The sequence below is a fragment of the Diplotaxodon limnothrissa genome, linkage group LG22 (assembly GCF_057381915.1).
Source record: "Diplotaxodon limnothrissa isolate DT_005_m linkage group LG22, D_limnothrissa_male_GT1.1, whole genome shotgun sequence".
NCBI classification, from domain to species: Eukaryota; Metazoa; Chordata; class Actinopteri; order Cichliformes; family Cichlidae; genus Diplotaxodon; species Diplotaxodon limnothrissa.
In genome coordinates this window covers 18,354,003-18,426,091 of record NC_140616.1, presented here as the reverse complement: position 1 = coordinate 18,426,091, position 72,089 = coordinate 18,354,003, and the positions used below count along the sequence as shown (strand labels likewise).

Below are 72,089 nucleotides of genomic sequence, written 5' to 3'. Positions count from 1 at the left end.
GATAAGGGAATAATTAGTGCAAAGAGGAAATTCGGAGAATCCCTCAAGTTGCATGTGCCATTCCCATTAGTAAATAAACCCCAGTTCAAGCCTGAGCACACAAAAATGGCAGACCAAGCTGCTGGAAAGTCAGTTGAACAACTCAAAGGAGTGAGGGCAACAGCCAAGAGATCATTCTCTCGTCTGGTTAATAGCATTACGAGGACGCATGAGGATATGACTGAAGAAGAACTCAAAGACAGTTTCAATAGACTGACGATGGAAACAGAGAAAGTCATGGAGGCCAATGATGATCTAGAGGCCGGTTTCATTACAGAGCTAGAGGCAAAGCCTGACACAAGTGAAGCAGCTATGCTGACAGAACAGCAGAGAGCCGACTTAGCAAAGACTGCAAGTGAATGTGAGTTAAAACTGAAGGAAATAAAAACCCTAGTCAGAGAGGCTCTCTGGGCCAACTTTGGAAGTGCAGAATTGTCCACAGCACTACAGGCAGCAGAGGCTGAGTGTGAACATGTTGCTGCCATTACGCCTGACGGTAATTATGAAGTGTATGATTTCGTTCTTGGCCACCTGAAAGAACTGGTGGGAGTGGCAAAGGAGAGGTATAGCAAGTGGAAGCATTGGATCCCATCAGGTATTCGGAGAGATCTTCAAAGCAATATACAGAAGCTGGAACTCTGCGTCCCCAGGCTGGTTTCCAGAAAAGCTGACTTTCTGGAGATGAGAATAAAGGAGGATGCTGATCACCTGTCATCATTGCCAGTTACCTCCAGCTGCCCCATGCCAATCATCAAGCTGAAACCAACAGCACTTCCTAAGTTTCTTGGAAATAAACGAGACTTCCACAGATGGAAGAAGGAATGGGAGGTTCTTCAGGGGCAGGCGGAGCCATCTGGTTCGAAAGAGATCAAAAAGTTTCAGCTACTTGATAGTGTGGATGAGAAAATAACGAGAGAACTTCGACTCACCACTTACAACACTGCAGACGACATCTTTCGTGTTTTGGAGAATCGGTTCGGCAATCAAACATCAATTGCTATTGAAATAGTGGAGGAGTTACAGAGAATGCCAGCTGTCAAGAGCCACCAGCCAAGAAAAATAGTGGAATTAATTCAAGCTGTGGAGAAGGCACTTCAAGACCTGGTTGACCTTGGTGACACGGGGGCCATAAAAAACCCACTGGTGACAAAGTCAATCGAAAGTAAACTTCCGGAAACACTCAAAAAGGAGTGGCTTATTTATGTTGCTGACAGTAGAAACACGGTCACCCCAGAAAAACGATTTGATAGTCTTCTGGAATTCCTCAAAGAGCAAGAAACCATATATGAACAGCTTGATCATCTGAGAGAGGAAGAGCCAAGTAAGCGAGAAAGAGTGGAGCTGAAACATTCCAGAACCAAATTCACCAAATCAGGTAGTGATGAAGGGTGTGTGGTCTGCGGTGATGGAAAGCATAAAAAGAAACTCTACTTCTGCAGGCAATTTAAGACATTAAAGCTTGCAGAAAAGAAGGCCGCAATTAAGAAACTAGGCGCATGCTGGAGTTGTCTCGACGTTCATGACAAAGGGTCATACTGCAAACCCACTTATCTGTGCAAAAACCCAGGCTGCAAAGAAGCACACGCTGCGGAGCACCATTACTACCTATGCCCTAATGCTGAGGTGAGGAAGGGAAGTGCAGCAGGGAAGCAAAATAGATCTGATCCAGAGGGAGGAAAGGTCAGCAGGAAATGTACAGAGGATCAGGAGGAGTTCCTCAGAAAACTGTCACCTGAACTGGCAAGAGAATGCAGGGATGTGTTTTCAAACACTGCATCTAGGACATGCAGCACCACCAAGGAGCAGCCAAGCCTCCTATTTGAAGGTGGGCTTCGAGAGCTGCCAGTAATCATGATGCTCCTTGAGGTCACAGCTAATGCTGGGCAAAAGATTGGGACATTAATTGACCTGGCTTCTGACATCAACTATATAACCCACAGGGCTGCAAGCAGTCTTAACCTAAGAAGTGAAGAAATCACTCTGGTTGTTCATGGAGTAGGGGCAATGAAAACGCACGTGAGAACAAGGCGGTATCTTTTAAAGATCCGAGTCAGAACGCCTAGAGGCACCCTTAGGTCACACCAACTGGTCTGCTATGGACTCGACAGCATAGCAGAAGTTCACAAACATGTCACACCGAGTCAGCTACAAAGGTTCTTTCCGGATATACCACTCAACGATCTTGTAAGACCGAAAGACATTCATCTGCTTATAAGTCATAAAGAAGGTCGGCTAGCGCCTCAGAGGAGCAGAGTCATCGGTGACCTTGTGTTATGGGATGGGCCACTTGGAAAGACAGTTGGGGGAACTCACCCTGAGCTCTTCGAGGAGCTTACTGTCTCTGCCCACATGTCCAAGACACACTTTGCCAGATCAATGAGAGCAGCAGCTGTCAAGTATGAGGAGCTCATTGGCGAGGCCTCGGACCAGTCTTCAACAAGGAAGCATGTTCCTGCTAAGCTTCAGAGGTCAAGTACCTCAACCACCAGTCGAGGATTCTTAGAGTGGTGGAAGTGGGATAGTATTGGTGCTGCATGTGAGCCAAAGTGTGGGGGTTGTCGTTGCGGAAATTGCCAGCCAGGTGGGAAAGAAATGACACTGGCCGAGGAGAGAGAGCTTGAAATAATAAGAGAAGGACTCACCTATGTCACGGGTGATGGCCACAGCGACGAGCCACACTGGCATACCAGATACCCTTGGGCTGAAGATCCAGTATCCTTACCAGATAACAAAAAAGGAGTTGAGAGCACATTCCTCCGGACAGAGAAACAATTGGCCAAGGAGCCTGAATGGAAAGCTGCTTATGCCGCTCAGGTGCATGACATGGTGGAGCGTAGAGCCGCAGTCAAGTTGTCCAAGGACATGATCAGTAACTGGGATGGGCCAGTGTGGTACGTGAGCCACCTCATTGCTCCGAATCCCCACTCTGTTACAACTCCAGTGAGGCTTGTGTGGAATAGCAGCCAGAGGTTTAGAGGTGTGAGCTTGAACGACCTGCTAATAAAGGGTCCAGATGTCCTCAACCAGATTCGAGCAGTTCTCCTCAGATTCAGGGGCGGAGTGTACGGAGCCCTTGGTGACATAAAAAAGATGTACAATTCAGTTTGGTTAGAAGACAAAGAGATGCATCTGCATAGGTTCCTCTGGCGGGACTCTGAGGATGACGAGCTAGAGGAATATGCCATCACAAGGGTGAACATTGGAGATAAACCGGCAGGATGCATTGCACAGCTGGCAATGCGTGAAACTGCCAGCCTTTCTACCTTTTCCCACCTCAAGGAGGAACGTCGTGTACTCCAGCAAGACAGCTATGTCGACGACATCCTTACCTCTCACAATGACATGAACCAACTAAAAGTCATTACGGAGAACATTGAGCAGATCCTAAAGGCTGGAGGATTTGAGCTGAAACCTTGGGTCTTGTCTGGTCAAAGTGGGAGGAGGAAGCGCAATGACGAGGGTGAGAAAACAAGAATGAAAACCATTGTCCTACCAAACCAAATGCGTGACGAAGAAAGCAAAGCTCTTGGTCTGGGTTACATAGTGGAAGAAGACAAGCTTCATGTCATGGTAGCAATCAACTTCTCCAAGAGGAAGAAAAAGATGCGAGTTGGCCAAGACCTTGCCCAGGAGCAGATTAAGACCCACACGCCAAACCCACTGACGCGAAGAGAGCTTCTCAGCCAAGTGTCAGGGTTGTATGACCCAGTCGGTTTGGTCACTCCTGCAAAGCAAAAAGGAGCAATCTTAGTTCGCAGGGCATTCCAAGAGACAAAAGTAGAAAGCTGCTTGGTCAAGGACACTTGGGATATGGCGCTCTCAGATGCCCTGAGGGAGGACGCCATTAGGCTTTTTGAGGAGTATGCCCAGCTCAGCAAAGTCACATTTGCAAGGGCGCTAACTCCCCCGTGCTTCACCGAAGAACCCTGGGCAATTACTTTCTCCGATGGAAGTGAGCAAGCCTATGGGGCAGTGTTGTACTTAAGGTGGAATTCAGATCAGGGCCCAATCATCAGGTTGGTGGAGTCCAAAGCTAAGTTAACACCATTGGACCACAAAGGGGATGTTGTCAAAGCAGAGCTGTGTGGGGCAGTGTTTGGCTCACGCCTAAAGAAATACTTTGAGGCGCAAAGCCGGATTCAGGTTGAGAGGTGGTATCACTTTGTCGATAGCCAAACCGTCATTGGGGCAATACAGCGGGAGAGCTATGGGTACCAGACCTTTTTTGCAAATAGGATTGGAGAAATACAGAGCAGCACAAGGATTCAAGATTGGTGGTGGGTTCCTGGCCCTCAGAACATTGCGGATGTAGTCACAAGAGGAGCTAGTCCCAGGGATCTAGATGAAGACTCAGAATGGCAAAATGGTCCAAAGTTCTTGAGTTTGCCGGTGTGCGAGTGGCCAGTCAGGTCAGCTAAAGAGTTAGCCGCCACTGCCAAAGAAAACGTCAATAAGCTGCAAAGAAAGGCGTTTGTCGCTGCCTTGACAAGGGCCGAGATAAAAGGGCAAGAAGAAAAGCGAAGTCGGGCTGCTGAGGCCCAGGGAGAGCAGCGAAGGCCACCTGCGGGGTCAGTCATCAAGAACCTTGTAGATGTCAAGCGGTTCAGTGACCTAACTCGATTAGTTAGATCAGTTGCTTGGACTTGGAGAGCAGCTAGAAAGTTCTTGGGGGACATCCAGCTGCTAATGACCCAAAGTGGGAGGCAGTCCCGTTGGTAGGAGTAATTTCGGTGAAGGAACGTGAAGATGCCCTAAGAGACATCTTCCTTGCAGCACAAGACAGCGCTGTCTTCCCAAGCACTACTACAGATAGACTGGTTGTATACAAAGACCCAAGCTCTGGGCTCTTTGTTTGTGGCGGCCGAGTGCAAGCTTTTAAGAAAGACCAGGTTAGTGTTCCCATCTTGGCTTATGATGCTTGGATCTCTACACTGTTGGCTCGGGAGGCCCACAATGAGAGTCATGAGGGAGTTGCTGGGACCCTGCTCAGAATGAGGAAGAAAGCGTGGGTCATAAGAGGGAGAAGGATTGCTCAAAAAGTTGTGGATGGTTGTGTGGTTTGCCGGAAAGCAAAAGCACAGAGTTGCCGGCAAATAATGGGCGACTTACCTCCGGAAAGAACTCAACCTGCTTTACCTTTTGAGTTCACAACAGTGGATCTCTTTGGACCCTACCAAGTGAAGGATGACATCAAGAAAAGAGTCATGATAAAGGTTTGGGGGGTTGTATTCTGTTGTATGGCCAGCAGAGCGATTCACACGGAGTTAGTAAATTCCTTGTCGACTGAAGGCTTCTTAATGGCTTACCAGAGATTTACAGCAATTAGAGGACATCCAAGAAAGATCTGGTCAGACCCAGGTACTAATTTCGTAGGAGCAAAGTCTGTCTTGAAGGAACTTTACGGATTCTTGGAAAGTCAGAATAAGTTTGTCTTGGAGGAGACTGCAGCAAAGAATGGAACAGAGTGGATGTGGAAAGTAAATCCGGCTGATTCCCCACATAGAAATGGAGCTGCTGAGGCTGCTGTGCGCATTGTGAAGAGAGCACTCCAGAGTCTTGGAAGGGAGTCTGGGCTAAGTTACAGTGAGTTCCAGACAGCTCTTCATGTGGCAGCTAACCTTGCAAATGAGCGCCCGATTGATGCCAGAGTACAGAGTCGGGAAGGTTGCATTCATTACGTCACACCCAACAGTCTTTTGCTTGGTCGAGCATCTCAAAGTGGGGACTTCAAGATGTTTGACTTTTCCGTTTACCCCTATAAGAGACTTCAAGCAATCCAGGCAGAAGTGAGCAAGTTTTGGAGGTCCTGGAGCCAACTTGCTGGCCCTAATTTGTTTGTAAGGAGCAAGTGGCACACTGCACACAGAAATGTCACTGTTGGAGATGTCGTCTGGTTAAGTGATCAGAATGCGCTGAGAGGGCACTTCAAAATGGGCATAGTTGTCAGCACTAATCCAGACAAAAAGGGTATTGTGAGGGACGTCAATGTCCGGGTATGCCCAAGTTACAGTGGTTCTGTGGCTAAGTCCTTGAGGGCGGAGGACTTAAGCTCTAGTTCAAGAGGAGCGACTCCAGTGGCTCAAGCTACCATCCTTCATAGAGACGTCAGACGTCTAGTTGTTCTGTTACCTGTGGAGGAGCAAAATGGGACCAAGTCGTCAGTGTCATGCTTAAATGGGATGAGTTAAACTGCGGTTTGCTTGTGAACTTGGCGATCTCCTGTGTTCCAAGGGAAGATCGAGTGGGAGGTGTCAAGTCAAACCGAGTAGGAGGTGGAGAGCCCTGAGGAAAAAAGTAAACGTGACAGACTGGAGGGCGGAACTAATCTTGTGTCTGGGTTTCTGTCGGGAAGGAAAAAGAAGGCGAACTGGGGAGCAACAGGAAGTTGCCACTTTTGGGAAAAGCCCAGCATAATTCTTTCAATAAGTTGTTGCCAACATGAATATTGTGTGGAACTGAAGTATCTACAAAGCCAGGGAGGCAGCCGGTAAGGGAATGGTTGCTGACTATGGTAAAAGACTTTGAAGCGAGTTGCTAAAGAATCGCGGCTGCCGCTAGCTTACGTAGCATTAGCACTGTGCCGTGAGTTGGTCGCCTGTTTACGAGCAGCACCATTGTTTATTGTTGGTCTGCATATGGAAGACTGTTAATGCTTGCATATGGTTAAGAGAAGCTGGTTATAAATACTATTGTTATTGCTCAAGTTCTAATGCAGATTGATTATTTAATTTAGCACTTTAATAGAAAGCAGTATTTCTCAAGGTGTATGTACAATTGCTAGTGAATTACATAATTTGAGCATTTAAAAATACTCAAGTAAATATTGTACTACAAAGCTTGCGCACTGCATTGATGTGTTTAAAAAAGAAAATGTGTTTGGGATTGTTTACAATATTTGCAGATGTGTGATAACAAACATAATTTGTATTTTGGTTTTTTGGTTTGTATTTAAAGGTTTTTCACCTATGGCTGACTGTGGCCGAAAAGAAGATTAAAGAAAAGGAAAACAAAAGATCTGCCTGGTCATTGAGTGAAACCCAGTTAAACACCTGTGGTAGATGCATCAATCCCTTTCAAGCGGGGAAGCTGCACAAACTTAGAGAGCTTGACAGAAACCCTGCCAAGAAATTGGCATTGGACCTAATGCATAAGCACCCTGCTTAATCCAAATATTTTATGAGGATTTCAAAGGCCTAATCAAATCTGCAGCAACTTCCATTCATAGAATTTTCTTCAGAGCATGGATATTATTTTAAATATGATGCAAATCTAAACAGAGGTATGAAATGTGATCAAATATTTGTCATTTGAGGAAGGCATATATTTCACATTGGCAGTTAAACGCATGCTCAGGTGTTCATAGTGAACACGACTGCACACCCTCGTAGAACAAGCAGATGAAAACCGTGCTGACTGTTGCACAAAACAATTATCTGACTTGACACATGTAGAAAATATAAAGACTGTGCACAGAAGATTTAAGTTTCAGTCTAGACAGAGAAACAGGTGTGTGTGTGTGTGTGTGTGTGTGTGTGTGTGTGTGTGTGTGTGTGTGTGTGTGTATAAATACACACATATACATATACACATACATATACAGTATATTCTAAAAAGGTTTTGGCACTCCTGTATTTCAAAATAAATCCCTGGGTTATGTCATGACAACAAGCAGATAATTTACAATAGATAGACTTGAGCTTCTTTGATTGTTTTAGCTTCATGATTGGTATTTAAAAGTACTATTTGAGGTTCACTTTTAATCTGACAATTACAGTAAAACTACAACATCTGATTCCTTCCTTCCTACTTTGCTAAATTGACTTCCAAACTTAAGTTCACTTGGAAATTCTTTGGTTCTGGTATATTTTGTCTAAGAATGAGCCAGAAGATCTCATGAAGCACAGCTGCTTTCTTGCTCCTGAATAATTGGTCCATTGAGTCCTCTCCTTATCTGAAATATTTCGGAGACTGACTTTTCTCTCTATGAGTGTGTGAAACAAAGAGCAGGCAATAATTATGGTTCATGTTCCTTGTGGAGTTACTCTCAGGTGATTCGCCCACTTTGTAAGCAGCACTTTGTCTCCTCTTTGCAGCCATCAGGTGCTTCAGCGCTGTCCAGCAAAAACACTACAGAGCCTACGCTTATACTGAAATCCTTTCAAGTAGCAACTACAGAAGTAACTGCGGGAATATTCTGCATTAAAGAAAATTATTGGGTAGTGTAGCTGATACTCATTTCTAAAGAAAAAGATGTCAGGGGGAAAAAAAGGATAGACTCACTCACCAGATGCATGCTGAAGAAGCAAAGTGCTTAACAAATTATCCAAAAGGAAAATGATGGATCTGGAAATACTTGGAATAATATAGGCCAAGCCAGAGGGAAATAGCTACAGAAGCGTAGTGATTAACTACATTTTGAAGTGTGGAAAGCAATAACTAGGTCTACACTATTTAGAGAGTCTGATAAACAGCATATCACCAAAATAACCATACAATGAGGAAGAGGACAAAGGTCATGTGTCAGACAGAAATATCTCTGCAGTGATCTCACAGGAACATGGATCCTTTAAAATGATTTATGATTGAAATGATTTGTTTTGTGCGCAATGGTGTGAATACTTTGCGTGGATGTTGAGTTCCTTCAGAAAACTGAATGACATTTATCCAACATTAAATAAATAAAAAATAAATAAAAACATCTGTTTGCCTCTTTCAAATCATTTGCGACTAGACAAAGTGTGGAACATACCGTACTCAGATAATGATTTCATGCTTTTTCCAAGAGGAAACGTGCCGATATCTTACAGTTTCAGTGTCTCTAAACCCCCCCAAAATGCATGTATTGTTGTGATTTCATGCCGGGTATTGTTACTGGACATATTTTTTCATGAAGTCTAGCATTACAGCCCCCTGGCAGCCAGGGAAGATCTCTTGGCATGGCTCTTCAGCACTCTCCGACTCCCCTCTCTTGTTTACTGCACAAACACATCTGCCTTTCACGCATAAGTGGCTCCTCAGAGCTGTGCAGCGGTAAATGATATCCCCCTGCTCCCAGATAGAGGTGTGTATCTCAGAATAATGTCCCCAAAGCTGAGAAGACTTGGGAAAAAAAAAACAATAAAACGAAATAAAAAACCCAGGTTGTTTTAATGAGCTGCTTATTATTGTTTGGGTGCCTTGTGTGTGCGTGTTTGTGCCTAGTTAATACAGGCACATGCATGTACAGTATATAGCTCTTTTTTTAAGTATATTTGAGGAATTAGTACTTTTCATTAATTGGTTGTTTTTGGTGTTTTTGTTGTGTTGGTGAGTGTCCGCAGTGAATAGAAAAGGATAAATGGATTGAGTTTATTCCAAACAAGCCCTGTACTTTCTTTTTGTGTAGATTTTAGATTGGGAAAAATGGTGTCACCTTCTGTTGTATGGAATGTAAATAAAAAAAAATATCTCCAAACTAACAAATCAAAACAACACAAAGCAAGCAAAACAAACAAGAACTAAAATAATGTCAAGATGAATATTATCGAGAATGGTTAATAGGACTGTAAGCAACCAGGTTTATCTTCTCTTTGACAAACTAGGAGAGCTTCACATTTTCACTTTAGTAATTGTGCTAATGTGTTTTATTTTCTGTGAATGAGATTTCATGAGCGCTTTTTGATGTTTGATGTGGGCTGATGTTGTAGGGTTTATGTTTTTGTTTTACTGCTTAAATGCTATTATTTCTTGCCTAAGTGTAGATGTCTCTGCATCTTTGGTTTTCCATTATTGTCTATAAATGCCATCAACCTGCGAGGGACCACGGATGAAAAGTGCTCATGTTGATTAATGTGCTTTGGCCCTTTTAAAGGAAATAAACATTCAGTTTGGTCTCCATCTAGCTTTTGCTGTACACATCAGCCGGACTCTGTAAAACTGTCACTGGATAAGGTTGCCTTTACAAAATCATTATTAAATCAAAATATGGAAATATGCCAATTCTTATGTCTTCACACTCAAAGCCTTATTTTTAAAATACGTTTTTGCAAAATACAGTAAATGGAGCAGTATGTACTTAGCCAAAATGGCCATTAAAATAGAGTCAGAGACAAGAACTTGAATTAAATTATGTAATTTCTTCTTCTTCTTTTTTTTTTTTTTTTTTAAATCTTATGGAAAATAATTGATCCGTCTGGCAGCTATCCATTTCCTTTGACTGAGTATCTCATTTAGCTCTCCTTTCATATTTGTAATCACCATATATGCCCATGGTAAAGTCTTAGTGCCAAGCTTTTGCACACTTTGCACTTCCTATTTGACAGACTTGCTTCCACTCAGATGAGTCTCCTTGATTGTTGACTTACTTGCTTACAGTATGCATTAACATATCTTCCATGTCTAAATGTCAAATACAGTTTCATACCTACTTCTTTAGCTCATTGTTTCTTTAACAATGTCTTACACTCATCAACAAACAATAACAACTGCTTAAGGACTAATCACAAGAGTAAACTTGTGTATACTGAATAAACTATTCAAACAAATGCTGCAAACATGTTGTGCAGCAACCTTATAAGTCTGAAAAGAACAAAAACAACTAGAAATGAGCCTCGCTCTGAGATTATCAGTCACTTCAGTATGTCAGAGAACTGGCATGCTGGGAAAAGCTGTCACTGCGGTGAACTAGTGGGTTTGAGGTTACGATGGCCTGATCAGACCGCACTCTTATTCCTGGTGGAGACAGCCAGAAACAAGCAGAGAGTTGTGGCGTGCCAAAATGTAAGTCAACAACCTTACTAACCAGATAGTCAGTTAAGTAACCGACCTCAGCCAGTCAGCCAGCCAGTGCAGCCGAGCGTTTCCTTCATGCTGCCAGCTGTCTGTTTTTTTCCCAGTAGCTACAATGTGGGATTGTTTACAGCTCTTTTTATAGTCCAGTGAATAAGCCCTTATTTTCTCCCAATCTACCCCTGCTGGGAGAGCCAGCCCAGACAGTGGGAAGTAGCCCTGGGAAGTCATAATTATATTTGGCAATGTGTGCAGAACCACACGCGCTCACACGCGCTCACAAATACACACACACTAAGAAGACAGAAAAGTGTTTAAACGTCATCGCTCACGCTTATATAAAAATCCCTGTAAAAAAAACAAAAAAAAACAAGGCGGTGTGTGCTTGTCTACGGATACACATCAACACATATGGGACACAGCAAACGCAGCGCCATTCCTGCCCTCACAGAAAAGCCAGCATGCGCATCCATAAAAGTCCTGAGACACCTCCGCAGAGTTAGAGCGGCGCTTGAACTCACCTCCCTCTCTGCCTGAAACATATGTTTAACAAGTACTCTGGCTCATTTGGCTGACTCTCTCAGACATGAGGGGACAGTGAACGATCATTTAGTGTATGATGACTGCATATGTATTGCCTGATTTGGCTTGTTTCCTTTGTATAAACCAATATGCTTCACATAGCACAAGAAAAGCAATTACAGAGAGTTAGTTTGTCAATGTTAAATTTAAGTGAAATACATATTTGATTACATTTGTTGTATGTGAAACAGTGATTATGAATTACATACCAAAGTACAATGAATTTGGCTTTCATTCAGTTAAAGTCATCTTACCCGCAGAACAACCCTAAGTTTTTTGTCCCAGCTGCTATTGAAACCCACACTCACCAGCCACTTTTAGTCATTTGCTGAAGTTCAACCTGAGCATCAGAATGGATGAAGATTGGTGATTTAAGTGATTCTGAACATGCAGTATAGGTTTCTGAGTATTTCAGAAAATGCTGACCCAATCATCCCTGGAGTTGACAGAGAATGGTCCAAAAACGGAGAAAATATCCAGCGAGAGACAGTTTGCTGGGTGAAAATGCCTTGCTGATGCCAAGGGTCAAAGGTGGCCCTACCACAAGCTGATAGGATGGCAACAGAAACCATTTATTGCAATCAAGGTATGCAGAAGGGCTTTTCTGTGCATGCAACATATCAATCTTTAAAGCAAATGGACTACAGCAGCAGAAGACCACACGCACTGTCACTTCTATCAGCTACGAATAAGAAACTGTGGCTACAGTTCTCATTAGTCTTAATTTCTGCTGAGACATTTGGATGTCAGGGTCAGAATTTGGTGCAAACAACATGAAAGAATGGACCCATCCTGCCTTGTATCAATGGTTCAAGCTCCTGGTGGTCTAATGATGTGAGGGATATTTTCTTCAGACACTTTGGGTCACTTAGTACCAGCAAGGCATTGTTTTAACATCAGTCTGTCAGAATATTGTTGCTCACCACGTCCATCCCTTTTTGACCACAGTGTAACAATTTCTAATGGCTCCTTCAAGCAGGATAGCAAGCCATGCCACAAAGTTAAAATCACAAACTGGTTTCTTGAACTTAACAATGAGTTCTCTGCACACTATAAACTTCACAGTCACCAGATAGATCTTCTTTGGGCAGTGGAGCATGATTGGAGGAATATGTCCGTGACCTTGTTGAATCTGTGGCACGAAGAATTAAAAAAGCTCTGAAAGTAAAATGGGTCCAACCCACCATCAGCAAGGTGTACCTAATAAAGCTGCTGATTGCATTTTAAAATAGGCAATATTTAGTGTCTGCATGAAAAACTATAGATTGGATTTGTTCCTTTTTCATGGAAGGGAAATTGGTAACTGGCATCCAGGAAAACAGAGCGTCATGTTTTAATTTATAAAAAATGATTATTCCAGCCCACACTATGATTTTGCCTTAGTTAACCCAAACAAGTGCAACTCTAAATAAATAGCATGTTAAGACTTGCACCCATGCCTCCCGGTCCACAGTCAGCTGTAAATTCCTGTCCACTTCTATCGTATCTCTAGCCCACATGTTGCAGCTGTTGTGCAGTGTAACACTACTTCAGCACAGGGAAGAAAGTTTTACTCGGAGTAATTTCAAGATGCTCTTTCCATACTACGCCTAAAAGTTGATCATTTTTGGGTGGTAACAATGTATAAGTAAGTACAGTTATTACAACCAACAATGTGGCTATTGACGGCTGGGCCTGTGTGTTCCCACTGAATCCATGTTACTGCGGCTGCAGATTAAACTGATTTGTAAGAAGAAGTACTTTGGGTGTCAGATTCTTAAATGAGGGTCACGGCAAAATGGGAACAGTGGGTGAAATCATTTTGCCTGTTCCTCCAGCAGCAGTTCCAGGGGTCCTTTTAAGTGCTTTTTGTGTCTGTGCAACATGTGTGAATACGCCATAATCCATTACTCTCACAACTGCAATTCAGCCTTTCAGAGTAGCAACGTTAAATGAGATGAATAGGCCATCACTTGCGCCTCAGAACATTTGTAACAGAGTGCCGTACACAGCCCCTGCTGAAAATTGTACTCAACTGCACATGGGAAGAACTACTTTATATTCTCTCTTTATATCTTTCTTTCCTTCATTTGCACTTGTATTTTTTAACAAAGGCGCTATGGTTAATGTTAAACCATGGTAGGTAAAATAGTAGAGGCAACAAATGCAGAGAATCCTTTCATATTCAGCTGATGTTTTCACGACACAATACCTATGGGTGGAGGATGAATTGGATCATAGCTCTGCCAAGAAACTATTGGAGCACCGCAGGAAACCCTTTTATCTGTGAGTGATTCTCAGATTTTGTTATCATAGCAACATCTTCCTCTAAAGTCTGAGTTAACATGAACAAGCCAGCTTAATTTATTTGTTTCTTGCACTTTCTACATTTCTGTAGCAGGTCATGGCAAAGGGAAAAAAAGCAAGTATAAGTGGCCATCATTACCACAGTGTGCTTTATGGATTAAAATGGAAACTGTTATGAATTGTATAACCACACAGCAAATCCAGCATGTCCAAATTAACACTGTCGGATTTGATTTCAACACTATTAAAGTGTCTATATGGGTCCACACCAGAGAGTGTTAATTTAACTCTTTTTGGAGAGTTGGTACGTTAACTCTGATTTAGTGTTAAACACCAAATCTGTCTGGAGTTGATAATTTAACACTTGGTGTTAAGAGTTTATATATTAACTCTCAAAGAGTATTTTAGTTTAACTACATAAGAGTTATCTTCTAATTCATTCTAAAAAAGCGGGAATTTTACTGTTCTGAACTTCTAGAAATTTATTTTGGAAATAAACATTTACTAAAAAGACGCAATGGTTTTTGAAAAACATTTATTCTGAACTGTGCACCACAATTTCAAAACATTTTCTGAAAGATGTAACAGTATACATGTTCTCACTTTCATTAGAATTTTGTTTATCAAAAGGTCTGACATGGTAAATGCAAATAACAGCATTCTCAACACTTATTTCTTCAATACAATATGCATGTCCTTCATTCATCCCTTTGTGGAACTTCAACGCACTTCTGCTCTCCCCCATATTCCATCTTCACAAGCATATCCTGTGTGGAGATTGAATAAAAATTAGTTGACACTAATTAATGGCACAAATAATCCAGTAAACAATTGCAGCACAGTAAAAAAAAAGGAATCCTCTTTGAGCCATTACTTGTGTAAAGTATTTTCCCAAAAGACAAAGACACAGGCAACAGGTAATACTGAACTAAATGTAAAACCTCAACCTTTTTCATTTTTACCTAAACCGTGTGCACAAAACTCTGGAGGGATCTATGCTAACGTAGAATCCAGTCAGGACGTCAGCTACTGCTGTTTGCTCGTTTTTTTTAAATTTTTTTATGGGCGATCGTTTTCAGGCTTCAAGTAGCACCATTATACCAACATTTCACATTCTAGACATTGTTTTAGGTGTATTTGACCAAAAGTTTGACTGAAAATTCACATGCAAGCTTTTTTCAAGGCTGTGGTATTTGCCCGCAAACAATACCTTTCAGCTAGCTAAAACAGAATATTATGCTATCAGCGAGCAACATGGCTAATGCCTTTCACACAGCTTTGTCTCAACTCCAAAGAGCCACAGAAGTAAAAACTAATAGAAATAATTGAAACAATCTTTGAAAAAATGACTTACCAAGCATGGCAAACAACTCAAATATGTAGAGCAAAATGTTCTGAAACGGCTTCACTTCAGCTTCGATTGGAGCCGTGCTGGGGGCGGAGTCTGTGAATTTACTCTGTTGGTGTCATAGCCCCTGTAGGAGTTCAGAGTTAAGAGGTCAAGAGTTAATGTTTCCATTGTAACACCTCCAGATTTGACATAGAAACACTCATTTTTAACACTCGATTTTAACTACTATCATTTTACACCTCAGAGTTACATTAAAAGAATGTGACTCTGCTTAGAGTAAAATTAACTCTACTTTTGCAAGAAGACTATTAACACCAAAACATTGAACACTTTTGAATTTGCTGTGCAGCACTGTCTTATATAGAGAGTATTAGACTGAGATATAAATAACAATGAAAATGTTCAGATTTCAGTAATGATTGGTTGAATTCCCTGAGCCAGCCAGCCAACTATTTGCCTGATTCTCCTTCATCACTTGCCATGTTTGTCAGTTTGCATTATTCAGCCAAAAAAGGGTAAAGCTAATTGATATCCAGTGTTGATCAGATTTGTATTGCCTGGGTACATGAAAAAGTATTTTCCTGATTTATTTATTTTTGCACATTTGTCTCATTTTCATGTTTGAGATCATCAAATGAATTTTAATATTAGAGAATACAGAATGCATTTTTTCAATTGATTATTTCATATTAAAATCAATCTGACTCAGTGGAAAAAGTAATTTTCCTCCTTAATATCATGAAACTCAGAATTTTTGGAAAGTTGGCTTTAGTTTCACGAGCCACACCCAGGCCTGATTACTATCGGATCTGTTGAATCAAGAAATCACCTAAATAGAACCCCTCTGACAAAGTAAAGTGAAGACACCAACAGCTGTGAAACAAAGTCACTGACATTTGTCAGTCTGGAAAGGGTTACAAAGCCATTTCTAAGACTTTTAGACTCCAGTGAACCACATTATGAGCCATTATCCACAAATGGAGAATACTTGGAGCAGTGGTGAATCTTCCCATGAGTGTCCAGCCTACCAAAATTACTAGAAGAGTGACGACTGATCCAGGGCCAAGATTCCTTCACAGCCATGTGAAAGACTAATTACCAGTCATCACATACACTAGATTGCAGTTCTTGCTACCAAGGGTGGCACAACCAGTTATTAGGTTCAGGGATATACTTTTTCACTCAGTACGTTTAGATAACTTTTTCCTTTAATAAATGTGTTTAGTCGGGTTATCTTTTTCTAATACTAGAATTTGTTTGATGATCTGAAAAATGATCTGAAATATGCAAAGACATAAGAAATTGTTTTAACAGCATTGTGTCTGTAAGGGAAAAACAAAAATTGCTTTTTTATGTGCAGCTTGTCTTTTTTTAAAAAATTATTTTAAATGCACTAGTGCCTTTAATTATTTAAAAATCACAGTTCAGAATAACTGTAAATATCTTACATTGTGTTTAAGTAAGCCTGCAAAACCTGCAAATCAGCAGTGCATGCTCAGTACACAATTCCTCAGTTTTTTCAGGTATTTGTAGGTGTTTGGAGCTTCCTGTGTCATTATCATGACACTGCAACAACAAAATATCTTTAATAGAGATTTTATTGCCACTAAAACAAATAAAAGTTGTATCAAATCTGCTTATTAAAACTGTTAAACAAAGAGATTGTAGTTATAAACTGACAAACTGACAAAAAGAGTCAAAATGAAAGCCAAATAAAATATGAGGTGTATGAGTGAGTGAGGAGGGACATGGTGCGTGGGAGATGGGAGAGCTGTATGCACTCACCCCAGGCTTGTGGGTGAGTCAGGGGGCAAGTATGCCGAGGATGCTCCCTGATTCACCCTGGTACTGTCTTGTGTCGAGGTCTGGGATCCGTCTGGCTCACCCCCCATGTTACACTATCTGCTGTTGAAGGAGGAGAGGTTGGGTCAGGGTTAGCTGTGTGTGGTTGGAGGTATGGCATATCTTTGTGTATGTTAGGGCAGTTTTAGTATCAGACATAAAAAGGGTGGGGGTAGGTTAAAGTGAATTTTTTTTTAAAGGCAGTAAACTCTAGTTTATGCTTTCTGTGCACATTAAGGTTAAAGGGACAGGAAAGGGATAGCAACAGACATCCAGAAAGAAAAGCACCACGAGTGTCTTGATTATTAAGTCACATTAGGCAGAAACATATAAGTGCACACACAGAGGAGTAGCTACATGTACTACAACTATTTGAAAACTGTAAATGATTTGCAGCGACCTCTTCCCTCATTTTTCTTCTTGGGACAAGGTGGTAAAATGATGAAGTGAAGGTAAGAAAGATGAGTCACAGAATATAGCGAGTACAAGTTTAGTTTGGGCTGCATTTCACATTAAAGATTAAGAAAACACTGATCGGTGTTACCTTGAGCACAGTTATTTATCAAAGTCCAAGCAGCTTGGTTTATTTTTAAAAGGAAAGTGGAAAGTTGAAAATGACACTAACCTTTGGGTGGTTGAAGGGAAACATGAATTCTCAGCTCCAGCCTGCAAACCCACAATGAAAACTTTTATCACATTAATTTGAAAAAGAATGCCAATCCACGGTTATTTCGCTGCAGTCTGTGGATAAGTAATTTACTTTGTACTTTTAAGTGAAAACAAGAGATTAGTGGAGAAAATGCATATATATTCATGACTGCAAAATGTTCTTTGATTTAAAGAAGCATGTCATGAGAGGGTTAAGCACTATCAGGTTCTCTTTTGAAATAAACGGCCTGCACACAAGAGACAAGAAACTGTGTACATCTTTTCATTTCTTTAAAATTTGAAGAGTTATTCCCTTTTGTGATTGCCCTTCTTCTTGATCTTATTCAGTATCACCTAATGCAATAATAAGAATAACCAACAATTATAGTCAAACAGAAATCTCTTTTTCTATTAGGGAGCTGTCAAAACCACATTTTTCTCTTATTGAAATTCGGTGTTTATCGTTTGCCATCTGGAATTGATTTTCTTGTTTAGGGATTTGGCATGAACAAAAAAAAAAGACTTTTTATATTTATTATTTTGTTCAAGGTAGTTTAGTGTCTTCTCCCAGAGGATTTTCATATATACGAGAAATCACTGGCTGTCACAAAACTATGGGTTATGTCTGCCAAATATAATTTGCAGTGAACTGTATAGACTTTCCCTGAGGCTTTAAGGAACAAGTAATTATTGGAAAGAACTAATATTTACAGCACATTATGTTTTTTGGCTTCTTACTGGCAACATTCTTCTTTTGTCAGCTTGTTACGGAATCCAGTTGCCTTATTCTTGATACAAATATGACACAAAGTTTCGGGGAGCAGATTGAACTGAGTAAGAAGGTAGTTTGTGAAATTGTACTTGATGAAAGGGAAACACCTAAACATAGAGAAAAACTGAAGCGATACACTACTGTGCAAAAGACTCAACTCACCCTTCACTCAGTCCAGTCCTTCTACCTGACCATTTTCAGATTCATTATTTGGTTCATTAAATAATTTAAACAAAAAGGGGCCTAATTAAAGGGATGAACCTGCGTTGTGTCGACACATAACAGAGGACTTATAGAAGAACCAGTTTTGAATTGGATCTTGAGGTGCCTTATTAATAACAACCTGCTACAAAACATATAATTTTCCCCTTTTATTTAGTTTAATGTGCTAAAAATGCTGAAGATAACACAGTTTGACAGGAACAAGATTGGTGATTCCCAAGCAACTATTAGCTGAAATTCTGGCATATCTCAGCATGATGCACAGTGTTTCCCTAAAAACTCAGAGGAAACTGGAAAAGTGGTGGACAAGTGTGAGGCCTGAAATACCAAATCAACAGCAGATGAACCTAATCTGAAAGGTGCGTCCTTAAGGGGTCGGGGAAAAATCCAGCAAGGACCTGAGAGATCCTGTAGGATCAACTAAAGGGCCAGAGATGCACTGCAGCCAGTGGTGTTGGGGATCTTGTCAAAATTCATGAAATTATTAACACAGAAAAGTGTCATCAGATTTCACACAATGCAATACCTTCTAGAAAGCATTAGAATGGCAACAGTGTCACTTTTCATCATGGCATACACACTGCCGATGCAATGAGAGGATACAAGGATAGAAAAACAAACAAAGTTACACTCTCAGTCCTGGATTGGCTTCCTCAGAGCCAGTGAAGCAATGACGGATGATCTTGAGAGAGATGGGCAGCCAACAACATCCGAAAAACAATCCTTGAATTTCCTTCAACAAGTCTCGTGAACTATTGCTGAAGACTACTGAAAGAAATGATAATAAAGGTGGCCTAAGAGAGTTCAGCCATTGTTGAAGAATAAACGTGGTGAATTTCAAGCTCATTTGTATTTTTGCATCATGTACTCTACTTTCATGTTTGCACATATTGCAATAAAATGCTGTACCTATTTCCCATTTTGCCAGTAAAATATGAAGAAATGAGGGGTTGCTCAAGGCTTTGGCCAGTACTCTACAGGGTGCAATCTTGAAACAAGAAGACTGACAGAGTGGAGACAAACACACAATCAACTCAACAGCCTGCCATAGTGTTGTGTTAAAAATGAGAGGGCCACAGGTGTGCACTCTCTAATCTCATCATTAAAAACAGGTCTGGTACAGATAGGTGTCATCCACATAGACCCTCACAGGTCCCTCTGATGTGTATTAAACTTATGACAGAATGCCTCTGTCGTGTAAAAATTGTCCTTCAGCAAAGTATTGATATTAGTAGTGTCTGTGTAAATGCCACTTTAGCCCCAAGGCCTGTTAGTTCGCAGCCTCTCATTCCCTCTCATTCACCCACAGTGTGTGTGTTTTACAAGAGGATATTTAGAAGTCAAATGCAAATATCAGATAAAGTTTTTCCTACTTTGTAGCATAGACTCCTGTGTACACTGCCATGTCACTCAACCTGCCACTAAGTGTGCAGACAGCCCAGACAGCTACCTGTCAGGTGATGCTGATTCTGTGATAACTTTAAGCTTTTTATACACACGGACTTCAAGACAAATCTTCATGATAAAAGCAGTTTTGTATGATGTAACCAAACTATGGGCCTGAGTTTATCATCAATAGGCCTTTCCTCTGCAGGGCATGCCATTTTTAAAAAAAGTCAATTTAAAACGTGTCCATGGAACCTTTTTTGTTTTCATTGTAGATTGAATCCTTTTGCATGTTTTGTCTGATCCCATGTAAGTTTTGGGAATCTTTAAAGAGGGTGAAGATGATCAGCAAACACTCGCTGGTTAGCAAGCTGTATCTTGGGGAACATATTTTGCAATCTGAACATCATACTTTATTGTAACATCCACTGTCATTTCTATCATGTCTATACCTGCTTAGTGTGATGGTGTGCTAACATGATCTAATCAGCATTACACATGAAATACATGACGATAAAGCACAAAGTTTTACCTGATGACGGCTTAAAGAGGTAAAGTAAAGAAAATCATTTCTAATGTTTCTATTAAATTGCCAGGGAAGCCATTAATTTTAGTAGGTGTTGAGTCATTTTAGTTAAATCCACAAATGTTCAGGTCAGTGGGAGAAGGTGAAGACCACTAAAGTCATTAGAAGATATTCCAAAAGGAAAGGAAAATTCTTTGGAAATCTTGTGATCCTCCAGTTGTGCACATGTTTTAATTAGGATTAACTAACTGCTTTAATCCCCAAAGCCACGATCTACTATGATAAAAACATGATGTAACTCCAACATCTACAGTATATAATCAGTCTAACTTATTTAAAAGAAAATAGAAGTGAATAAATATTCAGCTCATGGAGAGAACAAAGACCCCAGTTCTTTTTTATACACTGTTTTATACACAGCATTTGGTTTTCATGACATATTTAACCCTGGCCTTTGCGCAGCTACTCTTAGTGAAAGAATTTTCTAGTATAAAACATCTAGCTGAGCTGAGATGCAGCGATAAAAAAAAAAAAAATGAAACAACATAAAAGTTTTTGCTGAATGGTGGTCTTTGTTCCTCTAAGTTTTCTATGACTGAATGATATCTCCCCTAACCTCCTATGACCCCCTGGCTCAAGGGGACAAGAAATAGAGAGACTGGTCACTGGTGGGCAAATAGAGAAAGCAGTGTATGTATTTGTGGGACAAAGTGAGAAAAGAGGGGAAAAGCGGGAAAGAAGGAATACGAGTGTGAGTGCCTTCTTGCCTTTTGCCCCAGGGTTAGGAGACCTGTGACTCTGTGTCTTCTAAATCAAAGACAAGGCACAGCCATAACCTTCTTAAGAGAATGAGGATCCTTTCACTACCTTGCAATCGCTCTATCTTCTCAGTGCTCAATGCTTAAAAGTGTAAATATTCCCTAAGTAACTCACAAAACTACAGATGTAACATGAAAAGGATGTATTGAGCAGGTGGACTTTCCAAAGCACTGAGAAAACAGAAAAGACCATTACATAAAGACAGCAAGACAATTGGTACACACAGCTAATGGGCATATGGTCCCTGATCCTGTGATTTGACCTTTTACCCTTGTGTAATATGATATCTGTTTAGATTTGCTTGGGAGGCTAACAGAAAGATTGATAGCCACTTTTTTATTGGCGCATCGATCATGTTCACTTGTTTCACCTGCCAAAACATAGTGATGATGCTTCTGCCTATTAAAATACTAATCGTGCTGGTTATGCTGCTAAAGTGTGGTCGTCTTAGTTCTGTGAATTTTTCTAGTGCATTTAGGTGATCTAGACTTCATCTTTGTCTATCAGTCTATCAGTAAAACAAATAAATTGCTGAATGTTTTGTAAACTAGGAAGTGACTGGAGAGCCTCGTAGTGCAGAAACAATCACGTTAGCCACTTTAATCCTTAAACGCGCCCATCGCTGCTGTCTACTTTCTGGAACAGTGATTCGCAGAGAGCGGAGGAGGGAGCTGAGATCGCCTTACTTATTCCAGTAAACAACACAGCGATCTAAAAGACAACATGTAGATATTATTCCCTCGGGTAATTCAACGCTCACTAGTGCATAGCCAACAGCACAAATGTGAGAAACATAGTAACTTTGCTCTGGCTAAAAGATAAAAAAAAATAAAAAATGAAAACAACAGATTTTAAGAAACAGGTTGCTCATGTTCTTTGCTCATTTAAAATATATATATGCATGTGATCTGAACAGACAAATCACAGCAAAAAGTGGCACTTGGCTGTGAATTTTTATTCACTGAAAGCTCAGGCAGCTGTGATGCATACTGCAGCTTTTGTTGGAAAGATAAACGACACTTGAAATGCAAAACAAATAGATGCCCAAAGCAATCAGCTGTAGAGAATTCAGTAGAAGTACCCACTAGTTATTAGCTTAATGTGCTAACAGAGTCCTCAGTGTGCTCCTTTCCCATTTTAACTGGTGTGTACAAGAGGCCTGATTCTCAGGTAAATCAGTCTCAAGTGGGTCCGAGTTGGATGGTTTACTCAGGGTGTTGAGTCTCTTAGGAACTGAAGGATAGGATGTCAGCTGCTGCTTCCTGCTTAAGCCAGTAACAGGAACTGGCTGTGTTCCAGTGTGTGTGTGTGTGTGTGTGTGTGTGCTGTCAGACAGAGGACTGGGCAACAAGCCCAGGTGCAGCAGAGCCCAGGTGTTCCTCTACGAACAACACAATGAGTGCGTGCAAACATGGAGGGACCGACAAGCAAATGGAGAGGGATTGGTATCAGAGAGCACACCTGTTGAGCACCTGTCCTATCCGCTTATGACACACTGATTATAGATGGAGCAGTTGTAAACACATGCGCGTCAAAAGCCAAAACTTGTACACACACATATCAGTCAGTAAGAATCAACCACAGCGCTCTGTGCACAGCCTCACTCAGACATCAAACTACTTTTGAGTCTTTGCAACTTTTCACTTTCTCCCTGCCCTCCCTGCCTTTCTCTGATCTCCCGCTGAGTTCTTCAGTCTCTGTGTCATTAGGCAGCGAATCAGGGATTAAGAAAAGATGGGAGGATGTGATTTGCAGCAGAATCCACTAAGTCTGGCATTACCACACACCTCACAAAGCGCGGGGGAGGTTCTAATCCACCGCACAGCACAATCCTGCTAATGCATTCATATCAGACACGCAGACAATTGAGGTCGACTGAGAATTAAACACCAAAAGTATTACTGTCAAGTTCAGCATGGGCATGTTTGTTTTTACATTAAAGTCTGAACTGAGGAAGACACCTACATTTTAGCTGGGTGTTAGCGATGTAGGATGATGATTTATAGGACAAATACTTGCATGAAGAACAATGTATATCTCTGAATAACAAACTTACATATAATATGTATTGCATCATACCATTTCTCAAGGACTAATGCAGAAAAGCTACTAAATGAGTCAAAAATGAAAAGATTCACTGCATACACTTTTATATATTCTGTCACAGTGACCTTGGATGCACACAGTAAAGTTTCTGTCATTGCATGACCTACAAATATTTGTCTTTTTAGCAGAAGTGCAGAAGCAGAGGGACATGTGAAGTATTAAAGCAAAACAATGACAGGGGGAGGGAAGGGGGAAAAGTGGGAAGAGAGAAAGAAGGGAAAGATTAGCAGTAGTACTTTGTGACATGCATCATCAGTCCTGTCTTCTCACTACATCTCCCTAATGGGAGCGCAGCAGTGTGTGTGTGTGTTTGCACGCAAACGCATGTGTGAGAGAGAGAGTGAGAGTGATGAGCCTCTCTGTCAGAGTGACTTGTAGAGACCGTGTGTCTGTGTGTGAAAGAGATAGGGACTAAATGAGCTTCTGGTGGGACTGACCCTTCTCACTTCTCACTGGTCCGTCAGAGAAACTGAGCGCTCCACTGGAGCATGGCCACAGGCAGGGTGCTGAATACTGAAAATGTTACACACACATACACAAACTCTGGGGAAAGGCAGCTGCCAGAAGCTCTCTGTATGACCATATTCACATACACACAAAACGCATTAAAACAGAGGTATTTTAGAGACTAAACAGAAAATACATGGAGGTCAAGGTGCATTTATGTTCACACGACGTCAGAAAATGTGACAAAATGCACGTGTTTGTTTATGTCAAAAGCAAATACCGTGCACGCCAAATCTAGCGTGTTGCGAATGCGGGGTGTCTGGTTCACCAGTAGTCATAATTATGATTCATGTCTCAGTAAACAGCCATGCATGTATGATAAGGTTTGTATTGCCTCAAGTGTGGGAAAGCACAGCAAATTACATGTGCAAGTACGCATGTGTGTGTTGGTGCAAATGTGAGTTTCAGGCTAAGTATAATTACTCTTGGTGACATACCGTACATGACTAATGAGCAGAGTTTGGGCACGAAGCGTCGAGCTCATTTGTCACAGGATGGTAGGTAAAAATTTCAGTGCTTTCAACTCCCGTGGAAAGCTGGAAAGGTCATGTTAAATGCTCATAAAGCCCTAATGCCTGATTAATTTCCTGTGCAAGCACAACTCAGTGAACACCCTCGATTAGGAGTGACACGTCACATGACACGGATGTCACAGTCATGTCCTTTTGCCGCTGTTCTCTCGCCATTATACTGTAGCATCTCTGACTGCCTCCGCGGTTCAATCCAGTGGCATGCAAATAGCCTTGACATGACCAGAAGAGCACTCCACACATAGTCAATACAATTTAATAACCCATTACGGAGAGAACACTGTTGTTTATAGCTGGGAATTAAACCAATCTAAAAAGAAATAATGGCAGCTTTTACTCCATAAAAGTAAATCGACGCTAGGATTTTTTTATTCATTAACTTTTAAGACTCAAAGTAATGACTACACATACATTTAACAGCTGAATATAAACCTCTGGAGATAAGAAATATAAAACATCACTGGTTCTAATGCATATGATTCATCTAAAGTACACACTATCTGATCAGCTGTTATTTTGATTGTGTTTAAATGGAAACATTTCTCTTATTTAAATTAATAAATGCAATTACAATCACCTTCTTACAGCAATAAAAGCCTCTGGGGTGGTCTGTACTTAACCTTATATGCCACCGCTTTTTGTTGTGTAGGTAGGAGGTGACATTGATGGTAGGTAGAAATGTGAAATTTTATTTATCAAATAGTCTGTAACCGTAAATGTACAAATGCATACAATAAGATAACAAAGGATAGTGATCATTCATGCTATGGTAATATCTCTTGTATTTCCACATGATATCATTTGTTTTTTAAAGATTGTGGTTAATATATCACGGATATCGTCGATAAACATATATTACACCCTAAAATTACATACGAAAAACTCCAACAAAAGCAGAAAGATAATTCATGTCACAAAGAATCACACGATTGATTCATTTAAAAAAAAGCACACTTTAAGATGTTTATTTAACAGATGTACTCGACAACAGAACAAACCACCGTACTGTTATGAAAAAAGATCTTTCCAAACACAGGTCTGAATACACGGGTTGGGCAGCGAGATCCTTTCTATTGTGCTGATGTCAAGGCTCTTGTAGTTGGTAATGGTGACCTTTCAGATAACAGGTGTCATGTATGAAGGTCTATTAGACCCGGCTATCTATTGTTACACATGTGGGAGGCTCATGGTGTTGGGGGAGGGAGCTCGGACGTATCAAGGCGAGATAAAAGCCTCCGAGTGAGGGCGCGGGTGCATGCTCATCATAATGGTTTCTTTGACATGTGGTCTTTTACTAGAGGTCAGAAGGTCATGGGAGAAAAGGGGAGAAAAGGCAAAAACTGAAAGCTCAAAATCTATCTCACATTTCAGGAATCATATCAGCAGCAGACATGACTCGTCCCTCCCCAGAGCGTTTCTGAAATACAAACATGCTGGAATAAACTTAAAGCACTGATATGTATTTGGTATTGGTCTTGTATGCACTATGCAAAACTTCATTTTCTATAAAAACCTTATAGATGACAGTATTGCCCTTTCTGCGCAAAAAAATCTGAAAAATACAATTTTAAACCAAAAGAATTCCATTAAATTTATATGAAGATAATAAAAAGCTACTGACTCTGTGCTTCTGCTAACAAATGATCTCTCAAACAGTGGAAGCACTTGAACTGAAATGATTGCAGCGTGCAGGCCTCAGGCACAGAGGGAAGCAGTAGAAAAAAGAAGCACTGACAGTCCTTCATATCCCTTTCTATACAGACATATCACATTTTACAGAATACAATGCACACAAGATGGAATGAAAATAGTGTTGTTGTTTTTTATAAGGAAAAAAGACGCAGGCTTGTGTCACGTCAGCCATCAATTATCTCCACAATTTACATTCAATCTGATGAACCCAATCATATTTGTGTGCTTACCCTGAGGATGTCTGCCTCCACAACGTAAGTCGGGCAACGTGTTATTCTGTATTCTGCACACATGTTCAATCAGGACAAGGGCTTTGTGGATTCTAATCTCACACTTTGTGATCTCCAGATATCCAGGAGGAGAGGTTTGTGCACTGGAATGTGAGGCGAGTGTTTGTCTCGATGTGACGAGAGCTTCGGCGGGAGATTTACATTTTTCTATTAGCGGTGAAAACAGTGGGACGTGACTCTGCTGAATATGACTAACGAAGCTTAGTCTCCACTGTGGCTCGGATCAGTTGTGTAAAAGGATGCTAACTTTCTTTACAGAAGGTAGATGTCAAGCAGGAGGTCACCGTCGTTTAAATGCTTTACTCTAGTTGGCTTAAATTCACATTAAAAAAAAAAAAGAAAGAAGGTTTTACATTGGAGAGTCATTAGATTGAAAAAATTCATTGCAGAAAGAAATATCAAAATATTTCTGTTTGATCAATTCCAAAACCTTTGTCTTAAAAAAAACCCTGAAACTTGACTGTGTGATATGCAGTAATGTGTCTTTTCATAGTGTGTTCACAGTCTGCACGTCACCAACGAAATGTGGGGAAAAAACCCGAACAAAAGCCCCAAAAAACTACGAAACTAAACGGCAGTTTGCGTTAACCAATTCGCCCATGTGCATAAAACAGAGAAGCCAAGTATTTGGTCCACTGTCCACCTCCTATTAATCCACGTCCACGTCCAGGTTAATCTCGGTGCTCAGGTTAAGGTAGAAGAAGGCGTACACGCAGAGCACGAAGAACAGGATTGCCGCGATGACCAGGAACGCATCCTGAGGAGAAAGCAAAGGTTTAAAAATATATTCAAAATGTTCTTGTGAGCATTTTTTTATTTTTCTGCCCAAATCCCGAGTCTGTCTTTACACTCATGAATGTCTGCTTTGTTTGAATGTCATTGCAGTGTTTCATAATTGTTGTGCTTATTTATTTGTGTTACGTCTGTATTTGCCAAGTCTCTAATGCCTTTCTTTTCATCTGAATTCACCGCATGTGAATAAAGATTTGTTGTTTTCTTTGCTTGTTTTGAAAACCACAAATATTTAAACTCTCGCTCACAGTTCTACTGATGTGCATAAAAGGGCAAATCTAACTACAGCAATTACATTTTAGTTTCAGATATTAAACTGGGAGGGAAAAAAATTACTACAGAGGAGCAAACAAAGCTATTATCATCATCATCTGTGGATGTCATAATAATATATGAATTTGTATCTGTTTTCATATTTAAACCAGAAACGTAAACTGGAAGCAGTTGAAAATCCTCCACAGCTTCACATTGACAGTGTCAAACAGCTTCTTCTTTTATTTTTTAATTTGAATTTTGTGTTGTTATATACACGACGCGTACACGCTAGCCCTGCAGAAAATATGCTAACAAAATATTTCTATAAAAACATTTGAAATCGTAAAAGAACTGTACCAATAGAAATCACTTCTCATAATTAGGTAATACCACTAATGTGAAACACTACTTACTTTATAAAAAAAAAAAAAAAAAAAAATCCAATCCACTATGTATTTTTATTACAATGTACATTTTACTCCAGTATTTAAGCAATCGAGCTAGAAAAACTTAAGAATACATAATAACTCGAAAATAATAAGTAACTATTTTATATATGATCACAACTTAAAACAAAATTTGGTTTAGGGGACTGATGATTAGGGCTGGACAATATGGAAAAAAAACAAATTTTTTTAGGACAAACTCTGGCTGCCGTTCATCTGTAGTGAGCGCAGACTGTCAGGCCACCGTTTACCTCAACTAATCAAACTATTAGCTTGAAATCAGTTGTTGTCGTCGTTGACAGCTCGTCAGCTGTCCTGTGACGGGAGGGTCTCATGTCTAATCTGCTGACAGTAACTGTCACTGTCAATATCAGGACTAAATACGCATGTTTATTCACTTTTGCATGGGTTAAAGACCTGACTTCAATTCAGGAGAGGAGTTAGAAATGAGGGAGGAGAGAAAGGACTGATGGAGGAGGAGAAAGAGATAATGAGAAAGAGTTGAATGGTCATATACAGTTTAAAAAAAAAAAAAAAAGAAGCTTATATGTGATTTTAAAGTACCATATAAAGTGTACTATGCTTGTGGCCAGTTTCTAGCCACATACATAAAACACGATTAGGCAGAACTGCGGTGTCCATCCATCTCAGCCACTGTATTCAAGATAACTGGGCAACACTGTGCCACTCACTCCTATGAATTTTCAATGGATTAACTGTAAGTTTATGAGACTGCATCAATTGATGAAAGACCCAATAACATACCAATGGGATATATACTCATAAGTACAACATTTTTTTCTGTTAAACAAACTCAAACTAAATTACTTATCGCCCTACTGGGGCGACCGTGGTTCAAGAGTTGGCAGTTCGTTTTGTAATCAGAAGGTTGCCGGTTCGAGCCCCGGCTCCGACAGTCTCGGTCGTTGTGTCCTTGGGCAAGACATTTCACCCGTTGCCTACTGGTGGTGGTCAGAGGGCCCGGTGGCGCCAGTGTCCGGCAGCCTCGCCTCTGTCAGTGCGCCCCAGGGCAGCTGTGGCTACAATGTAGCTTGCCATCACCAGTGTGTGTGAATGGGTGGATGACTGAATGCTAAAGCTCTCTCTCTCTCTCTCTCTCTCTCACATGGAGGTGCAAAGAGTACCAGGCACAATATGTAATAATTAGGTGCTGGTAGGTAAAATTGAAGCAACATCTATGAAAAAATGAAAAAAAAAAAAAAAAAAACCCACATTGCAGCATCACATTTCAGAAGCCAGGTACCAAGTGGCTGCAGCATTTAAAAAAATAAAATAAAAATCTATTTGCAGTCAGGCTCCACTTTCACTTTTTTCGTCTCTCCATTTTTACTGAAAAGTTAAACTTTCTTCTACAAAATGGCCTATTTTTTTATTTTTTTAGATTTTCTATTGGTTAATTGTCAAACAAATTGAGGCTTTCCAAAGGAGTGGTATTCAACTTGAAAATGGGAATTAGGAGCGCTTGTTCATTATGTGGTGCTCACACGATTACAATCTTCATCAGCTGGAGTTTCATTAGGGGCACTCAGAGTATTGAACAATGCCAGTTATTCTTTATCAAGAGAACTCATTAGCAGCAAACTTTCTAATCAACACTGGAGAGCTTGGAGAGCTTTAAAAGAGCACAGAGTACAGTCTGATTGGAGGTTATTCAAAAAGAAATATTTGAGTGTGGAAATGAGTTTTAAATTGCAAACTGGGCCAAAACAACAAAAGGTGACGTGGCAAGTGTTACAAAAAAAATCTCAAATCTTTGCAAATGTTAATAAATTCAGTTTTCCATTTATAGATTTATAAAAAGACTTCAGGGAAAAACTAAATTTAACAAAATCCACCTGTTCATGAAAGAGGCTGATGCAAGGTTAAAGACGGGCATAAAGCACTAAAAAAGAAAATAAGATAAGCTTAGTCATCCTAAAAGACACTTTTAAAAAATTGAAACAACAAAACTATAGGACAATCTGATAAAACATCAGTTCAACGATTCCCTTATACTGCACATACACACATGGCAGACTACAAAAACAATCAGTCAATGAGCCAAACTGCAGAGAGAAAATGATAGAAAAATAAATAAATAATAAAAAAAGGGAGTGAGAATGAAATAGAAAACAAGTGAGAGATAAAGCTCGGCACAAATGAGGGGTGGTGGGGGGCTAATAATAATTCCTCTCTGACGAAGGCGATGGGGGTGACAATTAAAAGGCGTCACAGAATCCACAGCTATCTGTGTACATGTTGTAGTGCCTAGTCATCAGCAGCATTGGTCTTCATTAGCCTCAGCCCACATTTATCTGAATCCCAGCAGCCTCCAAACAGCTTAAAGTCCTAGCTTAATTGGAAAACTTTTAAATTTCATGCACTTTAGTTTCATATATTAACCGCCAGGCTTCCACCGCTTGATTTACTTTTCTATTTTGCTTAGGCCTCGGAGAAAAGAGAACTGTTATCAAATCACCGAGGCTTGATTGTTTTCTGCTTTTTCGTGTGTTCTGTGGCAGCTTTGAAAAAAAAAAGAAAAGAAAAAGAAGCACAACAAAGAGAAGCGTTTATAATTCTGTCGAGAATATCACAAAGAAAACATTGTGTTTCTGACATAGGTAAGCATTTTATTGAATTGCTGGAGACACACAAAAAACAATTACAATTCAGGTTTCTCCCCCTTCTTTGCATCAGGTCTCAGAGATAAAGAGAACAGCTGGTTACAGTGACTTGTCTATAAAAACAAGCTGGAGGGGTTTCAGTGAAAACACTCGAATTGGAGAAAGCACCTGCATTTGATTGAGATCATTGTTTTCGAGAAGAGTAGCCCACTGCGTTGACTCTTGCCTTGTCTCACAAATACATTTATGTGCTTCCACACACACACACACACACACACACACACACACACACACACACACACACACACACACCCTCTCTGCCCACATTTTGATGGAGACCTCTGGATGGGGCCCAAACACATCATCATCTTCATCGTTTTATACTTGGTGCTTATTTGCTTTAAAAAAAAAAAAAAAAAAAAGGCAGATATGGTAACTATGAATAAATTTCACTTTAATTTGGCCAAAGAGTAAATTGATTACAACATCTCTGCTGTTACATCCCCATGCTGAAATGGAAACAAGTTTAAAGTTTAAAAGCTCGAATGTGCCACTGTCATGTTAGAAATAAACAGCAGCACCATTAAATAGAACAAAAGGCCACAAAGCTCCCAACACAACCTTGAGCTTTTCTCTAACAGCACTGATTCGGGCATTTCACCAATTACTGCTTCAGTTACTCGAATCTGCCCCGTTAAAACAAAAGTTGGAGCTTCTTGACGTGAGTTATAGTTGTACAAACATAAGAAATGCCAAATACTGTATAGAAAAATAGGATGTAATTTCAAAAACACTAAAACAACTCAAGATATGAAGCTGTATCCATGGTTCAAATCCTCACCTGCGTCCTGACCCACCTGCTCCTGTCACAAAGAGGCAAAAATGTCCAAAAAACTAATACTTGTGGATCTATAGGATCTCGCTCGCCACACAGCACACATTCACAAATGACAGATGGAAGATACCCATCATTATCTGTCGTCTCCATCCTCTGCCAATTCCATAAGAAACCCCACCCCACCCACTCTACCACAACTTCCTAGGCTCAGCGGCTAAATAAGACTGAGGGAAAACAGTGCAGAACTGAACAGAAGGCTAGTGTGCCAATTAGACAAGGCAGCAGGCTCGTTTCCTCTGCTGCAAGATAATGTGCTGGAGCTACTTTGAAGGCGCTGCTTCTTCTCTAGGCAACCTGAGGAGAGGCTGCAGACTGCACTTCCTGCCAGTTTCTCCCTCTCTGCTGTCATTACCACATACCATTCACTCTTTGGAAGAGGCAAAGACTTGTGTTCTGGCAACAAGTTGTTACTTCCGTAAACACACTGTGACTCAACCTGTGTATAAGGACCTGCATGGATACAGCAGGTGGCTGGTTTTTGGGTTGTTTTTCCTTTCTTTCTTTCTTTCTTTTTTTTTTTTTAAAGCAACCCAGACAACTCAGCACTATGGTGGGAACAGAAGTTCTCCTTCTCTCACTTTCTCCACCACAGTGTCTCCATCCTTTCTCTCTGCCAACTCATCCAGACTGCCCCGTTACCCCAGCCCCGAGACAGCCTGCCCTGGCAGCTGTCAGATTCTCTGTGCCCGCATGTCTGTTGGCCCTTCTGAGGTGCCAGCTGCATCTGAGAGCAGCATCTCAACCAGGAATATGGAGAAGAGAAGAGAAGAGAAGAGAAGAGAAGAGAAGAGAAGCAGACAACATGCCCCAACATCCAAACCAGCCCTAAAAATTCCAGCCAAATCTTTGCTGTCAACCAAAGGTTCAGAGAGAGAGAGAGAGAGTGAGGGAGGCTTTCTACTGTCATCAGAGAGCTGTGTAAAAATCACTTCTTCAACTTCATATCACGCTAAAAGGACTTGATGGGAAAGCAAGCGTGACCAAATATCCATTACATTTGGGCTGAATTTCAATCGAACTCGGGGCCAAGAGGTCTAAGACAGTTTAATATCCTCGTCCCAGAGGTATTTTTAATCCAACCTCTGAAAATTCCACTCATCTTGGGCATGAAAAACATGAATTATTCATGACCAATATCAATATTTCAAGATATGGACTAATCTAATTGGATTAAAGACGTGTTTAATGAGGCCCTGCATGTCTAAGAGATGCATATTTTAAAACCTGACCATTTCACCCAGTGTTTAATCCTCATTGTGATTTGTTCATCTCTGCCCACTTCGTAGCAACTGAGGCTTAATCAGGAAGTGAAACATTTTGGCTTTTAATGTCCTGTAAGCAGAACTTGTCAGTGTAACAAAGGACAATAAGTGTTCAAGGACTAATACTGAATGTTACTGTAATGACGTCTTTCAATTGAGTTTCACTAAAAAAATAAAGTTATAAAAGTTCCTCTCATGGAATCTGTGATTTCAATCGTCTTCTTCTCTTGGCTGCTCCCTTTAGGAGGCGCCACAGCAGATCATCTGCCTCCATCTCGCCCTGATGCTAGCATCCTCTTCTGTCACACCAACCCTCTGCAGGGCCACTCATATCCCAAAATGTTCTTTTTGGTCTTCCTCTTTTCTTCTTGTTCCATCTTCAGCATCCTTTGGCCAATAGATCCATGTTCCCTCCTCTCTACACGTCTCAGCCTTGCCCGTCATTGGCTCCAAATCTCTTGACCTCCTTTTACTTTAGCATTACCTGCTCTATCCATTTCATCTTCTTTCATCTGCATACTGTATTTTCCTCTTTTCACCCACCTTCCTGTTGCCCCTCCTTTGCCATTGAAAGGATAAGACCACCTTTGTGTTTTATATCTCCTCTTTTTGTTAAAGAAAAGCACTATTTTACACACAATCTATGAAGGACACTAGCATACCTTCTTTAGCAAAGCAGCAGGGATCTTAAAAGAATAGAACAGCACATAATTATGTGAAGATCTACTATGGATTATTATATTCCCTGAAGACCTAGAGTAACTTCTTTCAATAAGACAGTGTGAAGAGTCTGGAATAAATAATATAAATATAAAAACTTAATACAAAAAGGAGCATGGGACGGGCGCTCCGTCTCTGGGCTGGGGCCCGGGCCGGGCCTCGGGGGCTTGGGTCCTGGTTGGTGTGTTGCCGGGGTTGTGGGCGGGTGGGTGCATGGGGGCCCGGCCCTGGAGCAGGGTGCCGCCGGTGCGTCGAGCCGCCTGGGGGGCTCTTCAACTGGTGGGGGGGGATGGTCACATCTTGCAGGAGCTTTCTTCTCTTCAGGAACTCTCTGCAGGAGGGGGAGATACAGGAGAGGTGGAGGAAGATCTCAGCCTGGGCGTTTACCGTCTTATGTAGTCTGGAAGATGTGTGGATGGTGGGGTGGGTGCAGTTTTCTCTGTGGTGGGGTTGGGTGGACTGTCCAGGGCTCTGTGGAGCCGGAGGGCGCTACTGCACTGGGCCCCGGTCTGATGGGCCTGGGCCCCCCTTCCCTGGCGGGTCGCGAAGGATGGGAGTGCCTACTGGGGTCAGCGGGGGAGCTGGCCCCAGGGAGGGGTTACCTGCCCCTCCCTTCCTTCCCTCCCCATCTCCAGCTGCCTCCCTCTTCCCGCTCCTCCACAACCACCCACACATGCAGGGCCTTGGAGTGGGGGTATGTCACCAGGGTGCAGAGGAGGCTACCCCCCCCCCTGTCCCCTTCTGGCTGCCTCTGCCTCAATTTTATCCCACAACTTAGACATTCACATTATTCACACTCTCATTACACATACATATAGGATCTTGGGGGTGGGCACAATCACGGAGTCCAAATTACCATCAGGGTGTATACCTCACCCCTGACGTCGTTGCCCACCTCTCAATTTTAAATACACTTAGTCATTGAGGGCTAGCAGGAGGGACTATGCGCTTACCTGCTGCTCTCTGGCAGGTAGCTCCATGCCCTCCTGGGTTTTAATTGCACCTTAGAACACATATGCATCAACACTACAATGAGCGGGTGGAGGGAGGTTTGGAGTCTTCTCCCACCCCCATTCTCTGCGGCCTGCTGGAGCGGGAGGGCTAGTAGGAGGAGTTGGCCGTCCGACTGCGGTCTGGGGTGTGGGGCCTCCCTGCTGCTGCGGAGTCGGGGTGGTCTGCCTCTCCCCACCGCAGGGAAAAGGGTAACACCACCTGGGTCTGGGTGCAATTCCCCCCTCCAGGGGCAAGGGTACCTAGACCCGGTTTGTAGAGTACGCTTGGGGAGTGTGATCGTGTGTACAGCGTCTCTTTATGTCTGTCTCCACGTTGGTTGAGTGTGGAGTGAGTGCATATGAGAGCATGAGGGTGGGAATGGATGTTTGTATCTGTGTGTGCCTGTATGTCTGTGTCTATATGTCAGGTTGGGTATCAGACGCCACCTCTCTGGGGACACCTCAGGCCCTCCAAGGTTTGGAGGCCTATCTCCACCCACCACCACTTCCCCTGCCGGTGGCGGACTCCCTCAGGTGTCGGTGTGTTGGTGGTTCTTTGTGTCTGGGGGTGGGCGTCCGGGTACACACCGGCTCACTCCTTGGCGGCCGCTTGTCGGGGCCTGGGGCCTGGGGCTCGCTCGGGCCCCTTTGGAGGTGGGGTGCCCCCGGCCTCTCGGCCTGGGGCTCGGTCACTCAGGCACAGCTGGGGGCCGGCGGAGCTCACGGGCGCGTCACTGCAACTCCCCCTGACTTCTGCTCCGCGGCTGCTGGGCGAGCCCTCATCTGGGACTCTCCTCAGCTCTTACTGGAACAGTGGCGCGGCTGCCCCTCTGTTGGTCTTCCATGGTCTCTTGTGTTCTGGGGGCCTCTGGATGTCTGGAGTTTTGATCTCCTCCATACCCGCTTCACACCCTGGAGGACGGGGCTGTGGCCCCCCCACACTCCCTAGCAGATCATTACATGGAGAAACCTTTGGAATGCAAGCATGCTGATCCACACAGGTATGCACACATGGGTATTCACAGACGCGGACTAAAGCTTTCTTGGCTGCTGCCTCAAAGCACACTGTGCGCTGTCTATCTTGCGTGCTGCACAATATCGTTTATTATTTAGTAAATATTGATATCTATGACTAGCTAGTTTATTGTGATGGTGCTTTGTTTTCTCTATTATTATGTTGCTCTTTGTTGTTTGCTGTCTCCTCTGTTTGTTTTTTTTGTTTGTTTGTTTTTTTTTCTCCATACAGGTGACCCAGGAGTTCTTTTTTTTTTTCTCTCTCTTCCCCCCCCCTTCTCACCGTCTCTTCTCCCCTTTGGTTTTCTTTCTTTCTCTCCCCCTCTTTCTCTCATTCATTCCCCCTGTCCTATTTATTAAAAAAAAAAAAAAAAAAAAAAAAATGACAAAGGATGAACTGAAGCTCAGTATATAGATAAAGGCTTCAGTAGTCCTAAACAGAAACCAAGTCTCACCCTGAATCCAGAGGAATTCTTCTTCGCTTCAGCTTTCAGCCGTGTTGCTTTCAAAACCGACTTTGTCTTTTTGTAGTCTTGCTTACCTAAAACACATGAAATAGATAAAAAGAAATTAAATGAAGTACACAAATAAATGACCAAGATTGACTGATATTGAGTGACAGGTTTCATTTACTGTTGCCAAACAACCAAAGAGACCAGAAAGTTTTTGTGTAGAAGTGTAGCACTCTGGGAACAAATGGTTTTTATATAATTCATAAATGCTGGTTGTACTCTGGTCTTTATTCTACAGAATAGGGAGGTTGCTGAATGGAAATATAACAGTTAAATGTGAGTTTCTCTCTATATATTCATGTGCTCAAAAATGGGTGGTGAGAAAGTGAGAAATAAATTGTGCACTACTGAAATTTCTCAAATAAACATATACACGCCTCACGCAGTCTACAAAACACACGGTTCACCTGTGCTTACTTGACTTCCCGTAGGCTAAATTCTCAAGGGTGAGTCCTGTGGGCAAACTGGCCACCCGGCAAAAAGTGTGTGTGTGTGTGTGTGTGTGTGTGTGTGTGTGTGAGACAGCTGGTTGTCTTGGTCTAATTAGAAACAACACACAGCAGGAAAAGGAACTTTGCTAACAATAGGGTGGAAAGGCAACAGCTTGCTGAACAGTGTGTGTGTGTGTGTGTGTGTGTGTGTGTGTGTGTGTGTGTGTGTGTGTGTGTGTGTGTGTGTGTGTGTGTGTGTGTGTGTTCAAGTTGTGCAATTTCCTATTTTTTTTTTTAAACTATTCTTTCTTCAAACTTATGGTTAAATCTAGATTTGATTAATGGTAAGATGAGTGTGGTGCTTGAAGTTAACTATGAAGTTTTCATGATTTAAACTTGATTGTACTTCATTAGAAAAACAGGGATGTTACATAGTACAGACTGAGACCTGGTGGTTTTTCCTCTTCCAATTAATCCTTGTTTACAATGGCGAATAGGAAGAGAGACTGGAAGATGTATTTTGGAGAGGGTTTGAGAGGGAAAAGCTGAAATAAGCTAGTGGGAAAACAGGTGTAGGTGTGTGCGTGTGTAGAGCTGATTTCCACTCAATAAGGTGTCACTCTTACGGCCCAGTCACAGAGGAAATGACCATTAGCCTTATGTTAAGCATTTCACCTGCTTTTCAATAATCTTGCTCCCCCTGCATCTTTTTTCCAAGATCTGATATTCACTTCCCATCTCTCCGCGCTCTCTTTTATCCCCCCCCCCCCCCATTCCTCCTGGTCCTGAACCCTTCGTTCACCTCCCACTGACTCTGTGGAGGGCTAATAGAAATGGGGAGCGTGTTGCCAGGAGCAAACAGCGAGCTAGTGGGAATTCATTACGGGGGGCACTGAATGTCTCCTCCACTTGTCAGAAAGTGGAGAGGGGAAAATTTGATTGGAGGGCACCTCAGGTTGCTCACTATTCACATAACCGTTGCAAAGATTTTCACACTGTAAATGGCGTGATGTGAGCAAGGACGGGGTTTAAATTTCAATGCTAGATGTATATATTGGTTGAAGACATAACCATCTGGTAACAATTAGTACTTAACTGAGGCCAAATCAGAATACTTACACCAAGCAAGGTAATGTGTAGAGTAGTGTATATGCTAGAGAATTACCTCAGTGTGTGTATATGGTATTCTAATGCTGCTGTGTTACACTGGTGTACCTCCTGTAGCTACACAGCAGCTTTCTCTTGTGGTTTATTTGCGTGGGTTTGGAGCCTGCACAATCTACACGCGCGTGCCTGATGATATTGCACTAGGCTTATGAGTACTCCTATTTGTCATCACCGTTTCCACTGAGACATTTTCTGTCACCAATTATCTACCTGCATTGAGCTACAAGCAATCCTCCCATCCCTCCCTGCCTCAGCCTGCCACCCTGAAAAGCCATCACTGTTCTCCTGTACAGCAACAACAATGACACGTCTCAGAGGAACATTAACCCCTGTAAAACGGCCTAGGGCACCTGCTGGGATGGCTTCCCCGATCGTGCCTTTCACTGAAGTCATCGCCGAAGAGACAGAGAGGAAAAGTGAAAGTGGCCTTCTCCCCCCACCGCTTAAAGCAAAGTTCAGATTCTTCTTGCTTGTTTGTCATCAGGTTACCTATAAATGGAGTCTGATGAAGACGGCTGTGAAATTAGTTTTTATCTTGAGCCATTATTCTGTTTAGCATAATGAGACAGGTAGGGGGTATTAGCTAAAATTAGTCACATGTGATTGTGCACTCAAGGGAAAGAGAGGGGAGGTATGTGATTTGTGTCATACAAATTGGCCATTAAAATGAAGATAGAAGAGTGGTGAGTGATGATAAGAAACTTTACCATTTATTTTAAGTTTCTAATGCATACAATGGAATCCAACAGCCTGAGCCTCCTAAATGCTTCTATTTTAGAAAACAAATACAGATCCAATTCGAACAACCTGTATTACAGCTGGCAAAATAAGCTTAACAATTTTGGTGAAATTTTTAGTTGTGATAAAAAAAAATTAATTTCATGAATATCTTATTCAGTAATCGCCGTTTGCATTAATGACAGCGCTCAAGCTGGACTCCACAAGTCTGCATAAAGATGAGACATGTTATCAAAAATGGAGACAATGCCCCAAATAGTTTACTGCGATATTCAGCACTCCTTGGTCTTCGAGCATCATCGCAAGGATGTAGCTCAAAGGATGTTACGTGCCTCTGAACAGTGGGTTGCTACTTGTTTTGGTGCAGGTGTTTAGTTCAAGCTATCTGCCATTACACTGTGTTGACACGCTGCACTGACATTCTCTAGGCTGATTATCGTCTCACACCTTTCTGTTACTGCTGTGAATCTTAAAGTCTAAGTCATCGTTAAATTCTTCAGTTGTCCACACAAACATTTTGATGTCTTAAGCCATGCCAAGTGTTTGCTCTCATTTCCTCCTTTCTGTGAAGCGGTTTGGAGACACTACCCATCCTCTGATGAGATCGTCTTCCTGCTACAGACTGAAATAACATGTTCTTTATTTAGAAAATGCAGCTGTTTCTAACAAAGCTCGATGCCCTGAACCTCGTGATCATATGGTTTTTCTTTCAGTCTCCCTGGTAATGTTCGGAATATGGCTGACTGAGTTTTCGCAAAGCATTTGAGAGCCATTTGAAACCTTTACTCCAGTCATGATGTGATGCTAATAATACCCCTCTTTGCTTAGAATAGCAATTTGATTGCTGACACTTTCTCTTTTGCAAGGAGATCATTTTTCCCCACTATCACAATGAAGGTAGTAACCAAATCGAAACTGCACAGCCACATTTGTAACAGGTGTGCAACGGCAGGATGTTCATTTACGTCAAGCCTCTAGTGAGTAGATTCAATTCATCCCTTTTTATATGCAACAAACCCTTAGACAACCATGTCTACTTTTAGATTTCTGGTTGCAAGTTCAAGAGTGAATTGTTCACAACTGGTGAGACCACCTTAAGCCTTTCATATAATTAACTAAGTACAGCTCTGTTCAACTTCCCCTTTCCTCCTTCTTTGTTATTTAAAAATGGAATAGAATGAGAAACATGGGGATCATTTTGTGAATAAATTATTTCCTACTTTTGAGGAACTGAGAAATGAAAGCCTATCATGAACTAGTATAGTTCGGCTTCTTTTATTCGAGTCATGCATCCTCCTATATATAAAAACAAAAAACAAAAACAAATTATATACTATTCTCAGTCACATCTTGGTAAATTTATTCCAGTGTCAGAAAGTATTAAAAACCATTGCAACGAGCTCCATTATGAACCCAGTATACCCCACAGTTCATCTAATGCCATGTCTTCATATAAACCATGAGCGAGAAGCACATTAGCAAAGCGGCAGCAGCTCCAAACTTCTGCCTGTGTCAGACAGAACACAGCAAAAAAGCCAACGCAAAGGAAAAAATAGACTTAAAGTATAAGAACATGGTTCAGAGCACACATATGGACTTACAGTACCACTGTACTCATTTAGTAGACAGGCATGAGGATGACTACTGAAAAACTTGCAGCAATATTCAGTTTAATTGCAAGCACGACTAGGTACACCTGTTCACCTGCTTGTTAACACGAATTACTCATCAGTCAGTAGCATGGCAACAAGTTTAGACATGTAGACATGGTCAAAACAACCTGCTGAAGTTCAAACTGAGCATCAGAATGGGGAAGAAAGCTGATGTAAGTGACTTTGGCATGGTCATTAGTGCCAGATGGGCGGGTCAGAGTGTTTCAGAAACTGCTGATCTACTGGGGTTTTCCTAGTCAACCATCCCTAAGGATTACAAAGAATGGTCCAAAAAAGAGAAAATATGCACTAAGCAGCAGCTCTCTGGGTAAAAATGCCCTGTAGATGCCAGAGGTGAGAGGAGAATGGAAAGAGTGCTTTAAGCTGATAGGAGGGCAATATTAATTTAAATTACCACTCACTAAAACAATGATTTGCAGAAGAGAATCTCTGACCGGACAACATGCCAAACCTTGAAGCAGATGGGCTATAGCAGCAGACTGCAATAGTCACTCTTGTCAGCTGAGAACAGGAAACTGAGCACAGTGGTACAGTGGTTAATGTTGCTGCTTCACAATAAGAAGGTCCTGGGTTTGAATGCACTGGCTGGGTGTTTTTCTGAGGATTTTGCATGTTCTCCCTGTGTTGTGTGGGTGTTCAGGTCTCAGCATATCCCAGCTTCATCTCACAGTCCAACTTTCAATCCTGAAACTGGCCACTGGTGTGAATGTGAGCATGAATTTAATGGATGTAGCTATATGACCCAAAACAAGGGCAGCTCTGAAGTAACCACCAATTCATTATTAAACTGATAGATGATATAACACCAGGTTGCTTTAAAGCCAATATATGTAAAACCATTTACTGCCTACAGCACACAGCTATCGCTAAGCCAAAATGACCACAAACAGGGACATGTGTATGTTCAGAGGAAAAATAAATAAACTAAAATGCCTGAAGATTTCTGTGGGTGACTGTTTGTGTTTATGGGGACTAACCGTCCCACATACTGCATCCAACACAGGCAGAGTAATTTGGACAGACAGCCCTGTCTAGTGGTTTCTGAGTGCCCTGGGACAATTCGGGAAACACACCGACAGCGTGTTTGACAGTTTTCATGCTTTGCTTCCGCGTCTATCTGGCATTGCAGCCATATAGTCAGTGACCACATGGTGCGGATCGCTGACATCTGCCAGGATGAGTGGTAGAACCTGAGAACTGATGCCAGACTCTTGGGGTATACTGAGCCCTTTTTCGCTTACTGGAAGAGAAAGGAAGCGAAATAATAAATAATAAAGGGAGATTATCCATGATATAACGCCGAGAGATAACTGGTACACCTTGTCGATCTACTGCGCTGTCTTATCTACAGATAGGAGTGAAGTATTTCACCTGTAAGAAGCAGTATATCATGGGTGTTATCTTTTATTTGCATGTAAAATGGTAACTTGTAAAGCTATTGGCTTCCAGCTTGACATTTTGTATTTAAAATTGTGGGTGTCTTTATCTATGTGGACAATTTTCCCTAGTTTTCAACAAGCATTAAGGATCATTGTGACTGAACACTTGTACTTACATGTAAGAATGCTACAGCTTTATCTATCCTAAGGGCATTCAATTACAACAGGTTTAATAATGTTATTAAAAAAAAGAGAGTGTCAACAGTAGCTATTTGAAGGTCCTGGGTTTGAATGCACTGGCCATCTGCCATGACAAAAGCACTCCAGCAGAGATGATGGTACAGCTCAACAACCAGCCTGGACTACCGCCGATGTGCCATGAATAAGCTACCTATTACGATTTCAAATTACCATGTGTGGCCCATTCCAGCTCTGAGGAGAACAAGCCCCATGCTCCATTGAAGACTTCATTTTTCTCCATCTTTTCCCCCCACGCTCTGTTTTTCACCTTTGCTGTTAAACAGTGGTTCAGTGAAATTGCCTGATGGCCGTCCTTTTCAAACAGAAGGAAAATGGTAGAAATTGAGGGGTTGGAGGAAGGCGGCGGGAGAGATGGGACCAAAGTGTGTTACACATTTCTGAAGTGATAAGATGTGCTCAGAAAGAAAACACTAAATGGGGGAAAGGAAAAGAAAAAATGGACTCGTGGGAGAGGATGTGATGGCGGGAGATGAGCTTGTTATGTTATGTCTGTCTCTCATTTGTTGAACCTATCAGGTTTTGCATAATGGCAGAAGGGATATCTTCAGGCTAAATAATTCTATTCTTCTGTCCCAGTATGAAAACATATACAACAGCAATCCCTCTCCTTTATAAGCTGGTGGTGTAAAAAGCTTTCACATGCCTGAGGAAAATAAAATAAAATAAAAAACACAATTGGACTTACAGTGCCATCTTTTTTTCTTTAACAATAATAACAAAAAGAAAGAAGGATAAACGTGACATAACTTTAGAAATGGAAATATGAACCAACCAAACATTTTGCTTTAAAACTCATGAGAGCACCACGAGTCCTGTTAACACAAAATTAACACCAGAAAATACAAAACCTGGAAAAAATGTGAGGATGTGAATCACCACAGGCAAAAGAAATAACATGTACTTAAAGCTGGAATGAAGGTGTTTAGAACAATGCCATTACTGTCACAGTAACGTCACCGTAGTTTACAGCTTTTTAAATAAATATATAGCATCTCCATGTACTCTGACTTCCTCCCACAGTCCAAAGACATGCAGTTAGTGGGGATAGGTCCACTGGAAACTCGAAATTGCCCATAAGTGTGAATGCGGGTATGAATGTGAGTGCGAATGGTTGTCTATGTCTATGCGTTAGCCTTGCGACAGACTGACGATCTGTCCAGGGTGTAACCTGTGTCTCGCCTTAAGACAGCTGGCATGGGATCCAGCATCCTCCCAGCTTAGAACAGGAAAGTGAGGGTATTATTCACACAGGCTCACAAACATTGGACAACAACAAAAACTGTAAAAACATTGCCTGGTCTGATGAGTCTGCTGCCACTTTGGTAGGATCAAAATTTGGTATAAACAACATAAAAGAGATTTATCCTGGCTTCTAGTAATGGTCCAGGCCATAGGTGTCAAACTCTGGCCAGCCTAAATACATTTGGCCCGCGAAGCCATACCGCGACTTTGTTCCAAATTTGAATTTTGGCCCACTGTGTATTTGAGTTTGACACCACTGGTCTAGGCTGAGGGTGGTGGTTTAATGGTGTGGGAATACTTCTGGCTCATTCTGGTTACTTTAGCACCAATTTGGCAGAATTTAAACACCACAGCCTGCCTACTGTTGGTTACCACATTTATCCCTTTGTGACCACAGTGCCCCCATCTTCTGGTGGCTACATCCAGCAGTATAACACTCAATGTGACAAAGCTCAGAACATAACAAAATGGTACTCAAACAGCCTCCATAGTCACCAGATCTCAAGCCAACAGAGTATCTTTGAGTTTGGGGGGGAAACCCAGAATACCATCTTGGATGTGCAGCTCTACAGCAACTGTGTAACAGATCCGCAGTAATTGTGTAATACAATTATGCCAAAATCTGAAGACAAAAGGGGGTCCAACCTGGTAGTATCAATGTGTATCTATTGAAGTAATCATAGTTAACTACTAACTAAGCAAAAGAACGCAAGAAAAGGACATGCACATTTGTGTAGCCAGATGTTGTTGCCACATCTCTTGGACTGGGATTCAAGTCACCAAGTTAAATATTCTTTCCTTGAATGTACTGTAGCATCAGATTTTTAGATTCCCACAGTCATGGAGATCCAAATAAATCTCAGACATCATGTTAGTTTAGTAACTGCACTGTGCCATCACTCTACTACCTTGTAAAAGGACAAATCATCAGTCATTAGTTGTCAATTAATCAAGGCCAAAACCAGATCTTTCATGAAAAGTTCATTTGCATGACTTTTGTGTCTTATAAGACTACTGTGTCACATTTCATGTTAACAAAATGGGAGTCCCGGGATTTAAAGTAAAACCTTTAAGCCTGCAAAGCCAACAGAGCTTCCCTTTGTATCCAAGTCTGTCAGCTGCCCACAATTATCCAGCTTTGCCACTGGCGACCTTTTGGCTTTGCTCTACACGAGAAAAACAAAAACAAAAAGATATGATAGGTGCACTGATCTTTAAGAAACCACAGCTGGCACGCTAAAGTTGGCTGAGCCTTTGATTGATTCCAATCATATTGCCTTAGTTGGCCCTTTGTGAAGAAAGGGGAATGAAGGGGGAAGTAAATACTACATGATTAGAAAGCCAATAAACCTGACAAAACAGCTTCTGACAAGATGGTCTTTAAGCAACGTATTCACTGTCACCTGAGACGCTGCTTTTTCATGACCAAGTGGAATTATTTGCACAGTTTGCATAATGGCTGTGAATTTGGTTGAATTTTCTTTTTACTCTAGTGCAAACCAGAAACACTTCCAACGCTATGCAAAGAGATGATGCATAATCCTACACTGACAAATGTGAGAACGGCCACCAAATACTTCCCAGTAACATATAATAATAATAATAATAATAATAATAATAATAATAATAATAATAATAATTATTATTATATGTGATTTCTTAAATGTGGAATGTCAGCTTGATTTTTTATAATGCGGCATTAATTACGTGTGCATTCCTACACTGGCACAATCAACCAATCAGTGAGGATTATGTGTCAAATGGAATTCGACCACAAGTAGATAAATACAAACTACCAAAAAAGCATCACAAAATAATTACCAGTAGCCTTGTTTTAATTATTAGTTAATTTATTGGTAGAATTTTGCTGAAACTATCAGCCATATGTTATATACGCTGCTATAGAGAATTTATGACAATGGAGAAAAACAGTTTGTTGGATGAGTTTTCACCATAGACAGTATGAAGATAGATACAGCGATCATAACATCACCCATCGGTTAATGAAGTCTTATTATGAAGTTTTTTAGCTGCTATAGTCTTGGCATTTTAAAAACAAATGTGATGACCAAGGGGTGGATTGGGCTACAAAGCACTCTTGTCAATCACAACTGCATAAAATCACCTGTAAAATGTTTATGAGATCAGTTCTGAGAGCAGTTTTCCAATAGATTTCTATTGGATTAGAAGTCTTTTTGGCCCCCATTAGAAGTAGCGCATGTATAAAGCACTGTTGCATTTGCTTCTCTTTTTAGACCTAGATGCTAGATCTATGTTTTACACTGTGTATGATTTCCACACAGTTCAAACATGTCAGGTCAACTAGCAATAACTAAAAGGTTTTCAGAACAGGTCCACAAAATTCAAAAACCACTCAAGTTCCTCTTCTTGTACAACTATGGATAGTTTTCAGTGATCAGTGGAATGCATTTCTCAAAGGGGCTAGATTTTAATTTTCAGGAAGCAGAAAAAGTTGCAGGTTGTGTTGATGCCAGTGGGTTCATGCCTAAAACTTATGGGCTTTAAGCTGTTTAAGATTGGTTCCTCTAAAATTTCTTTGTTATTATACAAGTCTGCTTTGACTATCTCACTAGGGGACCATTTCACAGCACGCAATCAGATGAATGTTGAAAAAACAAAAAATGACTGCCTGAGAACACTACCTTAAAATAAGAGATGAGACGAACTTCGAACATAAAGCTTTTTATGGACCAGTTTTTATTTTTTATTTTTTCCAAATACACCTTGTGCGTTATTTCATTTAATTACATTTGATTGATTTGCTGTTGCCGAGCAGCAGTACAGATGACTCACCAATCTGCTTTCTGTATTGATCAACCGGTAATTTGGTTGCACTGGCATCTTTCTTCCCCATCCTCCGTCCTCAACCTGACAGAAAATGAGAATAAAAAACATTGAGACAATTTCACAGTTAAGTCTCCACATTACTCACGATTGTTTGCAACTATACTGCAGCTCCACTCCTTCTGTAGCTCGGGATAATTTATGAAATCTGCAGGAAGGATTCAAGTTAATACACAATCACATATAGCGCACAAAGTAGTCAATTTTGATCAGGCAGATGGTTTATCTTTCACATACATCTGCTACACGTAATTAAATTAATTCTCACCACCTACCATGTGTGTTACGCTCTCGGCATGTGCACTTCCTACCCATCTCATTTAGCCTAGCACCATTTTCCTTCACACCATGAGTTCTCTTTGATTACATTGACAGCTCAGAGGTAAGATATAAAGACAGAGAGCTATGAATAATATAAATAATATCTTTAGGATGTAATTGTACAAGTGAGTGACTACACTTGGGGTATAGAATAAATATGAACATAAAAGCACTGCACAGCAGGAGTAACAAAGACGTGGTCAAAGGAAGAAGACTTATGAATAAGAAAACAAACGTGCTGCAGGGTTTGATTTGATATGGTTCTCTCTTCTATTTGGCTTGTGTTTCAATAAATGAACCTTCTTCAAGTTTAAATATAATAGAACAAGGGGCACTGGTAACAATAACATGCCAGATAATGATTAGACAATTGGCTGTTGTAGTCAGTAAATTGCACTTGCAGATTACACAGTAAAAGACATCCCTATAAACATATCAAGTCATAATAAGCAAGTCATTTTCCGTTTCACCTGTTTAAAGAGGCGTCCATACAGGAAGTGGCGTGGTGAACAAAAGGCTAAATATCACTCCCATCACTAGAGAATTCCTGAACTATCGTGCGACTCTTTTGGTTCTGTACATCACCTCAATGGACTAAAATAAAGCAAACAAGATGTGAGTGAAGAATAGCTGCCAATCAAGAAGTTTAATGAAGAAAAATCCTCATTAACCATTTAGGTATAATCAGCAATTTTAACAGTCCTTTTATTTCGCAGTGAAATGAAAAAAATCTAATCAATAAGCAGTTTCATGGTCAGGTGTGTTATGTTATTTCATGACAAATGAAAGTGTTGAATTGGCATTCTGTAGCTGTAGGTCTCAATATGACGTCCAAAAATATTGATCAGAAAACCAGATGTGTCAGCGGAACTAGAAACTTTAGGACAAGGCAAATCAACACAACAACAAAGCAACACTAAAGGGCCAGACATGATGATGTGATGATATGAGATTCCTTTCTTTGGTGGAAAAAGAACCACTTCACAACATCTAACCAAGTCAAGAGCACTCTCATAGAGGTAAGTGTATCATTGTCAGCATCTGCAATCAAGGGACTCATTCATGAATGTAAATGAACTCAAGACCACTGGTGCAACTCAGGAGGAAGAAAGTTCAGATAAACGTGAAAACAGAAAGAAAAATGGCTGTGGATGAGGAAACGTTGGCAGAAGTGATGATATCTGAGATCCACAGGCCAGACATGCAAAGGAAAACACTCAAAGTCGATCATATGAGATTTCTTGCCTTTCGCAATGCTCCAAACCTGGGCCCTGTGCTTCGTACGTCGCTTACTACATCCAAGATCAAATGAAACATCCAAGACCAAATCATCGCGCTAACTCTGAGCTCGCTATTCCGGTTCCCCGAACACACCTGTTGTTGACGATTAGTATAGCTGGATGAAGTAATGTGAGATCACTGGGTGGCCCAACAGGGGCTACGCATCGATAGTAGAAACATTGATCGGCAACCCTTTGATTGGTCGGCGAAAATGTCGAAGGAGCGCGCTCGGTATTTTTCGGCAGCAGAGCAAGAACTCTTGAGTGAGGGATTTCAGGAGTTTCAGAGTTTAATTAAAACGCAAGGGAACACTGCAAAGGCTGCAAAAGCAAGGAGAGAGGGCTGGCAGAAAGTTGCTGACAAATCAAACTCGTAAGTAATTCAATAATAACAATAATAATGGAGTGGATTTATATAGCGCTTTTCAAGGCACCCAAAGCGCTTTACAATGCCACTATTCATTCACTCTCACATTCACACACTGGTGGAGGCAGCTACGGTTGTAGCCACAGCTGCCCTGGGGCAGACTGACAGAAGCCAGGCTGCCATATTGCGCCATCGGCCCCTCTGGCCAACACCAGTAGGCGGTAGGGTAGATTTATCATATCACACCATATTATATTACATTATATTATATTATATTATAATATGTTATATTATATCCCCTTTCACATTAGAGCCACAACAGGACCCACTAGAACATGGGAACAAGTAAAAGTGAAATATAAGAATATTCTACAGAATGGTAATATTTATCACTTATATTGCTTGTCGTCTCTTGGAAAGAGACCCTGAAATAATCTGTTTGTTTGTTCATAACAGCAACCAAGAAAAGGGCAGAGCAAAAAAAGACAGGTGGTGGTCCTGCACCCCCTCGTCAACAAGTTGGTTAAGTGAATAATACCCTCACGGGAAAATCGATATCTCTCTATGAGCACACTGTCGCGCTGAGCTAAAGGATCCTGTCTGTCCCGCAATATACGCTGAATTCTGAGGACTCTCCTTATCAATCTTGCACCTTCCGCAATGGGTTGCTCGCGTAAACGGACAGGATATGACTGCGACAGACTTCCCAAATCCACCTTCGCTTTTATAGCCGTGGTCTCTCATCTTGATTACACGAAGTAATTTACAATTACTACTCTGAAATATGAATTACATCTGTAATAATCACATACATGTAATAGAATGTTAATAGTACATTTCCCTTTTTTAGGGAATGACCTGTGTGAAATCAATAAAAGGATCAAGTGCTGCATTATCTTTAGTTACATTGATGTTATTTATTTATGGTGAAACAGTGGTGGAATATCGCTGTTGCTTTCGTATGAATGACGCGGACATACCTGCGTGGCCGTGATCTAATCCTGTTTACATAAAGTAAACCTGCTCCCCAGCAGGTTTACGCTTACGGCTCTGTTGCTATGACAGCAAGTCCCGGATGGGCTTCGGGGAACCGAACGATCCAGGATCACGCGAAATCGTCAACAATCTCACCCAGCTAACTCACTTAGCGCGGTACGAAGAACAGGCCCCTGGTGGGATAGCATTTTACAGTCCAGCTGGAGAATGTTTCTTTTGTGATGCGTTTGAAGTCAGAGCTTTAAACGGCAGAGTAAGTTACCTGACTTGAATTTTGTCGGCTTAGTCTGTGAAGCAGATTAAGGTACTTAATAAAGACAAAACTAAAAGGCAGAAAGACCCACAAAGAAGCAGAAACTAATGGTGGCTAGGGTAAAGGCTTGCCTCGCAAAGCTTCTCAAGACAGGTGACCCTCATGGGTACCACACAAAGGATTCTCTTTATAATTATGTTTGCTTGTCCCATAATGTTTAGGCCTGAAAAAAACTGGGTCTTGATTTTGATTAATTAATTTTAAACCCAATTTAGTTGATTATAGAAGCTAGTTTAAGTATATCGAGTATTTTAACCATAACCATTCACTGGTTATGGTATTTGGAGATGGCAAGGTTGTTTTTCTGTGTACCTATAATAAAAACAATACTTGAAAGATTTTATGATGTTTAACACAAATAACTAATAAATAAATAAATAAATAAATAATCAAATGAATACAAATGTGTGTCAATTACTAAAAGTACACCACTGGCATATAACTTTAAATGGTATACATTCAAGTGACAAGAACTACACTACAATCAAATTTAATTAATTTAATTGGCTATATAAAGTTGGAATATTACAGATGCCATTAGATGTGTTACTGGGGTTTTATCCTATATAAAAATACCATTATAATGTCTTTGATCTACTATAACTGTTGATTTTTTAAAAATGCCTTATGGCCAAAAGATAATCTAAATAAGAGAAATGAATATGAAGCATCTAAGCCCACGTAATGCTTTTCTTTACAAAACTTAGGACTGCCTGTTTGTTGCATCAATCCAAAACGCTTGTTTCTCCTGCTCTAAATTCCAGACAGACTCTCTCACAACACACTGCATCAATCAATATTGTAGCCCTTTGTTTAAAATAGTGGGAAAAGTAAGAGTGAATCTAGGGACGCGTACGTGTGGTTGCTGATGATACAGAAATGTCCGTCCTGTTCTCTGGGCAAAAGATTTGAGGTGAAAAGATTTACAATTACCCACATTAGACACATAATACCAGCTACTAAATCCTGCTACTCTAACAATAAATGATTATAATTTAAAAAAAAAAAAAAAAAAAAAAAAAAAAAAGAGAGAGAGAGAAAGAAAGAAAGAAAATGTTCAAGTGTGGTAAAAAGAAACATTTGTATGCAGGTGTGCACATAAGAGGAAGAGTTAGGTGAATAGGAAAAAGTATCTATGTGTATCCAAGAGGAACAAGAGTGGTGGAGAATCTAGAGCTGCAGCTGGGGAATAGAGGAGAGAGACTGAATTAGCATGTTCAAGGAGCGTGGCTGGCTGCCTGTGCTGACTGATACCTTCTCAGGGGAGACTGCAGCTGCCTTGGGTAACCAGAATTTTACCTTACATTAAAAACACTGTTTTCAGCTACATTTCAAACACTCTTAGTGGCAGCATAGAACAAGGATGTATGCACAGCTATTGTTCTCCAGCAGCTGGAAACCAGAGTCAGCAAATAAAAGCAAGTCAGAGAAAGACAAAAGGAGGAGAGGAACCTGTCCAAATGAAAATAAAATGTTAACAGTTGGAGGCTCTCAGAGCTGCTGCTATGCAGTATTATTCATTAGCATCACAATAATATACCTAAATTGGAGTCACTAACGTTTGAACAGATACATTTGAGTATATTTTGCATCTGCATCAGTGGAACATAGCAAAGCAGCATGCTGCTGCTAGTGACAGGTGCATTGTTGGAATTGATACTATAATACATCCCTGTCCATTTTTTCACCGTATAGTCATAGATGACAAGGCGAATAATACATTCCTGTCATTAACAGTGTTAACTGTAATCTCACTTTACTAGAAACCTGAAGTAAATCTGGATTTTAAAAAATTGCTTTATTTTTTAAAACTAAAGCATTTTACAACAGCCATTTCCCTGAAAGACACAGTCTTCAACCCCAGTAGAGTAAAAACTACAAGTCAAGGTTTTACTTGCCGTGCACAGGTTAGACGAGTGTCATTCAAGAAAATGCTTACAAATGAGTACATATGAACTGAACCAAAAGAAACAAACGGTTGTATTAAGTATCTGTACAAAAGATTTGTCTTTATCTTGCTCACATTGCCCTCATAATGTTTAAATAAGTATACCAGCCTGTCTGTAAATTTAGCATTTAAGACGATTCACAACCATCAGCTTTAGCAGGTGAAGGAATTTGTGAAAGAGCCAGAAAATCATTAATGTCAATGTGCTGTAGGATTCATTGAGTAATTATATGGTGATGTCAATCTGGAGAAATTGTTTCCAAGTGCAAACGTACAGCAAATGTGAAGAAAAAGGATTTCTTTAGGGTTTACAGATAAAGGTCTGAAAAAGGAAATATCCAGCTCTCTGGTGACAGGAGAATGGCTAGACTCCAGTGAGCTGATAGGAAGGCAACGTAATTCAAATAGCTACTTATTGCAAGCAATAGATGCAGAAGAGCGTCTCCAGAAGGGCAACAGCAGCAGAAGACAGATGATCTGATATCCTCGTGTTGGTGTTGTTCCCACATCATCATAATAAATGTTGTTCCAGGTTCAACATTGCAACAACGCCAACACGAGGATATCAGATCGTCCGCAGAGGACCACACCAGGTGCCCCTAGGTGTCAACTAAGAAAGTGAGGCTACAATTTGCTCAGGCTTTGATAGTGGTGGTGAAATGATGTGGAGGATATTTTCTTAGCACACTTTGGGTGCCTTAATACCAACTGAGCCTCAATTAAACACCACAAACTTTCCTAAGTTGTTGCTGCTGTCCGTTCCTTTATGACTACAGTGCACCAGTCTTCTGATGGCTGCTTCCAGCAGAATAACACACCATGTCACAAAGCTCACATCATCACAAACTGGTTCCTTAAATATGATAATGACTTCACTGTGCTCCAATTATCTCAATTCCAAAAAGTGCCTTTGCAATGTGGTGGAACAGGAAGATGACAAAACCTCTGAGGAATGTTTTCAGCAACTTGTTGAATCTATGCTTCAGATGATTTAGGCAACTCTGAAGGCAAAAGAAAAACCTCATACTAGCAAGGCATACCTGAGTATAGCATTGCATATTAAGCTCTAGTTGCTCCAGGTGACCCAGATTAGTCTGAAAAATTATGTATTCTCGGTAAACTTCAAAATAACATCTTTTCTTTGTACCATTCATGCTGGTGCCACAGTCTGACTCCCAAGCACATGAACGAAGCAAAGTCAGAAGAACAACTTCCCAATCTGGAAAATGTGACAATTATAAATGCACGTGAATGCACAAGTAGTGTTAGCAAAGGGTCATGCTAAATAGGGCCCCAGTGCCTCACAAAAACAAATAAATAAATGTTGATAAAATTCAGCACTTCAAAGTTAAATATTTTCACAGATCAGCAGCTATTTTCTAAGCTGTATGTGTTTGGAAAGAAATCGTTGAAAGTCTTTACCACCAGTATCCATTCAGACAAAGCAAAACCATGATTATTTAGTCTGAATGTTTTTATGTTTGCTGGAACTGATAGGTCAGCTTTGTTTCGTCAGTTTATTCTCCCCTCACTGACATCAACAACGTAAACAAAAGTAAGGTCAAATGTAAAAAGGCAGATTTATGATATGCTTGCGCAACAATGCTTGATGCTTGTCCTTCGATTTCTCAACAACGTCAAAATCACCAGTAAGTCTTGACTATTAACAGAACACCCATTTAATGTTTCTGAAAGCCCTTTAATGTGTGTGCAAAGACTCCAAAACACCGCAGTAAGTAGAGACGTGCAAGAAGCAATGTTGATTCATTGCACTGACGGCGATACTTACACTGTGAACGCGTCGACGAGAAGAAGTTTACGATATGCACGGCTGCTTTACGTGAACCCGCAGGACGACCGATTTCACCAATTTTATTTATTGGACTTTGATCTAAATTTCTCCGAAATGCCAACACATCACTTCTTCCGCGGACAGTTCCTGTTTTGCTCGGCAACATCGATGGCAGGCAGCCTTTTCATCCAATGAAACAAGAGTATCTTTCGTTTTGACCAATAGCGGGGCGCCGGGTGGGACGCTAAGACAAAAACACTGGAGCAGCATGTGACGGGTTGATAGTCGGACACTCCCAAGCGGATCCTTTTCTCCTCAAAACTTTTTAACCAGGGTCACCAAAATGGTATTTATTTCTTCAGTGTTTCAGAAAAAAAACAGTTTTAGATGTTGCTGCTATGCACAAAACACAAAAATAGCCCATCAGGCATATGACTTTATAACAGTGCTACATCATTACATCATACTAAACTGTCAATAATATCAGGTAGCAAAAACTAGCAAGAACTATTTGCTAATTAAAACATGAGTAATAATGTACAAATATAACGATTTTTTTAATGTTTTACATTAAATGAAGAAGGAGCAGATTTTTATGATACTCCCAAAGAGATTTATCTCTCCTTCTGGGACAGAACTGGGGAGCTTTTGCCTGTTAGACAAGTGTGTAAGCCACTACACTATGGAGCCACTGAGTGTAAAATACTCAGATTATTACATACAAGAAATGCGGACAACTTCACAATATTGTTTCTTTGACTTTAAAACCAAAAAGGTCACTGATAATGCTCTAATCAGTTTTGATAGGACGTACACTGAGAAATGGGAGCCAGGGTTCAGAATCTTCCATCACTGCAAAATAAGATGATCACACAGACCTGTCTGCACATCACATGCAAGGATGTGTTCACCCTTGGTTCTCCCAAACAGTTAAATGTTATTTAAAGTAACAAAGACATGTGCTGTGTTAATTAAATAGTCATGTTCATTTAATTTGTTGTCCTTAAGTTATTCTTGCAGAATATTACCAATGCCATTGTGATCATTGTGGAAAACAATAGCTCTGTTCTGTCACAATTAAAGGAAGCAACAGCCAACCTCATCAAAGATGAGGCAATCTTACTCCACCATGTTCATTTCTCTTTTATCAGTCTTTGTTTTTAACAGTTTTTCCTTGTTTACTGTGTAGAGTTTTATTCCCCCCTAATTGCATTCAGCCTCATTGCTGCCTGGGGCTTAGTGCAGATTATGGGTAGACTTGCCACCGCTTGTAACTTATTGAAGTTTAAAATGATTTTCTGCTCTCCCATGGGCATGCCATTTGCATGCAGCACAGCAGTAACTAATAGATGTAATCTGTCTATAATGTGTCTGTATTATGCTTTACTTCACATGAAGCTGCCATTCATAGGGAGCACTTAAACACTGCCCCTTGATTGAGAAACAATCGTTTGAGTGGCATTTGTCAGTGATGGTATTTTCTTTTTATGAGGAGAAATATTGCTGAGGAAACAGGATATTTTCCATGTATGTTCATGGAAAATGCTTTTCTAAAAATAAAACTGAAGTTATGTGAACTATCTAAGGCAAGTACTTTGATTTCAGACCATATGCTGTAAATACATAACGTCACGCATATTTGCCAAAAATGTTAGACCTGTTAACAAATAGCCTCAATAAGAAGCCTGAAACTATTGTCTTAATATGGCCATCAAAAGCAGCATGAGTGCAGTTAATGCAGAGCTCAAATGTTCTCTTGTTATTCTAAATGTGTGTGATTAATTTCTCCCGTTGAGTGAAACAAACCAACGTGCTGTGCCTGTCACTCTGATAGATATGGAAAGCATTAGCATCTACTGCTGCTGAGAATGAAAACTAGGTAGGATGGATTTGCCTGATGAACAGCTTCAGCGTGTGGCCTGTACATGGAAATGTATGGATAACTCTTGAAAGGAGATGAGAGGATTTCCCTCAGGATCTGTTACAGAGAGGTGAAATATTTCACTCTGTCTCAGGGATGATGAGACAGAGTACCGGGCTGTGGTCGACTCCTTTGTCACGTGGTGTGAGCAGAATCATCTGCAGCTCAACGTGGCAAAGACCAAGGAACTGATCGTGGACTTCAGGAAGACCAGGAAACACTTGACCCCTGTTTCAATCCAGGGGGTCAGTGTTGACATTGTGGAGGACTATAAATACCTTGGAGTACACATTGACAATAAACTGGACTGGGCTAAAAACACCACAGCACTTTACAGGAAGGGCCAGAGTCGTCTCTATTTTTTGAGGCGACTGAGGTCCTTCAACATCTGCCAGAAAATGCTGAGGATTTTCTATGAGTCTGTGGTGGCCAGTGCGATCCTCTATGCTGTTGCATGCTGGGGGAGCAGGCTGAGGGTCGCAGATGCCAACAGACTTAATAAACTGATCCGTAAGGCCAGCAATGTTGTGGGGATGGAGCTGGACTCCCTCAAGGTGGTGTCGGAGAGGCGGATGCTGTCCAAGATAAAGACAATGTTGGATAACACCTCCCACCCACTCCATGACATGTTGGTCAGTCACAGGAGCTCGTTCAGTGAGAGACTGAGATTACCGAAAAGCACCACTGAACGACACAGGAAATCATTCCTGCCTGTGGCCATCTCCCTGTACAACGCATCCACTTAACACACTGTTTGCTGCTACAACTACACGTTTCTTTTCCAAATATTTATTTATAAGTGACTTATGTATGTATGTATGTATATATATGTATATATTGTACTATTCTTAGTTAGCGTATTGTCTGTCTTGTCTTAATGTTGGTTTAAAATGGAGCACTGTAACAAAAAATAATTTCCCCCAGGGATCAATAAAGTATTCTGATTCTGATTCTGATTCTGATTCAGTGATTGAAGACTTGTTAAATGAAATTGAGTTTCAGCTGTACAAATGTCTGCAAAGTGACCGCGCTGCAGAGGCGGCATGAAATAGAGTTAAGCCTCGGCCGTTTTCCTAATATGATCATCTGCTTTGTAGTTTGTTTGTTTGCACTTAGATCTATTTATGTGCGCCTGCCTCTGTTTCTCGTTTCTCTTTTTTGCCTCTCGCTGCCTGTCTCTCTTTGAACCTCACTCTTTTACACCCCACCCTCGATTCCTCCCTCTTCATCTCTCCTCCTCTCCGGCAGTTATACGGCCTTTAATTGCCAGACATTAAAAAGAATGCAAGAGAAGAAGAATCCCCTGGGGCTACTGGCAGGCTAAATGGCAGATCTGCTGCCATCGCCTCTTTTACATGCAGCAATGAAGACGTGTCAACATAATCTTAAGCAATTTGCAGTCATCATCGGGGGGACTGATTAATTTCTGACTGTCAATCGTAAACAGTAGAGTGGTCTGTCTATATTTTAAGGTCTTACTTTAAATGTTTTAAAGCAAATTTAATGGTTAGCAGTCAACAAAAAGGCATTCGTATTGACATGGAAAATAATCCACCTGTAAAATGCTGTTAATTGGAGATATTAGACCTCTTATCAAAAAGGGCTTAGGGCCCCTACACACTGTATAATAATAAAAATGTCACACCGTGTGAAGCAGATTCTTTGAATATTAGCCACAATCTCTTTCAGAATGTACACTATCAATTCTGAGGCATGTGAGATTAAGAAATTAATTCCTTGTGAATCTGCAGACACACCAACAATTCCTGTTATTTATCAGTGTCTCTCAGATGTTTAAAAAATGCATTTGGCAACATTTAATGCTGTAATGAGCTTTCTTAGTTTATAGATGTGGGTGGTGGCAGCAGCTACAGTCGTGCTGTCAGAATTTGGTCATATTTTCACTGCAACATGAAACCGATGTAATGCTCAGGGTTTTGTTTTATCAGATTAACTCAAGAGGATGCAAAATTGAACTGAAAGAGATTTCCACAAAACAGTGTTTTAATAATTCAATCCAGAAATATTCAGAAACACACGGTGCCCTCTAAAATATGTCACATGAATTCTTATAGATTGAAGTTTAGTGTTCGCCTTTCATTTCCATCTTCAGTCACGTTATTGGTTCGGAGAAGACAAAATTCTTTCCCCTGTTTAATATTCTTATCTCAGTTTTCCCGCAATGTCTGCAGTGTGCGGTGAATTCTCTCCCCTCTCTATCTCTCAGCCACAGAGTTCCCTCTCATTGACGGGAAAACTGTATCAGCACCGATACAGAGCAAAATGAATTTTGGGTTTATGAAATGCAAGGTCTGGTATAAGAAAAAAAAACGAACAGACCTAGAAAGATAAGTTATCGTGAGGTGGATTTAGCTCCGTTTTGCTCCAGTCATTATCCGGTATCGGAGTCTGATGACTGGGAGTTATCCACTTGTGTGAGGAGGGTCTGGGTATGTCGCGACTGGGCACACATGCATGCAAATGAATTCTCATTGTAAACTGTGTCAGTAACAATCAATATAAAATTAACATTTATGACACGTAGCTCATAGCTATGCTAACTAGATAACCCAGCCACATTGCTCTACGAGCCCTTGTTGTCCTTTTGCAACCAGGAAGGGCATTCAGCAAAATATCTTTGCCAAATTAACCTCATGGATCATCAGTAAGATTTACATAAGGAACTGGATGAGGTACAGAACAGGTTACGCTAACTATATATGCTAAGAACGCTCTCCTTCCAGTTATCAGATGTTTTAGTACAAGCTAGAGTCAATGTTAATCCAATTACCAGTTCATTTTCTTCCTGAACCTGACCCTATCCTGTCACTGGGCCAGAGGCTGAATGAAACATGGAGGGGCTGCAAGTTCATCATAGGCCATTGTTTAAAAATTTCTTAACAAATAAATGAATCAAACAGCAGGCTAAATCCACTATGTACCATGCAAAGTGAGATAGTTGGGAAATTTAGATTGCTCATTAGTAGAAGGGATATGAGCTTTTCATTATACAAAGCAAAAATGGGACCTCCTTTTTCATGAAAGGAGTTTCTTCTTCAGCTTAGAAAGAGGGAAGGTGGTTCTGCATGGATCTGATGGTTGGTCTGGCAGGTGCTCTTTGGTGGTTTCTCCATGGTTTCTATGTATCAGTGTAATATCTGGATTTCAGTAAATCACTTTGACATTGATGTTAACAATTAGCTTTATTCATGAATTCAACAATTTTTTTGTTTTCAATTCAAGTGGTTGCCAAGGGCGACACATGTGACGTAGTGAATGTTATGGTAAACAAATGCTCTTTAGGGTATAGATGAGGCATCAAATATTCACAACAAATGCAGATTGGAGAGCGTTGTGTAATATACAATGCTTGTGTGTGTGTGGTAACTGCCTGCACTGAGTTTTAGCTCTGGTGTTTGTACAGGTGCTGCAGTTGGATCTCTGCGAGGTCTCCCAGTGGTCACACTGCAGACTGGCTGACTCGGCTTGTTTCTTTTCACTGTTTACTCTGGCAAGTCAAGTCAAGGTCCTACTGAGAGCTATTCTTGAGGTACATAATTTTTGTCACTTTGGGTTCACCACCAGCGAAGATGCATAAATACTCTGGTTTTTTCTTTTGTCTTTTTTTTTTTTTTTTAACAATTCGGTCCAAAAACACACACATCTGGAAACATGGAGTAAATGATTCGCTTAAGAAAATAACTGCAAAAAAAGGAAAAGAAAAACACTTACTCATCCATCCTCACAATCCTACACTGCCCTCTCAATAAAATGTGATAGACTCTAATACTACCTTGCCTAGTTGTCGTAAGACAGCTGCAGAGTTCTGACATGTTAATTTCAGCCGTGAGTTGACCTCCAGCTAATTATCCTTCAACTCTATAAACACTAGTAGCACCAGTTAACACCAATTAATGGTCACTAATCATTGCCAGATGCTGCACCTTGAGTAATTTGCCTACACTTGCACTTACAATTTCACACATTCATATGATTCTAACTGTCCCACGCACTGACAATTAACCACATTTTGTGCACCACTATTTCTTGCATGTTTAATATTATATATAGACAAATCTACACAGGGATAAAATCCCATTATGATAAAGCTTAAATGTCTTCAGTAACATCACAATAGTCATATTATATATATTCTGGAAGCTCATAAACATAAACCAGGTCCAACTTGCAATGTGCAACATCTATCCAAATACACCTAATGTTGAAATGCATGCATTGTTAAAATCCTACATGCAGAGAGGGACAAGGTTGATCTCAGAGCATGTGAACTGGGCGGACACTTTTAGCAAAATAGTGGATTGTGCTATTTCATGAAAAAGAAGACAGGGTACATTCCTTTTTGTACAGATGCGCTTGTACTCGCACTGCTCTATATAGGAACCAGTCAATCTACCATTTACAACGAAGGCATATGTACAATGACACGCATAGACAGATGCTCAACAATTACATAAGTATACAAACAAAGCAGGAGAGAACAGTTATAGGACAGGTGGAGTCTTGGAGCTCAAAATAGCTTTTCACTTCTTTTTGTTTTTGCAATTTTTTTTTGCAAAGTTAGATTGGGCTAAAGAATTGCGGGGGTGGAGCCTGTGTGCTTCAAAAATTAGTGCCCTACACCCTCACTGACATCATAGTTGCCAGGATTGCAGCTTGACCTGCAGTAACTTACCGGTGTGTTGGTGTTGAGCTTGTATTATCAACAAACTGTATGACTTAATTTTAGTAGTAGTTGTGTATCAGTAGGATTCAGCTGAGAACAGCACAGTGAACTTTTTGAACTGGCCCCCAGGGCCTATCTTTAATGGCAATAATAACATGAAGGCATTACGCATTAGGAAAATAAATCTTAACAGATCCCAACACAAAATAATCTCTGAGCCTCAAATAATTAAAAGCTATATTCGCTCCCTCAGATCTGTCTGCTCCAACATCATTCTTGATTTGCTGCTTCATTGTTTGTATTGATTAGTCGAGTGCGCACTGTTTGCTCTCTTGCCTGCCAACTGTACTGTTGCCAAGGGAAAGCGTGAACAAACCTCTGCCAGCATCAGCCTCCTCCAGCAACAGCTGTGCCACATATGCTGCCGATCAATATAAACAAACATGGCCTCCCTGCACCAGGGATAAGGATTGACAGGTATGATTCATCTTCTGTGCCACTGGTGGGGGGTGCGAGTAATAATAAGGAGAGATAGATCTTTTCCCATTGCAGTACGGCCACTGGGGTTAGTAGGGGTAGGTCAGAGACATCATTCGCCCCCCAAGGTAACTGGCAGGGTTCCCCTCATAACCCCTCGCAGTTTTGCTGAGGATTAGAGCAGCGTGAATCCACCAGGGCTGTAATTTGCGGCGTTCTGTACACAGAGTGAGCAGCAAAGATGAATGTGGAACAGGCATGGATCATTGGTGCCGTGCCAGTCGCACTGCAACTGAGCATATTTAACAAAGACAGTGGGGAAGATCACAGTATCCGAGTGATTCATAACACTCTGCTATTTAATAAATACTTTGTAAGCTGCACCATTTCAGCATATGATCGCCTCATCAAGCGATTTGTGTTTGATGCATCTCACTCTCAAAAATAATGATGAAATTTCTATGCAAGCACCATTTAAGGATTTTGATCATTGCACTGTGGTCCTTTGTGACTACATGACAGGAGTTCAGCGGCTTGTACATCACGTATGCCATTGTCTCAGGGGCACAGCTGAAAACACAGGCCATGGAGGACAATAGCGCCATAGAGTGGCTATGACGTCGCCTTGATGAAGAGTAATGGCTTGAAACAATATTTCCCCAAGGAGTAGAATTGAAATCTGAACAGTGTGATATGGTTTCATCGCCATGCAATTTGGAGATGTCAGATCAGTTTTGCTGGGGCCAGTGTTGTATGATGGAGCAAAGCACAACCACAGGAGGAATGGGTGATTATACAGACAGCAATGCTTTTATATGGGCTGCACAAAGCCTGCAATATCTCACGGTGAAGGGTAAATAAATATTGTATCTGAGAAAGGCATCCAGTGGTAAGTCAGTCATTTTAATGTAAGTGTTCTCTAGTTGATGTCGTTTGAAAGAATTCATTGACATGTGGTGTGTTTGGTCAAAATAGTGATAGCGTCCTGGAGAACAACAGGTTGGGGTTAAGTTTAACGTCATAAGTCTTGAGCTGCCCTTTACATCTTTATAGTTTTCTAGGAAAATGGGAAATAGGTGCTGCAACGTAGTAAAATATGCAACCATAAATTGAAATACAACATATAATTTAAATTTCATAATTCAAATAAGCTTGAAAGTCAATATTTGGTATGACCACCTTTATTCTTCAACACACCCTGAACTCTCCTAGGAAAGAGTAATCTAATCTCCAGACAACTTCTTTAGATGTTGTCTTTTGTTCTGTTTTCTGTCAATATGATCCCACACTTCTTCAATAATGTTGAGGTCCAGGCTCTGGGGAGGCAAGTCCATGACTGATGACTGATACTTGCCTGATACTTTTACTGCACTGACAGTGTGTCCAGAGTTCATGGTCAAGCTGAAAAATTACGCTGTTGCTAATCAAACAATTTGCAGATGGTTTTGATCAAAACACATATTTTTTATTTTTGTGTCATAACCCACGGACAAAGTTATATGTGTTATCTTTGACGTTTTCTTAGGTTCAGCTAAAATAAGGCGAGCAAATAACATGTTTTGTGACAGGCTGCTAGCCACAAAGTGCCTAAAGATCTAATTTAAATATGTTTTTTCGCTTAGTTTCACTGGTCCTTTAAACCTTTTTATATACTCAAGTAACTCATAGGTCACAGTATAGGTCAAAATATATACACTTAAGAGGTGGCTCAAAAACTTTGCACAATACTGGAGAAGCATAAAATATTCTAGCTGATAAAGTGACCATATTCCAGCTTTTTGGTAACTTTTTTCAGTACATCTAAATTGTTTATTTTTATTCAAGTTCTCACAGTTCTCCCAATTTGTCAAAGTAAATATTTTAACAATTATAAAAGAGCCGTCTCCGCTGGAGCTCATTCACAACCACAAAAATAAACCATTTACATTTAATATCCAACAATGGCAATGAACCAAACTTCCAACCAAGAAGGCAATGAAAAAAGTTGACATTTTGAAACACAGTGTCTCCTTAAGCCAAAGCTACTGGAAAAAAATAATAATAAAATGTCTTCAATCAGTGTTACTGATACGGAGCTACTTAATAATCAGGTTTGATATTTAGATAAGGGTTGATTGGTGCATTTAAATCAGGCCCATTGTGTGGTGTAGTCATTAACAAGACCACGGCTCTGTTGGACGCCTCCATCACGCAGGCTGTCAAAAGTCACTGCTGACAGTTTCCTCTGGCAGCCTCTATACTTCACACATCGACGTCACCGCGAGTTACAGCGGCAGGGGATGAAGCCAGGTCGAGGCGATGCGCAGGGTTAAATTAACCGATGGGCTCAAACACTCATCTTACTGGCAGACTGAAAATATTTAAGTCAGGCGAAGTACCAATCATTGCTTTAATAACTAGAAATCTCAGAAGAAACATGCTTAAATGGTAAACCACCGACTTCAAAACAAGCATCAAAACTGAATGCTGCAGAGTCTGGAGTCAAGACCATGGCAACAGCCTTTTTCTTGCTTTTTCTATGACTAAAGCTGCACAGCTGTGCAGATAGTTTATTTGTTTACTTTATTTACCAGTCAATTACATTTTAATGCGACTTGCCTAATGTCCACATTCTGTCTTCAGATGTGTTATATGTAATGACTGTGATAGATAAAAGATAGTTTAATTATACTAGACCCTAATTGTGTGCATGCAAAGCCTCTATTACAGCAGCCTTGAATCTATACCATCATTGAGTGGGAATGAGCATAATTGGAAGTCTTTGTCTGGTTGCAGATATCAGAGCTTCTTAGAAATGTGATGGCAAATGTTGCCTGTGAGGCCGCTAACAGTGACAACATTGGTAGAAATTTAAAATAGCAAAAGTGCCAAAGCTTGACGACTGGTGTTGGGCAGAAGGATGGGGCAAAACATTGATGAAGACGATACAACATAAATTTTTACTACAGCAACAGCTGCTCTCCTTTATTTATCTAATGGCATACACAGCATCCGGCCACACAGTTATCTTTCTGTCCTGTGCACAATCAATATAGTAAAAAGTTGTTAAGGGGCACCACAATATTCTAGTCGCTCCTTTCAGTTGCTGTGGTGTTGTTTTAGTCCCAGTGTGATGCCATTCAATACTGCCCTGTCAGAGCTCTCACGACTCAAGGCTCAACAACTAATTGCGATGACATTTTCAAATACGCTCAGTGCTATGAGCCACGAGCAGTAACAGCCACACACGGAGCCCTATATACTCCAACGGTGATATAAAACCTTTATTAGAGGTTATGTCAACAAAAGTCACCTCCTGGTGCAGAGGCAACATTATTTTCCACTATTTTCTCTTCATTATTTTTGGAATTTGGGTGGTGTAGTGGAGGTTGAGGGCTCTTTATTTTAGGTGCCCTTTTGATCCTGCGCTGAGAAAAAATCAGACCTTATTTGAAATGAAGGTTAAAAAGTAGAAAATGAGGAAATAGGAGTGAAACACGGAGAAGATTAATTTGTTTTTCACCAATAATTGCACCATTATTACGAGTTTTCATGAGAAATCCCTGGACTGAGCCAGAACTGTGTTTTCTTTAGTGATGCAACAGCTCGAGCTATACCTTCAAAGTTTAAAACAAGGAATTTGTATCATTTATTTTAGTTTTTTTATTTACTCTGTGAGACTGTGAATTATACGCCACAAATGAAAATGTAACAATGTATTTTGTACTCCTAGAAATCTGGATCTATTCAGACTATTGCACTTTATTAGTTGTCTGCCTGCTCATAACTTTTACATATGTCTTTAATTTCTCGTTTGAATTCTAATATCTGTTGATAGTTAGCATATATTCCTGTTGTGTATATTTATTTGGTGCTTTCTTAGATGTCTAATTTTATCCTAATTCTATCAATAGCAAATTAAATGCTCATTTATACTGGAAAAAATTACTGACCCAAAAAGTAAAGCTTTAGTGTTTTTCTTATAAATCAATATTTTTTTTAACATAATTATTTTGAACAGAATTTTGTTGGTAAAACGTTTGATGTTCCCTGCACTGCTGCTAACATTTACAATTCACACAGTGTATCTACTGAGTAGTGTATCCATACGCCTGCTCCACAATGTAACAGTTGCAAGCTGACGCAATACAATCTGTGTTCTTAGCTTGTGTGATTAGAAAGAGAAAAGACAACGGGGCGCGAAACATGCCTGGTTTTTATTGTAATATTTTTAAATTAAAAGTAAAAAAGAAAAACCCAAAACATATTACCTCAGTCCTGAAGAATGACTAAAATTACATCAGTATAACGTGGCTTTACATTTTGGATAATCATTTTTCTTTCCTTTCTTAGACATTGATTTGTTGATGCAGAATGTCATTAACAACAGCGCAAACTCTGCTTTCTATTGTCGGTGGAATTTGGATTCACTTATTTTGTGAAGAAAATACATGATTAGAAAATGGATCTGTCTGTTTATGCTTTTTATGACTAAGAATATCCAGCCATCCAATTCAGCTTCACTGGACTAAGACTACCAATCAATACAATTATTTTAACTCAATGAAATTAGCTGAAGCTCGTATATTCATTTTACCATTCTGTGCACTTGTGATGGTGACGTTTTTCTGCAGCATTATTTTCAGAACCCGTGTTGCATTTCACTGTTGTGACTTTTTAAATTATCTTCAGAGAATTTTATGACCTTTCCCCTTGTTAGCATGTCTGACTGGACTAGAGACTGCTCAGTCGGTCCACTTTTCACAGAAGCATCAAATGACACGTCAAAATACAATTTCTAATATGAACATGCTCAGAGCTTGAAGCAGAAATTCTGGGTTATCTGTTATCTGACTGGGATTTTAGGTTTTGTAAAGCCAGCTAACATGAAGAAAGCAAGGCTGTGTTAAACCTGCTTTGTAGCGCAACCCTCAGATGTCAGAGTCAACATTTCTTAGTATTTAGTTCATTTTTCGCATTTTATGCAGGTTCAACAGTTTGGAAAAAAGTGCGATTAGCCACTATAGAAAGAGTTTCACTGTGAACACACTGCTCGAATTAGCAGCACAACAATCTCAAGTTTAAATCAATTTTAAACAAATGTTAGCAACAGAATCACCAGCAGTACCAAACATCTTGGGTGAAATATTGTGCGCATACCTGAACACTCGAACACACACACACACACACACACACACACACACACACACACAGATGGTGAATTATTAATATATACACCCTGAATCGCATACGTTGTTGGATTCATCAGTGATGTGAAGACCCAGTAGACTTCCATCTGTGCTGCAGCCTGATGCTTTTACATGTTGCAGGAAAGTCTAAACTCTGGATCTGGAAAAGTCCTCACTCCTTCTTCACTGGGATGCTGATGATCACAGTGCTATGGCAGTCCATGCCCTGGAACACTCACCGAGATATAATTTTGTCCTCATGAGAAAATGTTATCACACATTATCATATACTGTCAATTAACTTTAAATTAGGCTTATCATCAATTAATTTAGCTGCTAACTAACACAAACAATTCACAACCACAGTCATTTACTTTGTAAAATAAGGTTTCCAGAGCTGCACCAGACTGACTTGTAGCATCCTCCTTCAAGCTTTTGTCCTCTTGATCGTTCTTAATAGGAGTGTCGTTGTCCTTTGCTTTCAAGTTTTCCCCTAGCATAAAGCCCGCAATTACGTGTATGACTGCTGTGTCGATAAGATTACTGTCTTTATCTAGGAGGAACAAAAATATACCAGCAGTTAGTTTTGCGGGGAAATTATTTTATTTATTAGTGGATTGTGCACGGCTCACCGTAAAACTAGAACAAACCAGTTTTCAGATTATTTAATAAGAGAAACCTAGAGTCACATCTTTTACTTTGTTGTTTGTATTTTCTCTCAGCCAGAAACAATGGGAAAACATTAATGACTGAGGGTGCTGAATAATGATTTGATTAAAACAGAGACATGTGCGCGCACACACATAAATGCACCGCCACTGTGTCCTCAAAACCTGAGAGACATCGCACATGAAAGGTGCTCGACATCAGAGGGAGTCAAATTGGCCTTGGCTGGGAGGATTGGTCCAATCAACCTCCAACCGTATAATTAGTAATTAGATTGGGATTAGAGTCAACTCTGAGTGGTGGAGCGTGGCCAATTCAAATCAGCATATGAAATGTGATTAAATTAATAAGAGAAAAATTGAAATATTAATGTCCTCTTTTTCCTCTGGGTCTCAGTTTGATTGGTTTGAACTTTGGTTAATTATGGACTCACGTAGAGTAAAAACATTGTGGACTATTTCTTATTAAAGTTTGTTTTAGTGCTGCAAATGAACATACCCTCAAAATTCAACATCCAAATAGGCCCATGGGCTAATCGTCTTTTAATTAAAAATGACACCAGAAAACACAAAACAGTCGATGACAATGCAAAAATATTATTTTGACTTTTATGGATTGTCAATCAGCTGTGTGTATCATTTGTTTGTTTGTGTGATAAAGGGGCACACACATCCTGAATGTGACTCTTCTGTTTTTCTTTTCTGGTCCTTTCTGTGTCTCTTTCTGCTCGTGTGTGTTACATGCAGGGCCAGATTTGTCAGCACGCTTTGAATATCAAGGGGAAATCTTTTGTTAAGAAAGGTTAATAACATAAAAAATTGCAATACACAAATAAATAAATACCAAGCTCACTTATCTGAAAAGAATATGAAGTTGCCCAACCACTTCAAAAACCCATCTCAAGCACAAGAAAATCTCTCACCAGCTGATTATTTGGAGGAAGCAGCACAGTGAAACTGGAGCCCCTGAGGGTCTGTCCTTCCTTGAGACTGTCTAACTGGCCTTACTTTGAATGTTCGCACTTCAGTTTCCTGAAGTTTTTTTTCTTCCTGAGTGGAGGAGGTCAGGGTAGATTTCATGGTCTAACAGCCGTGGAAATAGGAGTCGGTGGCGCTGCGCAAATAGACGTGGCGATTTGGATTTAAGTAGCTGCAGATAATTTACAATCAGCTCCTTTTCACTCCTCCGGTAACAATTGTGTCAAGAGAGTGACCATTTGTGTCAAAAGTTTCCTGCATGATTAGTGCTTAGGCATTAAAAGGATTAATTCTTAACAATAAGCCTGTCATTATGATCTGGATTTTTTAAAAAGATTTAATAAGCATGGTGATCAAAAGGGTTCTTAGGGAAGGGTGACAACCATTCATTTAGTACGGACCTCCTTACCTATTAAGATCTCATTTAAAATTTGTCCGAATTCCATTATTTAAACTTACACTGTTCACTTTAGTGTGCCAAGGACAAATGCATTTGAGACTGTTTCTTTGGGAACCTCGAAGATGTATCCTCAGTTTTCCAGAGTAAAGAGGTTTACTAATTCATCCCATGACTCGCAGATTCATTATATATGGATGTAAACCTGTGTGACGCGTTGTGGCATGAGTTTTTGAGCATGTACAAAAGATTTCACTCCAACATGCCATGTAAGAAGGCAAGATGTTAAATATTGAAGAGGCAGCAAAGCTCTGGTGCAGGTGTTTTGTGTTGTTTTATCTTGTGTTGCATTGTAGTAATAGGGAAACGCCAGGTGTGTTTTACAGAAATCTATCATCTTTAATACTTTGATGTTAGGATAGGCAAATAGGAAAAGAAGGAGAGAGAGAGCAATGGTGGCAAACAGAGAGAGACTGAGACGATTCCATGTTGTGAAAATGTGCGAGTAATTGTTTTCCCTGTTTGTCTCCTCTGGTTGGCATCTGGACAAGCTTCCTCACCCAGGGTACCTACATCACCTGGCTATCCTCCAACCACAAACAACTCAAATCAAATTTAGAAAACAAAGAGGAGCTTTTATCATATTTTAAATTACTGGATTTTAAAATTCATTACTTTAGTGTCTTTTTTCAGCAATCTCATCAGTGTCATTTGCAAAAAAAAACAAACCCATTTGTACAGAGAAAATGTTGTAATGTGTACTTTTTTTAGGTACATGTGTTTCACTGCTTGCAAATATATCAGTCACATGGCAGGAACTTAAAGTAGACGCGGTCAAGACGAGCATCACAGTGGAGATGAAACATCACTTAAGTGCCTTTGAATGTGTTTTGGTTGTTGGAGCCAGACAGCAGTTTCACAAACTAATCATTTACTTTCAAACACAACCATCTCTAGGGTTTAAAGAGAATGGACCCAAAAAGAGAAAATATCCCATAAGCGACAGTCTGGCCAGAGGAGAATGGCCAGACTGCTTCTAGCTGATGGGAAGTGAAAAGTAACAGGTATAATCACTGGTTACAACTAAAGGATGCAGAAGAAGATCTTTGAATACAAAACACACTGAACATTAAATAGTCTCACCAATACTGGATAATAGAAGATTGGAAAAGCATTACTTGGTCTGATGAGTATCGAGTCTTCTGGTGCAACATTCGGATGGTGAGGTCAGAATTTAGTGCGAACAGCATGAAAGCAGGGATCCATCCTCTCTTGTTTCAACAGTTCAAGCTGCTGGTGGTGTAATCATGAGGGGGGGAAAGGCTCTTGCCACATTTTATTTAAACATGAGGGCATACCTGAGAATTATTGCTGACCGTGTCCATAGCCGTGATCCATAGCCGATTGCATGCTTTAGGCAGGATAGCACACAAAAGCCAAATCTCAAGCTGGTTTCTTTAACATGACAGTCAGTTCACCGTACTCAAATGGCCTCTAAGGCCACCAGTTCTCAGTCCAATAAAGCACCCAACCTTTGGGTGTGGTGAAATGGGAGCTTCAACTCCTGGATGTGCTGCCAACAAATCTGCAGCAACTGTGTGATGCTATGTCGCTGTGGACCAAAATCTGTGAAGAACATTTCCAACTGTTTCTCAGTTTGCAACGTAGACTTTAATAATATGCAATATGTAATAAACCTATAACGACTAGAGGGACCTTTTCTTAATTCATCATGTCTAATTTTGATGCTTTAGCTATGTCTTGCCAAAAACACTTCTTGATGCATTCTTAGTCCAAGCACATTTTTTATTCATGTTTAAAGATGGCCATTATGTAAAATCATTATCATTTTTTTTCCACAAAATTGTGACTTTCAAATTCAAATGCAATGGGCTTTCCCCCCAAAACACTTATTTCCACCAGGCACTCATCAGTTATTCAAAACAACAACAGAAAAAAGAACTTTATGATTTTTCTTTTTAAACATATGAAATTTCAGTGCTTTCGGTGGCTTGATCACAATATCAGAAGATGCATGTCATTTTCATTTAAAAAGATAAGAGCATTTTTGCCAGCCCGTTTTACACTACATTTATTGAAAGAGAATGATTCTTGGCAGAGGCATCTATTATGTTTTATTAATAGATGCATGTACTAAAGAAGGAGGGGTAGAAAAACTCGTGCGCACCGCTTGTGGGACGTGATCACTCAGTGCATTAAAATGTATGATACAAGGGAGCTAGTGAGACGGTTATCTGTGTGGAGAAAAAGATGAATAAATATTGAAACATCTTTATAAAATATTAATGACAACACAAACAATGTAAGTAACTAAGGGATTTAGGAGTGGCCAAAGAGTCCAGTGGGGATAAATTTTCACGTGCAGCAAAGAGTACGCAGTCTTTTAGACTTTTTTACTGAGCGGGAATAGAAGCAATTTTCTGAAGCATCTCAGACGAACTGCTGCGCAGCATGAGAAAATAAATATTTCTTTGAGATCACAGGTTTCCCCTCAGAGAGGCCCGTGTCTTTAATGCATCACTGGGAGACAAGGGGGGGGGGGGGGGGGGGGGGGGGGGGTTGGGGGGGGAAAGCAGTTGTGTATAAAATATGATGACTCCTGGGATGTTTGGTTTATGATGGGTGCAGCTTTTTGATGCAATATTTACCTAAAAGAGCGCTTGTAAGAAGAGGGACTTTTTTCCTGATGGACAGCTAGCGTGGTTATCAATGGTCTCATTGTTGAATCGATAAAGTTTCCATCTGTGTCCTGGATTTGCTTTGTTATCCTGTCACTTGCCATTGCAGTTAATATGCAGTGTGTGTGTGTGTGTGTGTGTGTGTGTGTGTGTGTGTGTGTGTGTGTGTGTGTGTGTGTGTGTGTGTGTGTGTGTGTGTGTGTCTTATGATGGTGCAGCTCCTGTCAATGCTCCCTGAAAAATAAATACCAAAGATTTTTAAATGTAGCATCTGTCCAAGTTTCTGTTATCAAGTTTGCACTGTTTGTGGCATCAGTTTGGGCAAATTTCTTCACAGCCATTTGGTTAAACTTTAAATTTCCAGTAATGCATTTTTTCTCCCCTCATGCTGATTTGCAACTAGCTCATGAAAATACACGTAATATGTAAAAGAAACAAAAGACAGTGGTGTAAAAAATAAACAACTCACTGCTGAGCAAATACCTTATCAATAAACAGGCTGTGTTGCTGAAGATTGCCTCAAAAATGTTAAAGTGAAATAAAAAAATCTTAGCCATACACTCTGCGGCTGACTGCCATGTACTTTCGATGTTTTATTCAACCTGTTATTAGTGGTGCGTCAGTACTTTCTCCACTCAGAACATCTGTTTCCATAATTTTTTTACTTCTGCAATTTGATGGCAGAGTAGTGCTTTGTGAACACGAGAGAGAGAGTCTGTCAAAAAAAAAACAAAACAGACTTTTACTTATATGTATACATTATATATGTATATAGTTGTACAATGGTGGACCCTCATTACACACGGCCAAAGTTTCTGGTAATGAAGTTAGTGAATGTACAAGTAAAAGGAACAAAACTGATGCTTCAGACTTCTCTAAAAGTTCCCCTTCAATCATTTTTTGCTACTCTTGGTTCTGCCGAGCGTCTGGTTATCCTTATTATGGTTATTTCAGTCACATAGTTCTGGCACAGCATCCCACCCATGATGGACAAACAATCATAAGAAAGGCTTACAGAGACATACCCATAAACGGAGAGACAAAAATATTGCCTATTTTTACACAGTGTATTAAATCCGTGATTAGGGTTAGGCTGAGTTTATGGTAAACTTTGATAGAGTAAATTGTGACTCATGCAAAGCTACTCTAGCAGAATAAGCAGTGGAGCTTAGGATAAGAGCAATAGTTAACCTTTGAGTTTAGTTTAAATCCATATGTGGATGTGCAGACAAACCCCTGCAGCTCTTTCTGTGCTAATGGGATTTATTTTCATCAACATATATTGACATGGATATACGCTCTGGTTGAAAATGTTGAAAAATATGCTGTTTTTAACTTGGCTTAATGAATTTAAAAAGTATCTGAAAGAAGTGGAGTTCCTAATAAGATCTCCAATTAGTCTGAATGTATGCTGAAGAGACTTTGATCGTAGCATTCCTCAGGCCTCTGGAATGAAAAGTTGAATATTTCACATAAGCTCGGTGACAAAAAATCTATTCCACTCTTAAAGCAATTTGCTCATCACCCATTTCTTTGTAGCTGGCAGCTGGTCAGTACAGGACATCCAGGGCGCTCACTGAGTAGGTAAATCTCCTGTATGATAAACCACAGCATACGTTTTTCCCATCACTTGTCATTTCAAAGGCCTCATAGTACCTTTTCTCCCCAATAGAGCACTCTGCTCTCAGGTGGTTTACATGTGGTTCCTATGGATATTTAAAAGTAGAATGGGACAGCCTTCAGCTATCAGGCCCCCTCTTCAGTGGAACCAGCTCCCAGTTTGTATTCAGGAGACAGACACTATCTCTACTTTTAAGATTAGGCTTAAAACTTCCCTTTTTGATAAAGCGTGTAGTTAGTGCCATAACCCTAAGCCATCCTTTTGTTATGCTCCAATAGGCCTAGGCTGCTGGGGGCTTCCAATGATGCAGTGGGTGTTTCTAAGTGGTTTAGACACCACTATGGACTTAATCATTTGTAAATAATAGAAAAGAAATGTAGCTTTCCTCCTCTCAGTGGAGGTGTGCATTTAATTGGCATTCTTTCGGCATCTATCATTGTAATTAGATAAAGTGGAAGGTAAATAAGATCACACTGTCCTATTAAGCAATATTGGTTTCTTCAAAATTCTTTAACATGGGCATATGTTAAAAAATGATGCAGGAAGGCATTATGGAAACACAAAATTCACTCGCATAAAAGACGCACGCAAGACAACACACAACCCCTGCTCTCCCAGGGCACGTGTCCTTGTCCTGTCTCATTCCTTTCTGCCACCACAGTAAGAATTTTTTTATTCTCTACCAATCAAGCCTCCCTACAACCACCCCTGTGCCATTTAAGTACCAGGCCCTCAGGTGGGAGCCTGAGGGATGGAAAAGAAACGTGTCTGCGCGTCTCACGCGTAGGAGTCCACAGCTGCATGCCACGTCTGCTTCCCCTGCCTG

General features: G+C 40.5%; 1 protein-coding gene across 1 annotated transcript; it reads right to left on the bottom strand.

The window, feature by feature from the left end:
• Positions 1-25,337: 25,337 nt before the first annotated feature.
• Positions 25,338-52,789, bottom strand: triqk (triple QxxK/R motif containing). Its single transcript, XM_085346426.1, has 4 exons — positions 52,651-52,789; positions 45,586-45,660; positions 35,824-35,909; positions 25,338-27,122 (listed from the first exon to the last, which is right to left on the bottom strand). The coding sequence occupies exons 2-4, from the start codon at positions 45,644-45,646 to the stop codon at positions 27,015-27,017; spliced, it is 255 nt and encodes an 84-aa protein (XP_085202552.1). The 5' UTR covers positions 45,647-45,660; positions 52,651-52,789; the 3' UTR covers positions 25,338-27,014.
• Between the last annotated feature and the right edge of the window lie 19,300 nt (positions 52,790-72,089).

Bases quoted from the DNA above. Each gene is read 5' to 3' on its own strand.
- triqk (XM_085346426.1), bottom strand. From the start codon at position 45,646: ATGGGGAAGAAAGATGCCAGTGCAACCAAATTACCGGTTGATCAATAC. The intron at 35,910-45,585 runs GTGAGTCATCTG...CATGTGTTTTAG, and splicing joins TCAATACAGAAAGCAGATTG to GTAAGCAAGACTACAAAAAG. The intron at 27,123-35,823 runs GTGAGACTTGGT...CTTTCTCCTCAG, and splicing joins AGAATTCCTCTGGATTCAGG to GATGCGTTCCTGGTCATCGC.